The sequence below is a fragment of the Phyllobates terribilis genome, unplaced genomic scaffold (genome assembly GCF_046119375.1).
Source record: "Phyllobates terribilis strain yellow unplaced genomic scaffold, ASM4611937v1 Scaffold_8__6_contigs__length_399053987, whole genome shotgun sequence".
Taxonomy (NCBI): Eukaryota; Metazoa; Chordata; class Amphibia; order Anura; family Dendrobatidae; genus Phyllobates; species Phyllobates terribilis.
In genome coordinates this window covers 89232210-89304298 of record NW_027362768.1, presented here as the reverse complement: position 1 = coordinate 89304298, position 72089 = coordinate 89232210, and positions in this window count along the sequence as shown.

Genomic DNA, 72089 nt, shown 5'->3' with positions numbered 1-72089 from the left:
AGAGGTTACAATGAGAAAATTATACAAAGAAGTTATCGGAGAGCTAAATTCTCAGATAGGAAGAACCTGCTATACCAACAACAACAAAAAATCGGAGACAAAGATATTGTGAGATTCATCTCAACATTCAATTCTCGAAGTAATGAGATTTGGAATGCTTTGAATAAACATTGGCAGGTTCTTCTTTTGGATAAAACTCTCTCCTCATATATCCCTCGTAATCCTATGGTTACTTATAGACGGGCTCAGAATTTACGGGATAAACTTGTCCATAGTCATCTTAATAATAAGAAAAAAATGTATATCTTTGGATCTAAAGGCCCTTCATGGGGATGCAGACCTTGTGGGTCATGTGTGGCCTGTCCAAACATCTGTTCAAGGAAGACATTTACTAACGCGGACAAATCTAGGGAGTATACCATCACGCATACCATCACGTGTACAACAATAGGGGTTATCTATAGTGCCAGATGCCCCTGTGACAAGATGTACATTGGCATGACTACCAGGGAGCTTCGGCGACGAATAAGGGAACATGTTTTGGACATTATAGCAGCCAATGAATCTACTAATCTAGATGAATTGAAAACTCTACCTCGCCATTTTAAAAAATATCATGGGTGTGATGCCTCCCTCCTTAAGGTTAGTGGAATAGATCGGGTGCACGTGGGGATTCGAGGTGGGAATTGGAAAAAGATCTTGGCCCAAAAAGAAGTGAAATGGATTTTCACCCTTAACACCATGGTACCCCTAGGCCTTAACGAATCTTACAGCTTTGTCCCTTTCCTCTAGACCTTTCTTCCTCTTTTTCTTTCTCTCCTATCTTTCCCCCTTCTCCCTTCTCCTGTTCCCCCCCCCTTTCCCCTCCCCTCTCTTTCCCCCCCCCCTTTCCTTCCCTCCCTCCTCTTCCCCTTCTCCCCCCCCCCCTTTTTTCTGTCTTTCTATGGACGTCTCTCTGTGCATTTTTTCTGCTTATCACCTATTTATTGGTCATACAATATATATTTTTAGTGTTTTTATGATGTTTTTACTTGTTATTTATTTATTGTTCTTTTTCTTCTGCTTCTCAGTTCTTTCGCCCATCTATGTATTTTTTGAGGCGTTGTCTTCTGACCATGAGTTGACGAGAGGATAATAGACCATGATGTTGTTCCCTAAGACACGCTTTGGGACGGACTGAATATGCGCCACGATACAGATATATAGCATCGGCTATGGACATTTTTTACCAATATATATATATATATATATATATCTTTTCCTCACTGTACCTTTTTTGTCTTATCTCTGAGATTATTTTCACAGACTTGAGTATCATTACATTTTCATTTTGGATGTGTATATGTCACCATATGTTTTTTTGTCTATTATTAATGTATTTACATTTTTCTATAATATTTTTATATGTATTTATGTGCACATTTGTATATTCCTTTCTCCTTCACTCATTATTATTTATTTTTTATTATTTTTTATTTTTTATTTTTCTCTCTCATTTATTATTTCTTTATTTTTATTATCATTATTCTTTTCTTCTTCTTTTTATACACATTCTTTTTTTCCTTTTTTTCCTCACTTGTTCCATTGTTTCCTTGCGTTCCATGGTGGCACGCATGAGTCTTCTGTAGTTATTTCCTCCTCCCCTTTCTGTCATTACCATCTCGGAGTGTCTCATTATCCCACTTCCGGTTTTGCGTTCCATTATGCACTCCGGATGTTCTGCTTTCGTCACTTCCGGGCGCCTTTGCGTTCCAGCGTGACACGCACGCCACCACCGATGCTGTGGATAGCCTGCGCTCGTATGAGACGCGGCCTTCCAACAGATCGCTGCTTGGCGTTTTTTCCTGCATAGCGCTATGCTTATTTTTAGAGCTGTCTCCTCATTGGTCATCTGCCCTTTATATACCTCTCCCTCATCCTCTCTACTTCATCCCGGTAGAAGCCTACGGCGAAACGCGCGTCGGACCTGTGTGGACTCTGAGGGACGTTCAGGTAGTCTATTGGACACTTTTCATGTTATGCCTCCAGTACCCCTGACCTTTACAGCTGCCTTCTTTCTTATTGACTTACTTACCTTCTTTTTAAGCAGTCTTTACACTTACCCATTTGGGATAATATTATTGCACTTTTTGCACTTTACCTTTACGACTGTCTTAATATATACTTAGGCTGGCCCTGGTCATTGTGTGCCCTTTGTACATGATTTTATATGTCCGTTTACGTGCTTACCTACCCTCAGTTGCCCATTTTTTCTGATTACATTTTTCCTCTATTGTATGATTATTCCCTATGTGTTTTTATGAATTTTTCAATAAATGTCTATTTTATATTGACCATGATTCACATCTATAGGTTCTTTATTTAATTAGGTATATCTGGTCACCTATTATTTTTGTTCTTTTGGATTTATATTGGTAAGCTACTGCGACCTCCACCGATCTTCCAAGGGGCATTAAAATCGTCTTGTTAAGCTACTGCGACCTCCACCACTCTTCCAATGGGCATTAAAATCATCTTGTTAAGCTACTGCGACCTACACCACATTTTCAAGGAGCATTAAAACTGTATTGTTAAGCTACTGCGACCTCCACCACTTTTGCAAGGGGCATTAAAACCATATTGTTAAGCTACTGCGACCTCCACCACTCTTCCAAGGGGCATAAATATCGTCTTGTTAAGCTACTGCGACCTTCAACACCCTTCCGAGGGGCATTAAAACCGTCTTGTTAAGCTACTGCGACCTCCATCACTCTTCCAAGGTGCATTAAAAGCGTCTTAGTAAGCTACTGCGACCTCCACCACTCTTCCAAGGGGCATTAAAACCGTCTTGGTAAGCTACTGCGACCTCCATTACTCTTCCAAAGGGGCATTAAAACCGTCTTGTTAAGCTACTGCGACCTCCACCACTCTTCCAAGGGTCATTAATATCATCTTGTTAAGCTACTGCGACCTCCTCTGCTATTCCAAAGGGCATTAAAACTATCTTGGTAAGCTACTGCGACCTCCACCGATCTTCCAAGGGGCATTAAAATCGTCTTGTTAAGCTACTGCGACCTCCACCACTCTTCCAAGAGGCATTAAAATCATCTTGTTAAGCTACTGCGACCTCCACCACATTTCCAAGGGGCATTAAAACCGTATTGTTAAGGCACTGCGACCTCCACCACTTTTTCAAGGGGCATTAAAATCATCTTGTTAAGCTGCTACGACCTCCACCACTCTTCCAAGGGGCATTAAAACCAAACCCTCTTAAGCTTCTGCGACCTCCACCACTTTTCCAAGGGGCATTAAAACCATCTTGATAAGCTACTACAACCTACACCGCTCTTCCAAGGGGCATTAAAACTGTCTTGTTAAGCTACTGCGACCTCCACCACCTTTCCAAGGGGCATTAAAACTGTCTTGTTAAGCTACTGCGACCTCCAACACTTTTCCAAGGGGCATTAAAACCGTCATGTTAAGCTACTGTGACCTCCACCACTCTTCCAAGGGTCACTGATATTGTCTTTTTATTCCACTGCGACCTCCACCACTTTTGCAAGGGGCATTATAACCGTCTTGTTAAGCTACTGCCACCTCCATCAGCCTTCCAAGGGGCATTAAAACGGTCTTGTTAATCTACTGCGACCTCCAATACTCTTCCAAGGGGCATTAAAACAGTCTTGTTAAGCTACTGCGACCTCCACCATTTTTCCAATGAGCATTAAAACCGTCTTGTTAAGCTACTGCGACCTCCACCACTTTTCCAAGGGGCAATAAAACCATCTTTTTAAGCTACTGCTAACTCCACCGCCCTTCAAAGGGGTGTTAAAACTGTCTTGTTGAGCTACTGCGACCTCCACCACTCTTCCAAGGGGCATAAATATCGTCTTGTTAAGCTACTGCGAACTCCAACACCCTTCCAATGGGCATTAAAACCGTCTTGTTAAGCTACTGCGACCTCCATCACTCTTCCAAGGTGCATTAAAAGAGTCTTAGTAAGCTACTGCGACATCCACCACTCTTCCAAGGGGCATTAAAACCATCTTGTTAAGCTACTGCGACCTCCACCACTTTTCCAAGGGGCATTAAGTCTGTCTTGTTAAGGTACTGCGACCTCCTCCGCTCTTGCAAGTGCATTAAAACTATCTTGGTAAGCTACTGCGACCTCCATTACTCTTCCAAAGGGCATTAAAACCGTCTTGTTAAGCTACTGCGACCTCCACCACTCTTCCAAGGGGCATTAATATCGTCTTGTTAAGCTACTGCGTCCTCCACTACTCTTCCAAGGGGCATTAAAACCATCTTGTTAAGCTACTGCGACCTCCATCACTCTTCCAAGGGGCATTAAAACCATCTTAGTAAGCTACTGCGACCTCCACCACTCTTCCAAGGGGCATTAAAACCGTCTTGTTAAGCTACTGCGACCTCCACCACTTTTCCAAGGGGCATTAAAACCGTCTAGATAAGTTACTGCGACCTCCACCACTATTCCAAGGGGCATGAAATCTGTCTTGTTAAGCTACTGCGACCTCCTCCGTTCTTCCAAGTGGCTTTAAAACTATCTTGGTAAGTTACTGCGACCTCCATTACTCTTCCAAGGGGCAGTAAAACCATCTTGTTAAGGTACTGCGACTTCCACCACTCTTCCAAGGGGCATTAAAACCGTCTTATTAAGCTACTGCGACCTCCAACACTCTTCCAAGGGGCATTTAGACTGTCCTGTTAAGCTACTGCGACCTCCATTAATCTTGCAAGGGGCATTGATATTGTCTTTTTATTCCACTGCGACCTCCACCACTCTTCCAAGGGGCATTAAAATCGTCTTGTTAAGCTACTGCGACCTCCACCACTTTTCCAATGTGCATTAAAACCGTCTTGTTAAGCTACTTAGACATCCACCACTCTTCCAATGGGCATTAATATCGTCTTGTTAAGCTACTGCGACCTACACCGCTCTTCCAAGGGGCATTAAAACCGTGTTGTTAAGCTACTGCAACCTCCACCACTCTCCAAAGGGGCAATAAAACTATCTTGTTAAGATACAGCGACCTCCACCACTTTTCTATGGGACATTAAAACCGTGATGTTAAGCTACTGCAACCTCCACCCCTTTTCCAAGGGGCATTAAAACCATCTTGTTAAGCTACTGCGACCTCCTCCGCTCTTCCAAAGGGCATTAAAACTATCTTGGTAAGCTACTGCGACCTCCACCGATCTTCCAAGGGGCATTAAAATCGTCTTGTTAAGCTACTGCGACCTCCACCACTCTTCCAAGGGGCATTAAAATCATCTTGTTAAGCTGCTGCGACCTCCACCACATTTTCAAGGGGTATTAAAACCGTCTTGTTAAGCTACTGCGACCTCCACCACTCTTCTAAGGGACATTGATATTGTTTTTTAATTCCACTGCGACATCCACCACTCTTCCAAGGGGCATTAAAATCATCTTTTTAAGCTGCTACGACCTCCACCACTCTTCCAAGGGGCATTAAAACCAAAACCTCTTAAGCTACTGCGACCTCCACCACTTTTCCAAGGGGCATTAAAACCATCTTGATAAGCTACTGCAACCTACACCGCTCTTCCAAGGGGCATTAAAACTGTCTTGTTAAGCTACTGCGACCTCCACCACCTTTCCAAGGGGCATTAAAACTGTCTTGTTAAGCTACTGCGACCTCCACCACTTTTCCAAGGGGCATTAAAACCGTCTTGTTAAGCTACTGTGACCTCCACCACTCTTCCAAGGGTCATTGATGTTGTCTTTTTATTCCACTGCGACCTCCACCACTTTTACAAGGGGCATTATAACCGTCTTGTTAAGCTACTGCCACCTCCATCAGCCTTCCAAGGGGCATTAAAACGGTCTTGTTAATCTACTGCGACCTCCACCACTCTTCCAAGCGGCATTAAAACAGTCTTGTTAAGCTACTGCGACCTCCACCATTTTTCCAATGAGCATTAAAACCGTCTTGTTAAGCTACTGCGACCTCCACCACTTTTCCAAGGGGCAATAAAACCATCTTTTTAAGCTACTGCTAACTCCACCGCCCTTTAAAGGGGTGTTAAAACTGTCTTGTTAAGCTACTGCGACCTCCACCACTCTTCCAAGGGGCATAAATATCGTCTTGTTAAGCTACTGCGACCTCCAACACCCTTCCAAGGGGCATTAAAACCGTCTTGTTAAGCTACTGTGACCTCCATCACTCTTCCAAGGTGCATTAAAAGAGTCTTAGTAAGCTACTGCGACCTCCACCACTCTTCCAAGGGGCATTAAAATCGTCTTGTTAAGCTAATGCGACCTCCACCAGTTTTCCAAGGGGCATTAAATCTGTCTTGTTAAGGTACTGCGACCTCCTCCGCTCTTGCAAGGGCATTAAAACTATCTTGGTAAGCTACTGCGACCTCCATTACTCTTCCAAAGGGGCATTAAAACCGTCTTGTTAAGCTACTGCGACCTCCACCACTCTTCCAAGGGGCATTAATATCGTCTTGTTAAGCTACTGCGACCTCCACTACTCTTCCAAGGGGCATTAAAACCATCTTGTTAAGCTACTGCGACCTCCATCACTCTTCCAAGGGGCATTAAAACCATCTTAGTAAGCTACTGCGACCTCCACCACTCTTCCAAGGGGCATTATAACCGTCTTGTTAAGCTACTGCGACCTCCACCACTTTTCCAAGGGGCATTAAAACCGTCTAGATAAGTTACTGCGACCTCCACCACTATTCCAAGGGGTATGAAATCTGTCTTGTTAAGCTACTGCGACCTCCTCCGCTCTTCCAAGTGGCTTTAAAACTATCTTGGTAAGTTACTGCGACCTCCATTACTCTTCCAAGGGGCAGTAAAACCGTCTTGTTAAGGTACTGCGACTTCCATTAATCTTGCAAGGGGCATTGATATTGTCTTTTTATTCCACGGCGACCTCCACCACTCTTCCAAGGGGCATTAAAATCGTCTTGTTAAGCTACTGCGACCTCCCCACTTTTCCAAGGGGCATTAAAACCGTCTTGTTAAGCTACTGCGACCTCCACCACTTTTCCAAGGGGCATTTAGACTGTCTTGTTAAGCTACTGCGACCTCCATTAATCTTGCAAGGGGCATTGATATTGTCTTTTTATTCCACGGCGACCTCCACCACTCTTCCAAGGGGCATTAAAATCGTCTTGTTAAGCTACTGCGACCTCCTCACTTTTCCAAGGGGCATTAAAACCGTCTTGTTAAGCTACTGCGACCTCCACCACTTTTCCAAGGGGCATTAAAATTGTCTTGTTAAGCTACTGCGACCACCCCCGCTCTTCCGAGTGGCATTAAAATCGTATTCTTAAGCTATTGCGACCTCCACCACTATTTCAAGGGGCATTAAAATCGTCTTGTTAAGCTACTGCGACCTCCACCACTCTTCCAATGGGCATTAAGACCGTCTTGTTAAGCTATTACGAGCTCCACCACTCTTCCAAGGGCATTAATATAGTCTTGTTAAGCTATTGCGACCCCCACCACTCTTCCAATGGGCATTAAAATCGTCTTGTTAAGCTACTGCGACCTCCACCACTCTTCCAAGGGGCATTAAAACCGTCTTGTTAAGCTACTGCGCCCTCCACCACTTTTCCAAGGGCATTAAAACCGTCTTCTTAAGCTACTGCGACCTCCACCGCTTTTCCAAGGGGCATTAAAACCATCTTGTTAAGCTACTGCGACCTCCACCACTCTTCCAATGGGCATTAAAACCGTCTTGTTAAGCTGCTGCGACCTTCACCACTCTTCCAAGGGGCATTAAAACAGTCATGTTTTGCTACTGCGAACTTCCCCACTTTTCCAAGGGGCAATAAAATCATCTTGTTAAGCTACTACGACCTCCACCACTCTTCCAAGGGGCAATAAAACCATCTTGTTAAGCAACTGCAAACTCCACCACTTTCCAAAGGACATTAAAATCGTGTTGTTAAGCTACTGCGACCTACACAGCTTTCCCAAGGGGCATTAAAACCGTCTTGTTAAGCTACTGCAATCTCCACCACTCTTCCAAGGGGCATTAAAACCGTATTGTTAAGCTGCTGCGACCTCCACCTGTTTTCCAAGGGGCATTAACACCATCTTGTTAAGCTACTTTGACCTCCTCCGCTCTTCCAAGGGGCATTAAAACTATCTTGGTAAGCTACTTCGACCTCCACCGATCTTCCAAGGGGCATTAAAATCGTCTTGTTAAGCTACTGCGACCTCCACCACTCTTCCAATGGGCATTAAAATCGTCTTGTTAAGCTACTGCGACCTCCACCACATTTTCAAGGGGCATTAAAACCGTATTGTTAAGCTACTGCGACCTCCACCACTTTTGCAAGGGGCATTAAAACTATATTGTTAAGCTACTGCGACCTCCACCACTCTTCCAAGGGGCATAAATATCGTCTTGTTAAGCTACTGCGACCTCCAACACCCTTCCAAGGGGCATTAAAACCGTCTTAGTAAGCTACTGCGACCTCCACCACTCTTCCAAGGGGCATTAAAACCGTCTTGTTAAGCTACTGCGACCTCCACCACTTTTCCAAGGGGCATTAAATCTGTCTTGTTAAGGTACTGCGACCTCCTCCGCTCTTGCAAGGGCATTAAAACTATCTTGGTAAGCTACTGCGACCTCCATTACTCTTCCAAAGGGGCATTAAAACCGTCGTGTTAAGCTACTGCGACCTCCACCACTCTTCCAAGGGGCATTAATATCGTCTTGTTAAGCTACTGCGACCTCCACTACTCTTTCAAGGGGCATTAAAACCATTTTGTTAAGCTACTGCGACCTCCATCACTTTTCCAAGGGGCATTAAAACCATCTTAGTAAGCTACTGCGACCTCCACCACTCTTCCAAGGGGCATTAAAACCGTCTTGTTAAGCTACTGCGACCTCCACCACTTTTCCACGGGGCATTAAATCTGTCTAGATAAGTTACTGCGACCTCCACCACTATTCCAAGGGGTATGAAATCTGTCTTGTTAAGCTACTGCGACCTCCTCCGCTCTTCCAAGTGGCTTTAAAACTATCTTGGTAAGTTACTGCGACCTCCATTACTCTTCCAAGGGGCAGTAAAACCGTCTTGTTAAGGTACTGCGACTTCCACCACTTTTCCAAGGGGCATTAAAACCGTCTTATTAAGCTACTGCGACCTCCAACACTCTTCCAAGGGGCATTTAGACTGTCTTGTTAAGCTACTGCGACCTCCATTAATCTTGCAAGGGGCATTGATATTGTCTTTTTATTCCACTGCGACCTCCACCACTCTTCCAAGGGGCATTAAAATCGTCTTGTTAAGCTACTGCGACCTCCACCACTGTTAAAATGGGCATTAAAACCGTCTTGTTAAGCTACTTAGACCTCCACCACTCTTCCAATGGGCATTAATATCGTCTTGTTAAGCTACTGCGACCTACACCGCTCTTCCAAGGGACATTAAAACCGTCTTGTTAAGCTACTGCAACCTCCACCACTCTTCCAAGGGGCAATAAAACTATCTTGTTAAGCTACTGCGACCTCCACCACTTTTCTAAGGGACATTAAAACCGTGATGTTAAGCTACTGCAACCTCCACCCCTTTTCCAAGGGGCATTAAAACCATCTTGTTAAGCTACTGCGACCTCCTCCGCTCTTCCAAATGGCATTAAAACTATCTTGGTAAGCTACTGCGACCTCCACCTGTTTTCCAAGGGGCATTAAAATCGTCTTGTTAAGCTACTGCGACCTCCACCACTCTTCCAAGGGGCATTAAAATCATCTTGTTAAGCTACTGCGACTTCCACCACATTTCCAAGGGGCATTAAAACCGTATTGTTAAGCTACTGCGACCTCCACCACTTTTTCAAGGGGCATTAAAACCGTCTTGTTAAGCTACTGCGACCTCCACCACTCTTCTAAGGGACATTGATATTGTTTTTTAATTCCACTGCGACATCCACCACTCTTCCAAGGGGCATTAAAATCATCTTGTTAAGCTGCTACGACCTCCACCACTCTTCCAAGGGGCATTAAAACCAAAACCTCTTAAGCTACTGCGACCTCCACCACTTTTCCAAGGGGCATTAAAACCATCTTGATAAGCTACTGCAACCTACACCGCTCTTGCAAGGGGTAATAAAACTGTCTTGTTAAGCTACTGCTACCTCCACCACCTTTCCAAGGGGAATTAAAACTGTCTTGTTAAGCTACTGCGACCTCCACCACTTTTCCAAGGGGCATTAAAACTGTCTTGTTAAGCTACTGCGACCTCCACCACTCTTCCAAGTGGCATTAAAACTGTCTTGTTAAGCTACTGCGACCTCCACCACTTTCCCAATGGGCATTAAAACCGTCTTGTTAAGCTACTGCGATCTCCACCACTCTTCCAAGGGGCATTAAAACCGTATTGTTAAGCTACTGCGACCTCCACCTGTTTTCCAAGGGGCATTAACACCATCTTGTTAAGCTACTTTGACCTCCTCCGCTCTTCCAAGGGGCATTAAAACTATCTTGGTAAGCTACTGCGACCTCCACCGATCTTCCAAGGGGCATTAAAATCGTCTTGTTAAGCTACTGCGACCTCCACCACTCTTCCAATGGGCATTAAAATCGTCTTGTTAAGCTACTGCGACCTACACCACATTTTCAAGGGGCATTAAAACTGTATTGTTAAGCTACTGCGACCTCCACCACTTTTGCAAGGGGCATTAAAACCATATTGTTAAGCTACTGCGACCTCCACCACTCTTCCAAGGGGCATAAATATCGTCTTGTTAAGCTACTGCGACCTCCAACACCCTTCCGAGGGGCATTAAAACCGTCTTGTTAAGCTACTGCGACCTCCATCACTCTTCCAAGGTGCATTAAAAGCGTCTTAGTAAGCTACTGCGACCTCCACCACTCTTCCAAGCGGCATTAAAACCGTCTTGTTAAGCTCCTGCGACCTCCACTACTTTTCCAAGGAGCATTAAATCTGTCTTGTTAAGGTACTGCGACCTCCTCCGCTCTTGCAAGGGCATTAAAACTATCTTGGTAAGCTACTGCGACCTCCATTACTCTTCCAAAGGGGCATTAAAACCGTCTTGTTAAGCTACTGCGACCTCCACCACTCTTCCAAGTGGCATTAATATCGTCTTGTTAAGCTACTGCGACCTCCTCTGCTCTTCCAAAGGGCATTAAAACTATCTTGGTAAGCTACTGCGACCTCCACCTGTTATGTTCTGCTATCAGAGCTAAGGAAATAGAGGAGATCTGTCCCTACGATAGAACTCAGCTTAATCCCTACGATGTAACAGGGAACCTGATCCTGCGATCAGACCTGCTAAAGTCCTAAGCTAGTCTGTACGGAGACCTAGAGATGTGGGGGAGGAATCCCTACAAGTACTAAGGACTGGGAGGAATATGGGACACCTCCTAACAGAAATAGTAGCAGACAGACGAACAAACAAAATATATAGAACATAGAGGTCAGTAGACCAAGCAAACTAACAGAGCAAGACACAGAGCACAGGCTAGCTAGAAAGTAGATATACAATGAAGTCCAGCAAAGCCAGAAGGGCGGAGCAGGATTAAATAGGCCAACAAGGTCATGTGACCAGCAAAGGAAAAAAAAACTAAGAGCAAGGTTCTAACAGTACCCCCCCTTCTAAGAGGATCCTCCGGATCCCCTAGGACCAGGCTTATCAGGAAATCTCCTGTGAAACGCTCTGATAAGTCTGGACGCGGAAACATCATCCGACCTCACCCAAGAGTTATCCTCGGGACCGAAACCTTTCCAGGCCACAAGATACTGCAAACTACCTCTATACCGTCTAGAGTTAAGGATGCGAGAAATTTCATATTCCCCGTCCTCCACCACCGGAGGAACAGAGGCAGAGGCGTCACAATCCGATACAACAGCTTTTTTCAACAGAGAGACATGAAATACCGGATTAATTCTCCAGGAGGTAGGAACCTCCAACCTAACAGCAGATTGGTTGACAACCTGAAGCACCTTAAAAGGCCCTACAAACTTGGGACCCAATTTCTTTGAAGGAATCCTCAACCGCAGATTCCTAGAGGACAACCAAACCATGTCACCAACAGCGAACAAAACCTCCTGTTGTTTCCTATCAAAGTAGTCTTTAGATTTTCTGTTGGCCTCCTGAAGATTACCACGCACATCCGTCCAAACTCTCTCCAAATCACCGGAAAAATTCTCCTCCTCAGGCACGGCAGATCCCAACTTGGAGAACGACCCAAACGACGGATGTCTCCCAGAACAAAAAAAAGGCGAACAACCAGCAGAAGAAGATGTATGATTGTTCAGAGCAAATTCAGCAAGTGGCAGAAACTCAGACCACCCCTCTTGATTGTCTGCCACAAAACAATGCAAGAACTGCTCAACATCCTGGTTTTTCCTTTCTGTCTGGCCATTAGATTCAGGATGATATCCGGACGAGAACGACAAATGAACTCCCAACCTATCACAAAAGGCACGCCAAAAACGAGCCACGAACTGAGGACCCCTATCAGAAACAATGTCAGTAGGAACGCCATGAAGTCTGACAATTTCCTTGACAAAGGCCTTAGCGAGAGTTTTAGCGCAGGGCAGTTTGACGAAAGGAACCAAGTGACACATCTTGCTAAAACGGTCCACGACCACCCAGATGACAGTAAAACCCTCAGAGGGGGGAAGGTCAGTTATAAAGTCCATAGCCAAATGTGTCCAAGGAGCACTGGGAACCTCCAAAGGACAAAGCAACCCCGCAGCAGGAGTATGTGAGGACTTAGATCTAGCACATATAGTACATTGACGCACCCACTTAATGACTTCCTTCTGCCATCCAGGCCACCAAAAACTGCGACCCACCAGTCTCTTGGTCTCAGAGATTCCGGGATGACCTGCCAACCGAGATTCGTGACACTCAACAAACAAATCTCTCCTAAAGGTCCCAGGCACAAACAACCTCCCATGAGGAGTGTTAGAAGGGGCATTCTCCTGTGCTTTAAGAATCTCATTTTCCAAAACGTAGTCCAAAGCAGCTATCACAACACCTTCTTGTAAAATGTTCTCCTCTTTCTCAGCACCGACTATGGGAGAAAAACTGCGAGACAAGGCATCCGCCTTAACATTCTTAGTACCAGGGATGTAAGTAACGGAGAAATTAAACCGCGAGAAAAACAGTGCCCACCTAGCCTGACGGGCATTCAGGCGCTTGGCAGCATCAAGATATATCAGATTTTTATGATCCGTAAGAACCTGAACGGGAAATTCCGCACCTTCCAAGAAGTGGCGCCAGTGTTCAAATGCGAGTTTAATAGCCAATAATTCCCGATTACCAATATCGTAATTCAGTTCAGTCTCCGAAAATTTTTTTGAAAAAAAGGCACAGGGATGTAATCCATCCCCGTTATCCTGAGACAATACTGCGCCAACCCCCACAGAGGAAGCATCAACCTCAACCAAAAACGGCCTAGTAACATCAGGCTGCATAAGGATGGGAGCAGAGGTGAACCTCTCCTTGAGATACACAAAAGCTTCAATGGCCTCAGAAGACCACTGAACCGCATCAGCACCTTTCCTGGTGAGATCAGTCAGAGGTTTGACAATACTAGAAATTTTTTTTATGAATTTTCTATAGTAATTGGCGAAACCCAAAAACCTCTGTATCGATTTCAAACCAATAGGCCTAGGCCATTCCTGCACAGCCTGAACCTTAACCGGATCCATCTCAAAACCTTTGCTGGAGATAATGTAGCCCAAAAAACTAATTCTCTGTACAGCGAACTCACATTTCTCCAGCTTAGCAAAAAGCGAATTGTCCATTAATAACTGTAATACCTCACGCACGCTCCGCCAATGAGACTCCAGATCCGGCGAATAAATCAAAATGTCATCCAAATACACAACCACATTTTTACCGATCAAAGGTCTAAGGATGTCATTAATCAGATTCTGAAAAAATGCAGGAGCATTAGTAAGACCAAAAGGCATAACCAGATTCTCAAAATGACCCACAGGAGTGTTAAAAGCAGTCTTCCATTCGTCACCCTCCTTCATGCGCAACAGATTGTATGCCCCCTTAAGGTCAATTTTAGAGAACCACTTGGCCCCCATTAACTGGTTAAACAGATCAGGAATCAATGGCAGTGGGTAAGGATTGCGTACAGTAATTTTGTTAATCTCACGAAAATCCAGACAAGGACGTAAACCGCCGTCCTTTTTCTTTACAAAAAAAAATCCAACCGCCACAGGAGACTTAGAGGGCCTAATGTGACCGGCGGCCAAACTTGTCTGTATGTATTCCTCCAAAGCCTTCCTCTCAGGAATAGTAAGGTTAAATAAACGACTCTTAGGAAGAGTCGCTCCAGGGACAAATTCAATAGAACAATCATAGTCTCTATGGGGAGGCAAAACCTGCGATTCCTTCTCAGAAAAAACTCTCCAAAAATCCTGAATAGGAACAGGCAATTCTCCCCTATCCAAAGCTGCAATACGCCCATTACAACACTTGTCATAACATTTATGGCTCCAGGATTTAATTTCACTGGTAGACCAATCCAGTACAGGATTGTGAAATTTTAACCAGGGCAATCCCAATATTACTGGAGAAGGCAAGTTATTCAACACTACCAAATCCAATTTCTCATGGTGAACACCATTAATAGTGAGAGGAAATTCACAGACCTTGAGAGTAATATTCTTCAAAGGGGAACCATCCACAGAAACCACAGCAATGGGGGATGATAAAGGTTCAGGTTTTAAATTGAGTCTTTCCACGAATCCCCCATCAATTACATTCAGAGTCGACCCACAATCGACAAACACCCGAAATTCCATTAATTTTTCCTGAGCAATCGTGGAAGCAGCTAAAAATACACCCTTGGAATTTAAACAGGCAATACGGGCATGACTGACCATTTTTTTTTTTTCTTCATACGAAGCTCACAGCCTTTAATCAAATGACCAGATTTTCCGCAATAGAAACACAAGCCTTCAAAAAATCGACGGTCTTTTTCTTGAGAGCGAGGTGCCACCGATCCAATCTCCATCGGTTCACCACTGTTAGTACACACATTCTTATAACCAGAAACTGACATAGCAGAGGATTTGCTCTCATTAACCCTAGCACGCAGTCTTCTATCCACCCGTATAGCTAATTGCATAGCCTGTTGCAAATCTTCAGGTGTAGGATAAGCAATTAGCAGGTCTTTAACCCTTTCACTGAGCCCAGCAAGAAATAGACTTTTCAGAGCAGAATCGTTCCACCCTGTTTGAGTAGACCAACGACGGAAATGAGTACAATATTTTTCCACATTACCTGATCCTTGTTTTAAACGTCTCAACTCAGTCTCAGCTGATGCGACACGGTCAGGATCATCATATAATAGTCCCAAAGCAGAAAAAAAACTATCCACTGATCTGAAGCATGTATCACTAGGTTGCAAAGAAAAGGCCCACTCCTGAGGCTCTTTGCGCAAAAGTGACATTATGAACCCTACGCGCTGGGATTCATCCCCAGAGGACTTAGGTCTCAAACGAAAATACAATAAGCAAGCATTTTTGAATGAAAAAAATTCTCGGTGTTCACCAAAAAATAAATCCGGCAAACATACCTTAGGCTCCAAGAAATGTGCTCCAGGACAGTTACTCACGTGCTGACGGAGCTCGGCCACCTCCAGAGAGAGTCCCTGCAGGCGATGAGCCAAATCCTGAACCGACACCATGATGGAACAGAAAAATCTTTCCTTAGAGAATTTGCAGGCTGGACTTACTGTTATGTTCTGCTATCAGAGCTAAGGAAAGAGAGGAGATCTGTCCCTACGATAGAACTCAGCCTAATCCCTACGATGTAACAGGGAACCTGATCCTGCGATCAGACCTGCTAAAGTCCTAAGCTAGTCTGTACGGAGACCTATAGATGTGGGGGAGGAATCCCTACAAGTACTAAGGACTGGGAGGAATATGGGACACCTCCTAACAGAAATAGTAGCAGACAGACGAACAAACAATATATATAGAACATAGAGGTCAGTAGACCAAGCAAACTAACAGAGCAAGACACAGAGCACAGGCTAGCTAGAAAGTAGATATACAATGAAGTCCAGCAAAGCCAGAAGGGCGGAGCAGGATTAAATAGGCCAGCAAGGTCATGTGACCAGCAAAGGAAAAAAAAACTAAGAGCAAGGTTCTAACACCACCGATCTTCCAAGGGGCATTAAAATCGTCTTGTTAAGCTACTGCGACCTCCACCACTCTTCCAAGAGGCATTAAAATCATCTTGTTAAGCTACTGCGACCTCCACCACATTTCCAAGGGGCATTAAAACCGTATTGTTAAGGCACTGCGACCTCCACCACTTTTTTCAAGGGGCATAAAAACCGTCTTGTTAAGCTACTGCGACCTCCACCACTCTTCTAAGGGACATTGATATTGTTTTTCAATTCCACTGTGACATCCACCACTGTTCCAAGGGGCATTAAAATCATCTTGTTAAGCTGCTACGACCTCCACCACTCTTCCAAGGGGCATTAAAATCAAAACCTCTTAAGCTACTGCGACCTCCACCACTTTTCCAAGGGGCATTAAAACCATCTTGATAAGCTACTGCAACCTACACCGCTCTTCCAAGGGGCATTAAAACCGTCTTGTTAAGCTACTGCGACCTCCACCACTCTTCTAAGGGACATTGATATTGTTTTTTAATTCCACTGCGACCTCCACCACTCTTCCAAAGGGCATTAAAATCATCTTGTTAAGCTGCTACGACCTCCACAACTCTTCCAAGGGGCACTAAAACCATCTTGTTAAGCTACTGCGACCTCCACGACTTTTCCAAGGGGCATTAAACCGTATTTATAAGCTACTGCAACCTACAACGCTCTTCCAAGGGGCATTAAAACCGTCATATTAAGCTACTGCGACCTCCACCACCTTTCCAAGGAGCAGTAAAACTGTCTTGTTAAGCTACTGCGACCTCCACCACTTTTCCAAGGGGCATTAAAACCGTCTTGTTAAGCTACTGCGACCTCCACCACTCTTCCAAAGGGCATTGATATTGTCTTTTTATTCCACTACGACCTCCATCACTTTTCCAAGGGGCATTAAAACCGTCTTGTTAAGCTACTGCGACCTTCACCACCCTTCCAAGGGGCATTAAAACCATCTTGTTAAGCAAATGCGACCTCCACCAATCTTCCAAGGGGCATTAAAACCGTCTTGTTAAGCTACTGCGAGCTCCACCACCCTTCCAAGGGGCATTAAAACTGTCCTGTTAAGCTACTGCGACCTCTACCACTCTTCCAAGGGGCATTAAAACTGTCTTGTTAAGCTAATGCGACCTCCACCAATCTTCCAAGAGCCATTAAAACTGTCTTGTTAAGGTACTGCGACCTCCACCACTTTTCCAATGGGCATTAAAACCATCTTGTTAAGCTACTGCTAACTCCACCACTCTTCTAAGGGGCAAAAATATCGTCTTGTTAAGCTACTGCGACCTCCAACACTCTTCCAAGGGGCATTAGAAGAGTCTTGTTAAGATACTGCGACCTCCATCACTCTTCCAACGGGAATTAAAACCGTCTTAGTAAGCTACTGCGACCTCCACCACTCTTCAAAGTGGCATTAAAACCGTCTTGTTAAGCTATTGCGACCTCCACCACTGTTCCAAGGGGCATTAATACCGTCTTGCTAAGTTACTGCGACCTCCACCACTTTTCCAAGGGGCATTAAATCTGTCTTGTTAAGCTACTGCGACCTCCTCCGCTCTTCCAAGGGACATTAAAACTAAATTGGTAAGCTACTGCGTCCTCCATTACTCTTCCAAAGGGACATTAAAACCGTCTTGTTAAGCTACTGCGACCTCATCCACTCTTCCAAGGGGCATTAATATCATCTTGTTAAGCTACTGCGACCTCCACCACTCTTCCAAGGGGCATAAATATTGTCTTGTTAAGCTACTGCGACCTCCAACACCCTTCCAAGGGGCATTAAAAGCGTCTTAGTAAGCTACTGCGACCTCCACCACTCTTCCAAGGGGCATTAAAACCGTCTTGTTAAGCTACTGCGACCTCCACCACTTTTCCAAGGGGCATTAAATCTGTCTTGTTAAGGTACTGCGACCTCCTCCGCTCTTGCAAGGGCATTAAAACTATCTTGGTAAGCTACTGCGACCTCCATTACTCTTCCAAAGGGGCATTAAAACCGTCGTGTTAAGCTACTGCGACCTCCACCACTCTTCCAAGGGGCATTAATATCGTCCTGTTAAGCTACTGCGACCTCTACCACTCTTCCAAGGGGCATTAAAACTGTCTTGTTAAGCTAATGCGACCTCCACCAATCTTCCAAGAGCCATTAAAACTGTCTTGTTAAGGTACTGCGACCTCCACCACATTTCCAATGGGCATTAAAACCATCTTGTTAAGCTACTGCTAACTCCACCACTCTTCCAAGGGGCATAAATATCGTCTTGTTAAGCTACTGCGACCTCCAACACTCTTCCAAGGGGCATTAGAAGAGTCTTGTTAAGATACTGCGACCTCCATCACTCTTCCAACGGGAATTAAAACCGTCTTAGTAAGTTACTGCGACCTCCACCACTCTTCAAAGTGGCATTAAAACCGTCTTGTTAAGCTATTGCGACCTCCACCACTGTTCCAAGGGGCATTAATACCGTCTTGCTAAGTTACTGCGACCTCCACCACTTTTCCAAGGGGCATTAAATCTGTCTTGTTAAGCTACTGCGACCTCCTCCGCTCTTCCAAGGGACATTAAAACTAAATTGGTAAGCTACTGCGTCCTCCATTACTCTTCCAAAGGGACATTAAAACCGTCTTGTTAAGCTACTGCGACCTCATCCACTCTTCCAAGGGGCATTAATATCATCTTGTTAAGCTACTGCGACCTCCACCACTCTTCCAAGGGGCATAAATATCGTCTTGTTAAGCTACTGCGACCTCCAACACCCTTCCAAGGGGCATTAAAAGCGTCTTAGTAAGCTACTGCGACCTCCACCACTCTTCCAAGGGGCATTAAAACCGTCTTGTTAAGCTACTGCGACCTCCACCACTTTTCCAAGGGGCATTAAATCTGTCTTGTTAAGGTACTGCGACCTCCTCCGCTCTTGCAAGGGCATTAAAACTATCTTGGTAAGCTACTGCAACCTCCATTACTCTTCCAAAGGGGCATTAAAACCGTCATGTTAAGCTACTGCGACCTCCACCACTCTTCCAAGGGGCATTAATATCGTCTTGTTAAGCTACTGCGACCTCCACTACTCTTCCAAGGGGCATTAAAACCATTTTGTTAAGCTACTGCGACCTCCATCACTTTTCCAAGGGGCATTAAAACCATCTTAGTAAGCTACTGCGACCTCCACCACTCTTCCAAGGGGCATTAAAACCGTCTTGTTAAGCTACTGCGACCTCCACCACTTTTCCAAGGGGCATTAAAACTATCTTGGTAAGTTACTGCCACCTCCATTACTCTTCCAAGGGGCAGTAAAACCGTCTTGTTAAGGTACTGCAACTTCCACCACTCTTCCAAGGGGCATTAAAACCGTCTTATTAAGCTACTGCGACCTCCAACACTCTTCCAAGTGGCATTTAGACTGTCTTGTTAAGCTACTGCGACCTCCATTAATCTTGCAAGGGGCATTGATATTGTCTTTTTATTCCACTGCGACCTCCACCACTCTTCCAAGGGGCATTAAAATCGTCTTGTTAAGCTACTGCGACCTCCACCACTTTTAAAATGGGCATTAAAACCGTCTTGTTAAGCTACTTAGACCTCCACCACTCTTCCAATGGGCATTAATATCGTCTTGTTAAGCTACTGCGACCTACACCGCTCTTCCAAGGGGCATTAAAACCGTCTTGTTAAGCTACTGCAACCTCGAAGACACTCTTCCAAGGGGCAATAAAACTATCTTGTTAAGCTACTGCGACCTCCACCACTTTTCTAAGGGACATTAAAACCGTGATGTTAAGCTACTGCAACCTCCACCCATTTTCCAAGGGGCATTAAAACCATCTTGTTAAGCTACTGCGACCTCCTCCGCTCTTCCAAACGGCATTAAAACTATCTTGGTAAGCTACTGCGACCTCCACCGATCTTCCAAGGGGCATTAAAATCATCTTGTTAAGCTACTGCGACCTCCACCACTCTTCCAAGGGGCATTAAAATCATCTTGTTAAGCTACTGCGACTTCCACCACATTTCCAAGGGGCATTAAAACCGTATTGTTAAGCTACTGCGACCTCCACCACTTTTTCAAGGGGCATTAAAACCGTCTTGTTAAGCTACTGCGACCTCCACCACTCTTCTAAGGGACATTGATATTGTTTTTTAATTCCACTGCGACATCCACCACTCTTCCACGGGGCATTAAAATCATCTTGTTAAGCTGCTACGACCTCCACCACTCTTCCAAGGGGCATTAAAACCAAAACCTCTTAAGCTACTGCGACCTCCACCACTTTTCCAAGGGGCATTAAAACCATCTTGATAAGCTACTGCAACCTACACCGCTCTTGCAAGGGGCAATAAAACTGTCTTGTTAAGCTACTGCGACCTCCACCACCTTTCCAAGGGGCATTAAAACTGTCTTGTTAAGCTACTGCGACCTCCACCACTTTTCCCAGGGGTGCATTAAAACTGTCTTGTTAAACTACTGCGACCTCCACCACTCTTCCAAGGGGCATTAAAACTGTCTTGTTAAGCTACTGCGACCTCCACCACTTTCCCAATGGGCATTAAAAATGTCTTGTTAAGCTACTGCGATCTCCACCACTCTTCCAAGGGGCATTAAAACCGTATTGTTAAGCTACTGCGACCTCCACCTGTTTTCCAAGGGGCATTAACACCATCTTGTTAAGCTACTTTGACCTCCTCCTCTCTTCCAAAGGGCATTAAAACTATCTTGGTAAGCTACTGCGACCTCCACCGATCTTCCAAGGGGCATTAAAATCGTCTTGTTAAGCGATTGCGACCTCCACCACTCTTACAATGGGCATTAAAATCGTCTTGTTAAGCTACTGCGACCTACACCACATTTTCAAGGGGCATTAAAACTGTATTGTTAAGCTACTGCGACCTCCACCACTTTTGCAAGGGGCATTAAAACCATATTGTTAAGCTACTGCGACCTCCACCACTCTTCCAAGGGGCATAAATATCGTCTTGTTAAGCTACTGCGACCTCCAACACCCTTCCGAGGGGCATTAAAACCGTCTTGTTAAGCTACTGCGACCTCCATCACTCTTCCAAGGTGCATTAAAAGCGTCTTAGTAAGCTACTGCGACCTCCACCACTCTTCCAAGGGGCATTAAAACCGTCTTGTTAAGCTACTGCGACCTCCACCACTTTTCCAAGGAGCATTAAATCTGTCTTGTTAAGGTACTGCGAACTCCTCCGCTCTTGCAAGAGCATTAAAACTATCTTGGTAAGCTACTGCGACCTCCATTACTCTTCCAAAGGGGCATTAAAACCGTCTTGTTAAGCTACTGCGACCTCCACCACTCTTCCAAGGGGCATTAATATCGTCTTGTTAAGCTACTGCGACCTCCTCTGCTCTTCCAAAGGGCATTAAAACTATCTTGGTAAGCGACTGCGACCTCCACCGATCTTCCAAGGGGCATTAAAATCGTCTTGTTAAGCTACTGCGACCTCCACCACATTTCCAAGGGGCATTAAAACCGTATTGTTAAGGCACTGCGACCTCCACCACTTTTTCAAGGGGCATTAAAACCGTCTTGTTAAGCTACTGCGACCTCCACCACTCTTCTAAGGGACATTGATATTGTTTTTTAATTCCACTGCGACATACACCACTCTTCCAAGGGGCATTAAAATCATCTTGTTAAGCAGCTACGACCTCCACCACTCTTCCAAGTGGCATTAAAACCAAAACCTCTTAAGCTACTGCGACCTCCACCACTTTTCCAAGGGGCATTAAAACCATCTTGATAAGCTACTGCAACATACACCGCTCTTCCAAGGGGCATTAAAACTGTCTTGTTAAGCTACTGCGACCTCCACCACCTTTCCAAGGGGCATTAAAACTGTCTTGTTAAGCTACTGCGACCTCCAACACTTTTCCAAGGGGCATTAAAACCGTCATGTTAAGCTACTGTGACCTCCACCACTCTTCCAAGGGTCATTGATATTGTCTTTTTATTCCACTGCGACCTCCACCACTTTTGCAAGGGGCATTATAACCGTCTTGTTAAGCTACTGCCACCTGCATCAGCCTTCCAAGGGGCATTAAAACGGTCTTGTTAATCTACTGCGACCTCCAATACTCTTCCAAGGGGCATTAAAACAGTCTTGTTAAGCTACTGCGACCTCCACCATTTTTCCAATGAGCATTAAAACCATCTTGTTACGCTACTGCGACCTCCACCACTTTTCCAAGGGGAAATAAAACCATCTTTTTAAGCTACTGCTAACTCCACCGCCCTTCAAAGGGGTGTTAAAACTGTCTTGTTAAGCTACTGCGACCTCCACCACTCTTCCAAGGGGCATAAATATCGTCTTGTTAAGCTACTGCGAACTCCAACACCCTTCCAATGGGCATTAAAACCGTCTTGTTAAGCTACTGCGACCTCCATCACTCTTCCAAGGTGCATTAAAAGAGTCTTAGTAAGCTACTGCGACATCCACCACTCTTCCAAGGGGCATTAAAACCATCTTGTTAAGCTACTGCGACCTCCACCACTTTTCCAAGGGGCATTAAATCTGTCTTGTTAAGGTACTGCGACCTCCTCCGCTCTTGCAAGTGCATTAAAACTATCTTGCTAAGCTACTGCGACCTCCATTACTCTTCCAAAGGGCATTAAAACCGTCTTGTTAAGCTACTGCGACTTCCACCACTCTTCCAAGGGGTATTGATATCGTCTTGTTAAGCTACTGCGACCTCCATTACTCTTCCAAGGGGCATTAAAACCATCTTGTTAAGCTACTGCGACCTCCATCACTTTTCCAAGGGGCATTAAAACCATCTTAGTAAGCTACTGCGACCTCCACCACTCTTCCAAGGGGCATTAAAACCTTCTTGCTAAGCTACTGCGACCTCCACCATTTTTCCAAGGGGCATTAAAACCGTCTAGATAAGTTACTGCGACCTCCACCACTATTCCAAGGGGCATGAAATCTGTCTTGTTAAGCTACTGCGACCTCCTCTGCTCTTCCAAGTGGCTTTAAAACTATCTTGGTAAGTTACTGCGACCTCCATTACTCTTCCAAGGGGCAGTAAAACCGTCTTGTTAAGGTACTGCGACTTCCACCACTCTTCCAAGGGGCATTAAAACCGTCTTATTAAGCTACTGCGACCTCCAACACTCTTCCAAGGGGCATTTACACTGTCTTGTTAAGCTACTGCGACCTCCATTAATCTTGCAAGGGGCATTGATATTGTCTTTTTATTCCACTGCGACCTCCACCACTCTTCCAAGGGGCATTAAAATCGTCTTGTTAAGCTACTGCGACCTCCACCACTTTTCCAATGGGCATTAAAACCGTCTTGTTAAGCTACTTAGACCTCCACCACTCTTCCAATGGGCATTAATATCGTCTTGTTAAGCTACTGTGACCTACACCGCTCTTCCAAGGGGCATTAAAACCGTGTTGTTAAGCTACTGCAACCTCCACCACTCTTCCAAGGGGCAATAAAACTATCTTGTTAAGCTACTGCGACCTCCACCACTTTTCTATGGGACATTAAAACCGTGATGTTAAGCTACTGCAACCTCCACCCCTTTTCCAAGGGGCATTAAAACCATCTTGTTAAGCTACTGCGACCTCCTCCGCTCTTCCAAAGGGCATTAAAACTATCTTGGTAAGCTACTGCGACCTCCACCGATCTTCCAAGGGGCATTAAAATCGTCTTGTTAAGCTACTGCGACCTCCACCACTATTCCAAGGGGCATTAAAATCATCTTGTTAAGCTACTGCGACTTCCACCACATTTCCAAGGGGCATTAAAACCGTATTGTTAAGCTACTGCGACCTCCACCACTTTTTCAAGGGGCATTAAAACCGTCTTGTTAAGCTACTGCGACCTCCACCACTCTTCTAAGGGACATTGATATTGTTTTTTAATTCCACTGCGACATCCACCACTCTTCCAAGGGGCATTAAAATCATCTTGTTAAGCTGCTACGACCTCCACCACTCTTCCAAGGGGAATTAAAACCAAAACCTCTTAAGCTACTGCGACCTCCACCACTTTTCCAAGGGGCATTAAAACCATCTTGATAAGCTACTGCAACCTACACCGCTCTTGCAAGGGGCATTAAAACTGTCTTGTTAAGCTACTGCGACCTCCACCACCTTTCCAAGGGGCATTAAAACTGTCTTGTTAAGCTACTGCGACCTTCACCACTCTTCCAATGGGCATTAAAACCATCTTGTTAATCTACTGCGACCTCCACCACTCTTCCAAGGGGCAATAAAATCATCTTGTTAAGCTACTGCGACCTCCCCACTTTTCCAAGGGGCATTAAAACCGTTTTGTTAAGCTATTGCGACCTCCACCACTTTTCCAAGGGGAATTAAAATTGTCTTGTTAAGCTACTGCGACCACCACCGCTCTTCCAAGTGGCATTAAAATCGTATTCTTAATCTTCTGCGACCTCCACCACTCTTCCAAGGGGCATTAAAACCATCTTGTTAAGCTACTGCGACCTCCACCACTTTTCCAATGGGCATTAAAACCGTCTTGTTAAGCTACTTAGACCTCCACCACTCTTCCAATGGGCATTAATATCGTCTTGTTAAGCTACTGCGACCTACACCGCTCTTCCAAGGGGCATTAAAACCGTGTTGTTAAGCTACTGCAACCTCCACCACTCTTCCAAGGGGCAATAAAACTATCTTGTTAAGCTACTGCGACCTCAACCACTTTTCTATGGGACATTAAAACCGTGATGTTAAGCTACTGCAACCTCCACCCCTTTTCCAAGGGGCATTAAAACCATCTTGTTAAGCTACTGCGACCTCCTCCGCTCTTCCAAGGGGCATTAAAATCGTCTTGTTAAGCTACTGCGACTTCCACCACATTTCCAAGGGGCATTAAAACCGTATTGTTAAGCTACTGCGACCTCCACCACTTTTTCAAGGGGCATTAAAACCGTCTTGTTAAGCTACTGCGACCTCCACCACTCTTCTAACGGACATTGATATTGTTTTTTAATTCCACTGCGACATCCACCACTCTTCCAAGGGGCATTAAAATCATCTTGTTAACCTGCTACGACCTCCACCACTCTTCCAAGGGGCATTAAAACCAAAACCTCTTAAGCTACTGCGACCTCCACCACTTTTCCAAGGGGAATTAAAACCATCTTGATAAGCTACTGCAACCTACACCGCTCTTGCAAGGGGCATTAAAACTATCTTGTTAAGCTACTGCGACCTCCACCACCTTTCCAAGGGGCATTAAAACTGTCTTGTTAAGCTACTGCGACCTCCACCACTCTTCCAATGGGCATTAAAACCATCTTGTTAATCTACTGCGACCTCCACCACTCTTCCAAGGCGCATTAAAATCGTCTTGTTAAGCTACTGCGGCCTCCACCACTCTTCCAAGGGGTATTAATATTGTCTTTTTATTCCACTGCGACCTCCACCACTCTTCCAAGGGGCAATAAAATCATCTTGTTAAGCTACTGCGACCTCCCCACTTTTCCCAGGGGCATTAAAACCGTCTTGTTAAGCTATTGCGACCTCCACCACTTTTCCAAGGGGCATTAAAATTGTCTTGTTAAGCTACTGCGACCACCACCGCTCTTCCAAGTGGCATTAAAATCGTATTCTTAAGCTATTGCGACCTCCACCACTATTCCAAGGGGCATTAAAATCGTCTTGTTAAGCTACTGCGACCTCCAACACTGTTCCAAGCGGCAATAAAACCGTCTTGTTAAGCTACTGCGACCTCCACCACTCTTCCAAGGGGCATTAAAACCATCTTGTTAAGCTACTGCGACCTCCACCACTCTTTCAATGGGCATTAAAACCGTCTTGTTAAGCTACTGCGACCTCCACCACTCTTCCAAGGGACATTAAGACCTTCTTTTTAAGTTATTACGAGCTCCACCACTCTTCCAAGGGCATTAATATAGTCTTGTTAAGCTATTGTGACCTCCACCACTCTTCCAATGGGCATTAAAATCGTCTTGTTAAGCTACTGCGACCTTCAGCACTCTTCCAAGGGGCATTAAAGCCGTCATGTTTTGCTACTGCTAACTTCCCCACTCTTCCAAGGGGCATTAAAACCATCTTGTTAAGCTACTGCGACCTCCACCACTCTTCCAAGGGGCATTACAACCGTCTTGTTAAGCTACTGCGCCCTCCACCACTTTTCCAAGGGCATTAAAACCGTCTTCTTAAGCTACTGCGACCTCCACCGCTTTTCCAAGGGGCATTAAAACCATCATGTTAAGCTACTGCGACCTCCACCACTCTTCCAATGGGCATTAAAACCGTCTTGTTATGCTACTGCGACCTCCACCACTTTTCCAAAGGCATTAAAACCGTCTTCTTAAGCTACTGCGACCTCCACCTGGTTTCCAAGGGGCATTAAAACCATCTTGTTAAGCTACTTTGACCTCCTCCTCTCTTCCAAGGGGCATTAAAACTATCTTGGTAAGCTACTGCGACCTCCACCGATCTTCCAAGGGGCATTAAAATCGTCTTGTTAAGCTACTGCGACCTCCACCACTCTTCCAATGGGCATTAAAATCGTCTTGTTAAGCTACTGCGACCTCCACCACATTTTCAAGGGGCATTAAAACCGTATTGTTAAGCTACTGCGACCTCCACCACTTTTGCAAGGGGCATTAAAACCATATTGTTAAGCTACTGCAACCTCCACCACTCTTCCAAGGGGCATAAATATCGTCTTGTTAAGCTACTGCGACCTCCAACACCCTTCCAAGGGGCATTAAAACCATCTTGTTAAGCTACTGCGACCTCCATCACTCTTCCAAGGTGCATTAAAAATGTCTTAGTAAGCTACTGCGACCTCCACCACTCTTCCAAGGGGCATTAAAACCGTCTTGTTAATCTACTGCGACCTCCACCACTTTTCCAACGGGCAATAAATCTGTCTTGTTAAGGTACTGCGACCTCCTCCGCTCTTGCAAGGGCATTAAAACTATCTTGGTAAGCTACTGCGACCTCCATTACTCTTCCAAAGGGGCATTAAAACCGTCTTGTTAAGCTACTGCGACCTCCACCACTCTTCCAAGGGGCATTAATATCGTCTTGTTAAGCTACTGCGACCTCCACTACTCTTCCAAGGGGCATTAAAACCATCTTGTTAAGCTACTGCGACCTCCATCACTCTTCCAAGGGGCATTAAAACCATCTTAGTAAGCTACTGCGACCTCCTCCGCTCTTCCAAGTGGCTTTAAAACTATCTTGGTAAGTTACTGCGACCTCCATTACTCTTCCAAGGGGCAGTAAAACCGTCTTGTTAAGGTACTGCGACCTCCAACACTCTTCCAAGGGGCATTTAGACTGTCTTGTTAAGCTACTGCGACCTCCATTAATCTTGCAAGGGGCATTGATATTGTCTTTTTATTCCACTGCGACCTCCACCACTCTTCCAAGGGGCATTAAAATCGTCTTGTTAAGCTACTGCGACCTCCACCTGTTTTCCAAGGGGCATTAAAACCATCTTGTTAAGCTACTTTGACCTCCTCCGCTCTTCCAAGGGGCATTAAAACTATCTTGGTAAGCTACTGCGACCTCCACCGATCTTCCAAGGGGCATTAAAATCGTCTTGTTAAGCTACTGCGACCTCCACCACTCTTCCAATGGGCATTAAAATCGTCTTCTTAAGCTATTGCAAACTCCACCACATTTTCAAGGGCCATTAAAACCGTATTGTTAAGCTACTGCGACCTCCACCACTTTTGCAAGGGGCATTAAAACCATATTGTTAAGCTACTGCGACCTCCACCACTCTTCCAAGGGGCATTAATATTGTCTTTTTATTCCACTGCGACCTCCACCACTCTTTCAAGGGGCATTAAAATCATCTTGTTAAGCTACTACGACCTCCACCACTCTTCAAAGGGGCAATAAAACCATCTTGTTAAGCAACTGCGACCTCCACCACTTTTCCAAAGGGCATTAAAATCATCTTGTTAAGCTACTGCGACCTACATCGCTTTTCCAAGGGGCATTAAAACCGTCTTGTTAAGCTACTGCGATCTCCACCACTCTTCCAAGAGGCATTGATATTGTCTTTTTATTCCACTGCGACCTCCACCACTTTTCCAAGGGGCATTAAAACCATCTTGTTAAGCTACTGCGACCTCCACCACTATTCCAAGAGGCATTGATATTGTCTTTTTATTCCACTGCGACCTCCACCACTCTTCCAAAGGGCATTAAAATCATCTTGATAAGCTGCTACGACCTCCACAACTCTTCCAAGGGGCACTAAAACCATCTTGTTAAGCTACTGCGACCTCCACCACTTTTCCAAGGGGCATCAAACCGTATTTATAAGCTACTGCAACCTACACCGCTCTTCCAAGGGGCATTAAAACCGTCATATTAAGCTACTGCGACCTCCACCACCTTTCCAAGCGGCAGTAAAACTGTCTTGTTAAGCTACTGCGACCTCCACCACTTTTCCAAGGGGCATTAAAACCATCTTGTTAAGCTACTGTGACCTCCACCACTCTTCCAAAGGGCATTGATATTGTCTTTTTATTCCACTACGACCTCCACCACTTTTCCAAGGGGCATTAAAACCGTCTTGTTAAGCTACTGCGACCTTCACCACCCTTCCAAGGGGCATTAAAACCATCTTGTTAAGCAAATGCGACCTCCACCAATCTTCCAAGGGGCATTAAAACCATCTTGTTAACCTACTGCGAGCTCCACCACCCTTCCAAGGGGCATTAAAACCGTCCTGTTAAGCTACTGCGACCTCTACCACTCTTCCAAGGGGCATTAAAACTGTCTTGTTAAGCTAATGCGACCTCCACCAATCTTACAAGAGCCATTAAAACTGTCTTGTTAAGCTACTGCGACCTCCACCACTTTTCCAATGGGCATTAAAACCATCTTGTTAAGCTACTGCTAACTCCACCACTCTTCCAAGGGGCATGAATATCGTCTTGTTAAGCTACTGCGACCTCCAAAACTCTTCCAAGGGGCATTAGAACAGTCTTGTTAAGATACTGCGACCTCCATCACTCTTCCAACGGGCATTAAAACCGTCTTAGTAAGCTACTGCGACCTCCACCACTCTTCAAAGTGGCATTAAAACCGTCTTGTTAAGCTACTGCGACCTCCACCACTGTTCCAAGGGGCATTAATACCGTCTTGCTAAGTTACTGCGACCTCCACCACTTTTCCAAGGGGCATTGAATCTGTCTTGTTAAGCTTCTGCGACCTCCTCCGCTCTTCCAAGGGACATTAAAACTAAATTGGTAAACTACTGCGTCCTCCATTACTCTTCCAAAGGGACATTAAAACCGTCTTGTTAAGCTACTGCGACCTCATCCACTCTTCCAAGGGGCATTAATATCATCTTGTTAAGCTACTGCCACCTCCACCACTCTTCCAGGGGCATTAAAACCGTCTTGTTAAGCTACTGCGACCTCCTTCACTCTTCCAAGGGGCATTAAAACCATCTTGTTAAGCTACTGCGACCTCCACTACTTTTCCAAGGGGCATAAAAACCGTCTTATTAAGTTACTGCGACCTCCACCACTTTTCCAAGGGGCATTAAATCTGTCTTGTTAAGCTACTGCGAACTCCTCCGCTCTTCCAAGGGGCATTAAAACAATCTTGTTAAGCTACTGCGACCTCCACCACTTTTCCAAGGGGCATTAAAACTGTTTTGTTAAGCTACTGCGACCACCACCGCTCTTCCAAGTGGCATTAAAATCGTATTCTTAAGCTACTGCAACCGTCACCACCCTTAAAAGGGGCATTAAAACCATCTTGTTAAGCTAGTGCGACCTCCACCAATCTTCCAAGGGGCATTAAAACCGTCTTGTTAAGCTACTGCGAGCTTCACCACCCTTCCAAGGGGCATTAAAACCGTCTTGTTAAGCTACTGCGACCTCTACCACTCTTCCAAGGGGCATTAAAACTGTCTTGTTAAGCTAATGCGACCTCCACTAATCTTCCAAGAGCCATTAAAACTGTCTTGTTAAGCTACTGCGATCTCCACCACTTTTCCAATGGGCATTAAAACCGACTTGTTAAGCTACTGCGACCTCCACCACTTTTCCAAGGGGCATTAAAACCATCTTGTTAAGCTACTGCTAACTCCACCGCCCTTCCAAGGGGTGTTAAAACTGTCTTGTTAAGCTACTGCGACCTCCACCAATCTTCCAAGGGGCATTAATATCATCTTATTAAGCTACTGCCACCTCCACCACTCTTCCAAGGGGCATTAAAACCGTCTTGTTAAGCTACTGCAACCTCCTTCACTCTTCCAAGGGGCATTAAAACCATCTTGTTAAGCTACTGCGACCTCCACCACTTTTCCAAGGGGCATAAAAACCGTCTGTTAAGTTACTGCGACCTCCACCACTTTTCCAAGGGGCATTAAATCTGTCTTGTTAAGCTACTGCGAACTCCTCCGCTCTTCCAAGGGGCATTAAAACAATCTTGTTAAGCTACTGCGACCTAAACCACTTTTCCAATGGGCATTAAAACCGTCTTGTTAAGCTACTTAGACCTCAACCACTCTTCCAATGGGCATTAAATACATCTTGTTAATCTACTGCGACCTCCACCACTCTTCCAAGGCGCATTAAAATCGTCTTGTTAATCCACTGCGGCCTTCACCACTCTTCCAATGGGCATTAAAATCGTCTTGCTAAGCTATTGCGACCTCCACCACTTTCCAAGGGGCATTTAAACAGTCTTGTTAAGCTACTGCGGCCTCCACCACTCTTCTAAGGGGTATTGATATTGTCTTTTTATTCCACTGCGACCTCCACCATTCTACCAAGGGGCATTAAAATTGTCTTGTTAAGCTACTGCAACCTCCCCACTTTTCCAAGGGGCATTAAAACCGTCTTGTTAAGCTACTGCGACCTCCACTTCTTTTCCAAGGGCCATTAAAACTGTCGTGTTAAACTACTGCGACCACCACCGCTCTTCCAAGTGGCATTAAAATCGTATTCTTAAGCTATTGCGACCTCCACCACTCTTCCAAGGGCCATTAAAATCATCTTGTTAAGCTACTGCGACCTCCACCACACTTCCAAGGGGCAATAAAACCATCTTGTTAAGCTACTGCGACCTCCACCACTCTTTTAAGGGGCATTAAATCCGTCTTGTTAAGCTACTGTGACCTCCACCACTCTTCCAAGGGGCGTTAAAATCATCTTGTTAACCTACTGCAAACTCCACCACTCCTCCAAGGGGCATTAATATAGTCTTGTTAAGCTATTGCGACCTCCACACTCTTCCAATGGGCATTAAAACAGTCTTGTTAAGCTTCTACGACCTTCACCACTCTTCCAAGGGGCATTAAAACCGTCTTGTTTTGCTACTGCGAACTCCACCACTCTTCCAAGGGGCATTAAAACCATCTTCTTAAGCTACTGTGACCTCCACCACTCTTCCAAGGGGCATTAAAACCGTCTTGTTAAGCTACTGTGCCCTCCACCACTTTTCCAAGGGGCATTAAAACCGTCTTGTTAAGCTACTGCGACCTCCACCCCTTTTCCAAGGGGCATTAAAACCATCTTGTTAAGCTACTGCGACCTCCTCCGCTTTTCCAAGGGGCATTAAAACTATCTTGGTAAGCTACTGCGACATCCATCGATCTTCCAAGGGGCATTAAAATCGTCTTGTTAAGATACTGCAACCTCCACCACTGTTCCAATGGGCATTAAAATCTTCTTGTTAAGCTACTGCGACCTCCACCACATTGCCAAGGGGCATTAAAGCCGTATTGTTAAGCTACTGCGACCTCCACTACTTTTCCGAGGGGCATTAAAACCATCTTGTTAAGCTATTGCGACCTCCACCACTCTTCCAAGGGGCATTGATATTGTCTTTTTATTCCACTGCGACCTCCACCACTCTTCCAAGGGGCATTAAAATCATCTTGTTAAGCTACTGCGACCTCCACCACTCTTTCAATGGGCATTAAAACCGTCTTGTTAAGCTACTGCGACCTCCACCACTCTTCGAAGGGTCATTAAGACCGTCTTGTTAAGCTATTACGAGCTCCACCACTCTTCCAAGGGCATTAATATAGTCTTGTTAAGCTATTGCGACCTCCACCACTCTTCCAATGGGCATTAAAACCGTCTTGTTAAGCTACTGCGACCTTCACCACTCTTCCAAGGGGCATTAAAACCGTCATGTTTTGCTACTGCGAACTTCCCCACTCTTCCAAGGGGCATTAAAACCATCTTGTTAAGCTACTGCGACCTCCACCACTCTTCCAAGGGGCATTAAAACCATCTTGTTAAGCTACTGCGCCCTCCACCACTATTCCAAGGGCATAAAAACCGTCTTCTTAAGCTACTGCGCCCTCCACCACTTTTCCAAGGGCATTAAAACCGTCTTCTTAAGCTACTGCAACCTCCACCACTCTTCCAAGGGGCAATAAAACCATCTTCTTAAGCAACTGCAAACTCCACCACTTTTCCAAAGGGCATTAAAATCGTGTTATTAAGCTACTGCGACCTACACAGCTTTCCCAAGGGGCATTAAAACCGTCTTGTTAATCTACTGCGACCTCCACCACTCTTCCAAGGGGCATTAAAACCGTATTGTTAAGCTACTGCGACCTCCACCTGTTTTCCAAGGGGCATTAAAACCATCTTGTTAAGCTACTTTGACCTCCACCACTCTTCCAATGGGCATTAGAACCATCTTGTTAATCTACTGCGACCTCCACCACTCTTCCAAGGCGCATTAAAATCGTCTTGTTAAGCTACTGCGGCCTCCACCACTCTTCCAAGGGGCAATAAAATCATCTTGTTACGCTACTGCGACCTCCCCACTTTTCCATGGGGCATTAAAACCGTCTTGTTAAGCTACTGCGACCTCCACCACTTTTCCAAGGGGCATTAAAATTGTCTTGTTAAGCTACTGCAACCACCACCGCTCTTCCAAGTGGCATTAAAATCGTATTCTTAAGCTATTGCAACCTCCACCACTATTCCAAGGGGCATTAAAATCGTCTTGATAAGCTACTGCGACCTCAAACACTGTTCCAAGCGGCAATAAAACCGTCTTGTTAAGCTACTGCGACCTCCACCACTCTTCCAAGGGGGATTAAAACCATCTTGTTAAGCTACTGCGACCTCCACCACTCTTTCAATGGGCATTAAAACCGTCTTGTTAAGCTACTGCGACCTCCACCACTCTTCCAAGGGTCATTAAGACCGTCTTGTTAAGCTATTACGAGCTCCACCACTCTTCCAAGGGCATTAATATAGTCTTGTTAAGCTATTGCGACCTCCACCACTCTTCCAATGGGCATTAAAACCGTCTTGTTAAGCTACTGCGACCTTCACCACTCTTCCAAGGGGCATTAAAACCGTCATGTTTTGCTACTGCGAACTTCCCCACTCTTCCAAGGGGCATTAAAACCATCTTGTTAAGCTACTGCGACCTCCACCACTCTTCCAAGGGGCATTAAAACCATCTTGTTAAGCTACTGCGCCCTCCACCACTATTCCAAGGGCATAAAAACCGTCTTCTTAAGCTAATGCGCCCTCCACCACTTTTCCAAGGGCATTAAAACCGTCTTCTTAAGCTACTGCAACCTCCACCACTCTTCCAAGGGGCAATAAAACCATCTTCTTAAGCAACTGCAAACTCCACCACTTTTCCAAAGGGCATTAAAATCGTGTTATTAAGCTACTGCGACCTACACAGCTTTCCCAAGGGGCATTAAAACCGTCTTGTTAATCTACTGCGACCTCCACCACTCTTCCAAGGGGCATTAAAACCGTATTGTTAAGCTACTGCGACCTCCACCTGTTTTCCAAGGGGCATTAAAACCATCTTGTTAAGCTACTTTGACCTCCTCCGCTCTTCCAAGGGGCATTAAAACTATCTTGGTAAGCTACTGCGACCTCCACCGATCTTCCAAGGGGCATTAAAATCGTCTTGTTAAGCTACTGCGACCTCCACCACTCTTCCAATGGGCATTAAAATCGTCTTCTTAAGCTATTGCAAACTCCACCACATTTTCAAGGGCCATTAAAACCGTATTGTTAAGCTACTGCGACCTCCACCACTTTTGCAAGGGGCATTAAAACCATATTGTTAAGCTACTGCGACCTCCACCACTCTTCCAAGGGGCATTAATATTGTCTTTTTATTCCACTGCGACCTCCACCACTCTTCCAAGGGGCATTAAAATCATCTTGTTAAGCTACTACGACCTCCACCACTCTTCAAAGGGGCAATAAAACCATCTTGTTAAGCAACTGCGACCTCCACCACTTTTCCAAAGGGCATTAAAATCATCTTGTTAAGCTACTGCGACCTACATCGCTTTTCCAAGGGGCATTAAAACCGTCTTGTTAAGCTACTGCGATCTCCACCACTCTTCCAAGAGGCATTGATATTGTCTTTTTATTCCACTGCGACCTCCACCACTTTTCCAATGGGCATTAAAACCATCTTGTTAAGCTACTGCTAACTCCACCACTCTTCCAAGGGGCATGAATATCGTCTTGTTAAGCTACTGCGACCTCCAAAACTCTTCCAAGGGGCATTAGAACAGTCTTGTTAAGATACTGCGACCTCCATCACTCTTCCAACGGGCATTAAAACCGTCTTAGTAAGCTACTGCGACCTCCACCACTCTTCAAAGTGGCATTAAAACCGTCTTGTTAAGCTACTGCGACCTCCACCACTGTTCCAAGGGGCATTAATACCGTCTTGCTAAGTTACTGCGACCTCCACCACTTTTCCAAGGGGCATTGAATCTGTCTTGTTAAGCTTCTGCGACCTCCTCCGCTCTTCCAAGGGACATTAAAACTAAATTGGTAAACTACTGCGTCCTCCATTACTCTTCCAAAGGGACATTAAAACCGTCTTGTTAAGCTACTGCGACCTCATCCACTCTTCCAAGGGGCATTAATATCATCTTGTTAAGCTACTGCCACCTCCACCACTCTTCCAGGGGCATTAAAACCGTCTTGTTAAGCTACTGCGACCTCCTTCACTCTTCCAAGGGGCATTAAAACCATCTTGTTAAGCTACTGCGACCTCCACTACTTTTCCAAGGGGCATAAAAACCGTCTTATTAAGTTACTGCGACCTCCACCACTTTTCCAAGGGGCATTAAATCTGTCTTGTTAAGCTACTGCGAACTCCTCCGCTCTTCCAAGGGGCATTAAAACAATCTTGTTAAGCTACTGCGACCTCCACCACTTTTCCAAGGGGCATTAAAACTGTTTTGTTAAGCTACTGCGACCACCACCGCTCTTCCAAGTGGCATTAAAATCGTATTCTTAAGCTACTGCAACCGTCACCACCCTTAAAAGGGGCATTAAAACCATCTTGTTAAGCTAGTGCGACCTCCACCAATCTTCCAAGGGGCATTAAAACCGTCTTGTTAAGCTACTGCGAGCTTCACCACCCTTCCAAGGGGCATTAAAACCGTCTTGTTAAGCTACTGCGACCTCTACCACTCTTCCAAGGGGCATTAAAACTGTCTTGTTAAGCTAATGCGACCTCCACTAATCTTCCAAGAGCCATTAAAACTGTCTTGTTAAGCTACTGCGATCTCCACCACTTTTCCAATGGGCATTAAAACCGACTTGTTAAGCTACTGCGACCTCCACCACTTTTCCAAGGGGCATTAAAACCATCTTGTTAAGCTACTGCTAACTCCACCGCCCTTCCAAGGGGTGTTAAAACTGTCTTGTTAAGCTACTGCGACCTCCACCAATCTTCCAAGGGGCATTAATATCATCTTATTAAGCTACTGCCACCTCCACCACTCTTCCAAGGGGCATTAAAACCGTCTTGTTAAGCTACTGCAACCTCCTTCACTCTTCCAAGGGGCATTAAAACCATCTTGTTAAGCTACTGCGACCTCCACCACTTTTCCAAGGGGCATAAAAACCGTCTGTTAAGTTACTGCGACCTCCACCACTTTTCCAAGGGGCATTAAATCTGTCTTGTTAAGCTACTGCGAACTCCTCCGCTCTTCCAAGGGGCATTAAAACAATCTTGTTAAGCTACTGCGACCTCCACCACTTTTCCAATGGGCATTAAAACCGTCTTGTTAAGCTACTTAGACCTCCACCACTCTTCCAATGGGAATTAAATACATCTTGTTAATCTACTGCGACCTCCACCACTCTTCCAAGGCGCATTAAAATCGTCTTGTTAATCCACTGCGGCCTTCACCACTCTTCCAATGGGCATTAAAATCGTCTTGCTAAGCTATTGCGACCTCCACCACTTTCCAAGGGGCATTTAAACAGTCTTGTTAAGCTACTGCGGCCTCCACCACTCTTCTAAGGGGTATTGATATTGTCTTTTTATTCCACTGCGACCTCCACCATTCTACCAAGGGGCATTAAAATTGTCTTGTTAAGCTACTGCAACCTCCCCACTTTTCCAAGGGGCATTAAAACCGTCTTGTTAAGCTACTGCGACCTCCATTTCTTTTCCAAGGGCCATTAAAACTGTCGTGTTAAACTACTGCGACCACCACCGCTCTTCCAAGTGGCATTAAAATCGTATTCTTAAGCTATTGCGACCTCCACCACTCTTCCAAGGGCCATTAAAATCATCTTGTTAAGCTACTGCGACCTCCACCACACTTCCAAGGGGCAATAAAACCATCTTGTTAAGCTACTGCGACCTCCACCACTCTTTTAAGGGGCATTAAATCCGTCTTGTTAAGCTACTGTGACCTCCACCACTCTTCCAAGGGGCGTTAAAATCATCTTGTTAACCTACTGCAAACTCCACCACTCCTCCAAGGGGCATTAATATAGTCTTGTTAAGCTATTGCGACCTCCACACTCTTCCAATGGGCATTAAAACAGTCTTGTTAAGCTTCTACGACCTTCACCACTCTTCCAAGGGGCATTAAAACCGTCTTGTTTTGCTACTGCGAACTCCACCACTCTTCCAAGGGGCATTAAAACCATCTTCTTAAGCTACTGTGACCTCCACCACTCTTCCAAGGGGCATTAAAACCGTCTTGTTAAGCTACTGTGCCCTCCACCACTTTTCCAAGGGGCATTAAAACCGTCTTGTTAAGCTACTGCGACCTCCACCCCTTTTCCAAGGGGCATTAAAACCATCTTGTTAAGCTACTGCGACCTCCTCCGCTTTTCCAAGGGGCATTAAAACTATCTTGGTAAGCTACTGCGACATCCATCGATCTTCCAAGGGGCATTAAAATCGTCTTGTTAAGATACTGCAACCTCCACCACTGTTCCAATGGGCATTAAAATCTTCTTGTTAAGCTACTGCGACCTCCACCACATTGCCAAGGGGCATTAAAGCCGTATTGTTAAGCTACTGCGACCTCCACTACTTTTCCGAGGGGCATTAAAACCATCTTGTTAAGCTATTGCGACCTCCACCACTCTTCCAAGGGGCATTGATATTGTCTTTTTATTCCACTGCGACCTCCACCACTCTTCCAAGGGGCATTAAAATCATCTTGTTAAGCTACTGCGACCTCCACCACTCTTCCAAGGGGCAATAAAACCATCTTGTTAAGCTACTGCGACCTCCACCACTTTTCAAAAGGGCTTTAAAATCGTCTTGTTAAGCTTCTGCGACCTACACCGCTTTTTCAAGGGGCATTAAAACCGTCTTGTTAAGCTACTGCGATCTCCACCACTCTTCCAAGGGGCATTAAAACCATCTTTTTAAGCTACTGCGACCTCCACCTCTTTTCCAAGGGGCATTAAAACCATATTGTTAAGCTATTTTGACCTCCTCCGCTCTTCCAAGGGGCATTAAAACTGTCTTGGTAAGCTACTACGACCTCCACCGCTCTACCAAGGGGCATTAAAATCATCTTTTAAAGATACTGCGACCTCCACCACTCTTCCAAGGGGCATTAAAATTGTCTGTTTAAGCTACTGCGACCTCCACCACATTTCAAAGGGGCATTAAAACCGTATTGTTAAGCTACTGCGACCTTCACCACTCGTCCAAGGAGCATCGATATTGTCTTTTTAATCCACTGCGACCTCCACCACTCTTCCAAGGGGCAATAAAATCGTCTTGATAAGCTACTACGACTTCCACCACTCTTCCAAGGGGCATTAAAACCGTCTTGTTAAGCTACTGCGACCTCCACCACCTTTCCAAGGGGCTTGAAAAACGTCTTGTTAAGCTACTGCGACCGCCACCACTTTTCTAAGGGGCATTAAAACATTCTTGTTAAGCTACTGTGACCTCCACCACTCTTCCAAGGGGCATTGATATTGTCTTTTTATTCCAATGCAACCTCTACCTCTTTTCCAAGGGGCACTAAAATCGTCTTGTTAAGCTACTGCGACCTCCACTACCCTTCCAAGGGGCATTAAAACCGTCTTGTTAAGCTACTGCGACCTCCACCACTCTTCCAAGGTGCATTAAAAGCGTCTTGTTAAGCTACTGCGAGATCCACCACCCTTCCAAGGTGCATTAAAACCGTCTTGATAAGCTACTGCGACCTCAACCACTCTTCCAAGGGGCATTAAAACCGTCTTGTTAAGCTATTACGAGCTCCACCACTCTTCCAAGGGGCATTAATATCTTCTTGTTAAGCTACTGCGACCTCCACCACTCTTCCAATGGGCATTAATGCCATCTTGTTAAGCTACTGCGAACTGCACCACTCTTCCAAGGGGCATTAAAACCGTCTTGTTAAGCTACTGCGAACTACACCACTCTTCCAAGGGGCATTAAAACCGTCTTGTTAAGCTACTGCAACCTCCACCACTCTTCCAAGGGGCATTAAAACCATCTTGTTAAGCTACTGCGACCTCCACCACTTTTCCAAGGGGCATTAAAACCGTCTTGTTAAGCTACTGTGACCTCCACCCCTTTTCCAAGGGGCATTAAAACCATCTTGTTAAGCTACTGCGACCTAGACCGCTCTTCCAAGGGGCATTAAAACCGTCATGTTAAGCTACTGCGACCTCCACCACCTTTCCAAGGGGCATTAAAACTGTCTTTTTAAGCTACTGCGACCTCCACCACTTTTCCAAGTGGCATTAAAACCGTCTTGTTAAGCTACTGTGACCTCCACCACTCTTCCAAAGGGTATTGATATTGTCTTTTTATTCCACTACGACCTCCACCACTTTTCCAAGGGGCATTAAAACCTTCTTGTTAAGCTTCTGCGACCTTCACCAGTTTTCCAAGGGGCATTAAAACCGTCTTGTTAAGCTACTGCGCCCTCCACCACTTTTCCAAGGGGCATTAAAACCGTCTTATTTACTACTGCGACCTCCACCCCTTTTCCAAGGGGCATTAAAACCATCTTGTTAAGCTACTGCGACCTCCTCCGCTCTTCCAAGGGGCATTAAAACTATCTTGGTAAGCTACTGCGACATCCATCGATCTTCCAAGGGGCATTAAAATCGTCTTGTTAAGCTACTACGACTTCCACCACTCTTCCAAGGGGCATTAAAACCGTCTTGTTAAGCTACTGCGACCTCCACCACCTTTCCAAGGGGCATGAAAAACGTCTTGTTAAGCTACTGCGACCTCCACCACTTTTCCAAGGGGCATTAAAACATTCTTTTTAAGCTACTGTGACTTCCACCACTCTTCCAAGGGGCATTGATATTGTCTTTTTATTCCACTGCGACCTCCACCTCTTTTCCAAGGGGCATTAAAACTATCTTGGTAAGCTACTGCGACATCCATCGATCTTCCAAGGGGCATTATAACCGTCTTGTTAAGCTACTGCGACCTCCACCACTCTTCCAAGGTGCATTAAAAGCGTCTTGTTAAGCTACTGCGAGCTCCACCACCCTTCCAAGGTGCATTAAAACCGTCTTGTTAAGCTACTGCGACCTCAACCACTCTTCCAAGGGGCATTAAAACCGTCTTGTTAAGCTATTACGAGCTCCACCACTCTTCCAAGGGGCATTAATATCATCTTGTTAAGCTACTGCGACCTCCACCACTCTTCCAATGGGCATTAATGCCGTCTTGTTAAGCTACTGCGAACTGAACCACTCTTCCAAGGGGCATTAAAACCGTCTTGTTTACTTATGCGACCTCCACCCCTTTTCCAAGGGGCATTAAAACCATCTTGTTAAGCTACTGCGACCTCCTCCGCTCTTCCAAGGGGCATTAAAACTATCTTGGTAAGCTACTACGACATCCATGGATCTTCCAAGGGGCATTAAAATCGTCTTGTTAAGCTACTACGACTTCCACCACTCTTCCAAGGGGCATTAAAACCGTCTTGTTAAGCTACTGCGACCTCCACCACCTTTCCAAGGGGCATGAAAAATGTCTTGTTAAGCTACTGCGACCTCCACCACTTTTCCATGGGGCACTAAAACATTCTTTTTAAGCTACTGCGACCTCCACCACTTTTCCAAGGGGCATTAAAACCGTCTTGTTAAGCTACTGCGACATCCATCGATCTTCCAAGGGGCATTAAAACCGTCTTGTTAAGCTACTGCAACCTCCACCACTCTTCCAAGGGGCATTAAAACCATCTTGTTAAGCTACTGCGACCTCCACCACTTTTCCAAGGGGCATTAAAACCGTCTTGTTAAGCTACTGCGACCTCCACCCCTTTTCCAAGGGGCATTAAAACCATCTTGTTAAGCTACTGCGACCTAGACCGCTCTTCCAAGGGGCATTAAAACCGTCATGTTAAGCTACTGCGACCTCCACCACCTTTCCAAGGGGCATTAAAACTGTCTTTTTAAGCTACTGCGACCTCCACCACTTTTCCAAGTGGCATTAAAACCGTCTTGTTAAGCTACTGTGACCTCCACCACTCTTCCAAAGGGTATTGATATTGTCTTTTTATTCCACTACGACCTCCACCACTTTTCCAAGGGGCATTAAAACCTTCTTGTTAAGCTTCTGCGACCTTCACCAGTTTTCCAAGGGGCATTAAAACCGTCTTGTTAAGCTACTGCGCCCTCCACCACTTTTCCAAGGGGCATTAAAACCGTCTTATTTACTACTGCGACCTCCACCCCTTTTCCAAGGGGCATTAAAACCATCTTGTTAAGCTACTGCGACCTCCTCCGCTCTTCCAAGGGGCATTAAAACTATCTTGGTAAGCTACTGCGACATCCATCGATCTTCCAAGGGGCATTAAAATCATCTTGTTAAGCTACTACGACTTCCACCACTCTTCCAAGGGGCATTAAAACCGTCTTGTTAAGCTACTGCGACCTCCACCACCTTTCCAAGGGGCATGAAAAATGTCTTGTTAAGCTACTGCGACCTCCACCACTTTTCCATGGGGCATTAAAACATTCTTTTTAAGCTACTGTGACCTCCACCACTCTTCCAAGGGGCATTGATATTGTCTTTTTATTCCACTGCGACCTCCACCTCTTTTCCAAGGGGCATTAAAACTATTTTGGTAAGCTACTGCGACATCCATCGATCTTCCAAGGGGCATTATAACCGTCTTGTTAAGCTACTGCGACCTCCACCACTCTTCCAAGGTGCATTAAAAGCGTCTTGTTAAGCTACTGCGAGCTTCACCACCCTTCCAAGGTGCATTAAAACCGTCTTATTAAGCTACTGCGACCACAACCACTCTTCCAAGGGGCATTAAAACCATCTTGTTAAGCTATTACGAGCTCCACCACTCTTCCAAGGGGCATTAATATCATCTTGTTAAGCTACTGCGACCTCCACCACTCTTCCAATGGGCATTAATGCCGTCTTGTTAAGCTACTGCGAACTGCACCACTCTTCCAAGTGGCATTAAAACCGTCTTGTTTACTACTGCGACCTACACCCCTTTTCCAAGGGCCATTAAAACCATCTTGTTAAGCTACTGCGACCTCCTCCGCTCTTCCAAGGGGCATTAAAACTATCTTGGTAAGCTACTGCGACATCCATCGATCTTCCAAGGGGCATTAAAATCGTCTTGTTAAGCTACTGCGACCTCCACCACTCTTCTAATGGGCATTAAAATCGTCTTGTTAAGCTACTGCGACCTCCACCACATTTCCAAGGGGCATTAAAGCCGTATTGTTAAGCTACTGCGACCTCCACCACTTTTCCGAGGGGCATTAAAACCATCTTGTTAAGCTACTGCGACCTCCACCACTCTTCCAAGGGGCATTGATATTGTCTTTTTATTCCACTTCGACCTCCACCACTCTTCCAAGGGGCATTAAAATCATCTTGTTAAGCTACTACGACCTCCACCACTCTTCCAAGGGGCAATAAAACCATCTTGTTAAGCTACTGCGACCTCCACCACTTTTCCAAAGGGCATTAAAATCGTCTTGTTAAGCTACTGCGACCTACACCGCTTTTCCAGGGGGCATTAAAACCATCTTGCTAAGCTACTGCGATCTCCACCACTCTTCCAAGGGGAATTAAAACCTTCTTGTTAAGCTACTGCGACCTCCACCTCTTTTCCAAGGGGCATTAAAACCATCTTGTTAAGCTACTTTGACCTCCTCCACTCTTCCAAGGGGCATGAAAACTATCTTGGTAAGCTGCTGCGACATCCACCGCTCTACCAAGGGGCATTAAAATCATCTTTTAAAGATATTGCGACCTCCACCACTCTTCCAAGGGACATTAAAAGTGAGTGTTTAAGCAACTGCGACCTCCACCACATTTCAAAGGGGCATTAAAACCGTATTGTTAAGCTACTGCGACCTTCACCACTCTTCCAAGGAGCATCAATATTGTCTTTTTAATCCACTGCGACCTCCACCACTCTTCCAAGGGGCAATAAAATCGTCTTGAGAAGCTACTACGACTTCCACCACTCTTCCAAGGGGCATTAAAACCGTCTTGTTAAGCTACTGCGACCTCCACCACCTTTCCAAGGGGCATGAAAAACGTCTTGTTAAGCTACTGCGACCTCCACCACTTTTCCAAGGGGCATTAAAACATTCTTTTTAAGCTACTGTGACCTCCACCACTCTTCCAAGGGGCATTGATATTGTCTTTTTATTCCACTGCGACCTCCACCTCTTTTCCATGGGGCATTAAAAATGTCTTGTTAAGCTACTGCGACCTCCACCACCCTTCCAAGTGGCATTAAAACCGTCTTGTTAAGCTACTGCGACCTCCACCACTCTTCCAAGGTGCATTAAAAGCGTCTCCTTAAGCTACTGCGAGCTCCACCACCCTTCCAAGGTGCATTAAAACCGTCTTGTTAAGCTACTGCAACCTCAACCACTCTTCCAAGGGGCATTAAAACCGTCTTGTTAAGCTATTACGAGCTCCACCACTCTTCCAAGGGGCATTAATATCATCTTGTTAAGCTACTGTGACCTCCACCACTCTTCCAATGGGCATTAATGCCGTCTTGTTAAGCTACTGCGAACTGCACCACTCTTCCAAGGGGCATTAAAACCGTCTTGTTAAGCTACTGCGAACTACATCACTCTTCCAAGGGGCATTAAAACCATCTTGTTAAGCTACTGCAACCTCCACCACTCTTCCATGGGGCATTAAAACCGTCTTGTTAAGCTACTGCGACCTCCAACACTTTTCCAAGGGGCATTAAAACCGTCTTGTTAAGGTACTGCGACCTCCACTCCTTTTCCAAGGGGCATTAAAACCATCTTGTTAAGCTACTGCGACCTCCTCCGCTCTTCCAAAGGGCATTAAAACTATCTTTGTAAGCTACTGCGACCTCCACCGCTCTTCCAAGGGGTCATTAAAATCGTCTTGTTAAGCTACTACGACCTCCACCACTGTTCCAAGGGGCATTAAAACCGTCTTGTTAAGCTACTGCGACCTCCACCCCTTTTCCAAGGGGCATTAAAACCATCTTGTTAAGCTACTGCGACCTACACCACTCTTCCAAGGGGCATTGATATTGTATTTTTATTCCACTGCGACCTCCACCACTCTTCCAAGGGGCATTAAAATCATCTTGTTAAGCTACTACGACCTCCACCACTGTTCCAAGGGGTATTAAAACCATCTTGTTAAGCTACTGCGACCTCCACCACTTTTCCAAGGGGCATTAAAACCATCTTGTTAAGCTACTGCGACCTACAACGCTCTTCCAAGGGGCATTAAAACCGTCATGTTAAGCTACTGCGACCTCCACCACCTTTCCAAGGGGCATTAAAACTGTATTTTTAAGCTACTGCGACCTCCACCACTTTTCCAAGTGGCATTAAAACCGTCTTGTTAAGCTACTGCGACCTCCACCACTCTTCCAATGGGCATTAATGCCGTCTTGTTAAGCTACTGCGAACTGCACCACTCTTCCAAGGGGCATTAAAACCGTCTTGTTAAGCTACTGCGAGCTACACCACTCTTCCAAGGGGCATTAAAACCGTCTTGTTAAGCTACTGCAACCTCCATCACTCTTCCAAGGGGTATTGAAACCGTCTTGTTAAGCTACTGCGACCTCCACCACTTTTCCAAGGGGCATTAAAACCGTCTTGTTAAGCTACTGCGACCTCCACCCCTTTTCCAAGGGGCATTAAAACCATCTTGTTAAGCTACTGCGACCTCATCCGCTCTTCCAAAGGGCATTAAAACTATCTTTGTAAGCTACTGCGACCTCCACCGCTCTTCCAAGGGGTCACTAAAATCATCTTGTTAAGCTACTGCGACCTCCACCACTCTTCTAAGGGGCATTAAAATCATTTTGTTATGCTACTACGACCTCCACCACATTTCCAAGGGGCAATAAAACCGTATTGTTAAGCTACTGTGACCTCCACCACTTTTCCCTTGGGCATTAAAACCGTCTTGTTAAGCTACAGCGACCTACACCACTCTTCCAAGGGGCATTGATATTGTCTTTTTATTCCACTGCGACCTCCACCACTCTTCCAAGGGGCATTAAAATCATCTTGTTAAGCTACTACGACCTCCACCACTGTTCCAAGGGGTATTAAAACCATCTTGTTAAGCTACTGCGACCTCCACCACTTTTCCAAGGGGCATTAAAACCGTCTTGTTAAGCTACTGTGACCTCCACCACTTTTCCAAGGGGCATTAAAACCGTCTTGTTAAGCTACTGCGACCTCCACCTCTTTTCCAAGTGGCATTAAAACCATCTTGTTTATCTACTGTGACCTTCTCTGCTCTTCCAAGGGGCATTAAAACTATTTTGGTAAGCTACTGCGACCTCCACCGCTCTTCCAAGGGGCATTAAAATCATCTTGTAAAGCTACTACGACCTCCACCACTCTTCCAAGGGGCCTTAAAATCATCTTGTTAAGCTACTGTTACCTCCACCACATTTCAAAGGGGCATTAAGACCGTATTGTTAAGCTACTGCGACCTCCACCACTCTTCCAAGGGGCATTGATATTGTCTTTTTAATCCACTGCCACCTCCACCACTCTTCCAAGGGGCATTAAAATCGTCTTGTTAAGCTACTGTGGCCTCCACCACTCTTCCAAGGGGCATTAAAATCATCTTGTTAAGCTGCTACGACCTCCACAACTCTTCCAAGGGGCATTAAAACCATCTTGTTAAGCTTCTGCGACCTCCACCACTTTTCCAAGGGGCATTAAAACCGTCTTTATAAGCTACAGCAACCTACACCGCTCTTCCAAGGGGCATTAAAACCGTCATGTTAAGCTACTGCGACCTCCACCTCCTTTCCAAGTGGCTTTAAAACTGTCTTTTTAAGCTACTGCGACCTCCACCACTTTTCCAAGGGGCATTAAAACCGTCTTGTTAAGCTACTGTGTCCTCCACCACTCTTCCAAAGGGCATTGATATTGTCTTTTTATTCCACTACGACCTCCACCACTTTTCCAAGGGGCATTAAAACCATCTTGTTAAGCTACTGCGACCTTCACCACTTTTCCAAGGGGCATTAAATCTGTCTTGTTAAGCTACTGCGACCTCCTTCGCTCTTCCAAGGGGCATTAAAACTATCTTGGTAAGCTACTTCGTCCTCCATTACTCTTCCAAAGGAGCATTAAAACCATCTTGTTAAGCTACTGCGACCTCCACAACTCTTCCAAGGGGCATTAATATCGTCTTGTTAAGCTACTGCGACCTCCACCACTCTCCCAAGGGGCATTAAAACCATCTTGTTAAGCTATTGCTAACTCCACCACTTTTCCAAGGGGCATTAAATCTGTCTTGTTAAGCTACTGCGACCTTCACCACTCTTCCAAGGGGCATTAAATCTGTCTTGTTAAGCTAATGCGACCTCCTCTGCTCTTCCAAGGGCCATTAAAACTATCTTGGTAAGCTACTGCGACCTCCATTACTCTTCCAAGGGGCATTAAAACCGTCTTGTTAAGCTACTGCGACCTCCACCACTCTTCCAAGGGGCAATAAAACCGTCTTGTTAAGCTACTGCGACCTCCACCCCTTTTCCAATGGGCATTAAAACCGTCTTGTTAAGCTACTACGACCTCCACCCGTTTTCCATGGGGCATTAAAACGATCTTGTTAAGCTACTGCGACCTCCTCCGCTATTCCTAGGGGAACTAAAACTCTCGTGGTAAGCTACTGCAACCTCCACCGCTCTTCCAAGGGGCATTAAAATCATCTTGTTAAGCTACTGCGACCTCCACCACTCTTCCAATGGGCATTAAAATTGTCTTGTTAAGCTACTGCGACCTCCACCACATTTCCAAGGGGCATTAAAACCGTATTTTTAAGCTACTGCGACCTCCACCACTTTTCCAAGGGTCATTAAAACTGTCTTGTTAAGCTACTACGACCTCCACCACTCTTCCAAGGGGCATTGATATTGTCTTTTTATTCCACTGCGACCTCCACCACTCTTCCAAGGGGCATTAAAATCATCTTGTTAAGCTACTACGACCTCCACCACTGTTCCAAGGGGTATTAAAACCATCTTGTTAAGCTACTGCGACCTCCACCACTTTTCCAAGGGGCATTAAAACCATCTTGTTAAGCTACTGCGACCTACAACGGTCTTCCAAGGGGCATTAAAATCGTCTTGTTAAGCTACTGCGACCTCCACCACTTTTCCAAGGGGCATTAAAACCGTCTTGTTAAGCTACTGCGACCTCCACCTCTTTTCCAAGGGGCATTAAAACCATCTTGTTTATCTACTGTGACCTTCTCCGTTCTTCCAAGGGGCATTAAAACTATTTTGGTAAGCTACTGCGACCTCCACCGCTCTTCCAAGGGGCATTAAAATCATCTTGTAAAGTTACTGTGACCTCCACGACTCTTCCAAGGGGCATTAAAATCGTCTTGTTAAGCTCCTGCGACCTCCACCACTTTTCCAAGGGGCATTAAAACCGTCTTGTTAAGCTCCTGCGACCTCCAACACTTTTCCAAGGGGCATTAAAACCGTCTTGTTAAGCTCCTGCGACCTCCACCACTTTTCCAAGGGGCATTGATATTGTCTTTTTAATCCACAGCGACCTTCACCACTCTTCCAAGTGGCATTGATATTGTCTTTTTAATCCACAGCGACCTCCACCACTCTTCCAAGGGGCATTAAGATCGTCTTGTTAAGCTACTGTGGCCTCCACCACTCTTCCAAGGGGCATTAAAACCGTCTTGTTAAGCTCCTGCGACCTCCTCCACTTTTCCAAGGGGCATTAAAACCGTCTTGTTAAGCTATTACGAGCTCCAACACTCTTCCAAGGGGCATTAATATAGTCTTGTTAAGCTACTACGACCTCCACCACTCTTCCAATGGGCATTAAAACCGTCTTGTTAAGCTACTGCGACCTCCACCACTCTTCCAAGGGGCATTGATATTGTCTTTTTATTCCACTGCGACCTCCACCACTCTTCCAAGGGGCATTAAAATCATCTTGTTAAGCTGCTACGACCTCCACAACTCTTCCAAGGGGCATTAAAACCATCTTGTTAAGCTACTGCGACCTCCACCACTTTTCCAAGGGGCATTAAAACCGTCTTGATGAGCTACTGCAACCTACACCGCTCTACCAAGGGGCATTAAAACCGTCTTGTTAAGCTACTACGATCTCCACCACTGTTCCAAGGGGTATTAAAACCATCTTGTTAAGCTACTGCGACCTCCACCACTTTTCCAAGGGGCATTAAAACCATCTTGTTAAGCTACTGCGACCTACAACGCTCTTCCAAGGGGCATTAAAACCGTCATGTTAAGCTACTGCGACCTCTACCACCTTTCCAAGGGGCATTAAAACTGTCTTTTTAAGCTACTGCGACCTCCACCACTTTTCCAAGTGGCATTAAAACCGTCTTGTTAAGCTACTGCGACCTCCACCACTCTTCCAATGGGCATTATTGCCGTCTTGTTAAGCTACTGCGAACTGCACCACTCTTCCAAGGGGCATTAAAACCGTCTTGTTAAGCTACTGCGAACTACACCACTCTTCCAAGGGGCATTAAAACCGTCTTGTTAAGCTACTGCAACCTCCATCACTCTTCCAAGGGGTATTAAAACCGTCTTGTTAAGCTACTGCGACCTCCACCACTTTTCCAAGGGGCATTAAAACCGTCTTGTTAAGCTACTGTGACCTCCACGCCTTTTCCAAGGGGCATTAAAACCATCTTGTTAAGCTATTGCGACCTCATCCGCTCTTCCAAAGGGCATTAAAACTATCTTTGTAAGCTACTGCGACCTCCACCGCTCTTCCAAGGGGTTACTAAAATCGTCTTGTTCAGCTACTGCGACCTCCACCACTCTTCTAAGGGGCATTAAAATCATTTTGTTATGCTACTGCGACCTCCACCACATTTCCAAGGGGCAATAAAACCGTATTGTTAAGCTACTGTGACCTCCACCACTTTTCCATTGGGCATTAAAACCGTCTTGTTAAGCTACTACGACCTATACCACTCTTCCAAGGGGCATTGATATTGTCTTTTTATTCCACTGCGACCTTCACCACTTTTCCAAGGGGCATTAAAACCGTCTTGTTAAGCTACTGTGACCTCCACCACTTTTCCAAGGGGCATTAAAACCGTCTTGTTAAGCTACTGCGACCTCCACCTCTTTTCCAAGGGGCATTAAAACCATCTTGTTTATCTACTGTGACCTTCTCCGCTCTTCCAAGGGGCATTAAAACTATTTTGGTAAGCTACTGCGACCTCCAACGCTCTTCCAAGGGGCATTAAAATCATCTTGTAAAGCTACTACGACCTCCACCACTCTTCCAAGGGGCATTAAAATCGTCTTGTTAAGCTACTGCGACCTCCACCACATTTCAAAGGGGCATTAAGACCGTATTGTTAAGCTACTGCGACCTCCACCACTCTTCCAAGGGGCATTGATATTGTCTTTTTAATCCACTGCGACCTCCACCACTCTTCCAAGGGGCATTAAAATCATCTTGTTAAGCTACTGTGACCTCCACCACTCTTCCAAGGGGCATTAAAATCATCTTGTTAAGCTGCTACGACCTCCACAACTCTTCCAAGGGGCATTCAAACCATCTTGTTAAGCTTCTGCGACCTCCACCACTTTTCCAAGGGGCATTAAAACCGTCTTTATAAGCTACAGCAACCTACACCGCTCTTCCAAGGGGCATTAAAACCGTCATGTTAAGCTACTGCGACCTCCACCTCCTTTCCAAGTGGCATTAAAACTGTCTTTTTAAGCTACTGCGACCTCCAACACTTTTCCAAGGGGCATTAAAACCGTCTTGTTAAGCTACTGTGTCCTCCACCACTCTTCCAAAGGGCATTGATATTGTCTTTTTATTCCACTACGACCTCCACCACTTTTCCAAGGGGCATTAAAACCATCTTGTTAAGCTACTGCGACCTTCACCACTTTTCCAAGGGGCATTAAATCTGTCTTGTTAAGCTACTGCGACCTCCTTCGCTCTTCCAAGGGGCATTAAAACCGTCTTGTTAAGCTACTGCGACCTCCACCCCTTTTCCAAGGGGCATTAAAACCATCTTGTTAAGCTACTGCGACCTCATCCGCTCTTCCAAAGGGCATTAAAACTATCCTTGTAAGCTACTGCGACCTCCACCGCTCTTCCAAGGGGTCACTAAAATCGTCTTGTTAAGCTACTGCGACCTCCACCACTCTTCTAAGGGGCATTAAAATCATTTTGTTATGCTACTACGACCTCCACCACATTTCCAAGGGGCAATAAAACCGTATTGTTAAGCTACTGTGACCTCCACCACTTTTCCCTTGGGCATTAAAACCGTCTTGTTAAGCTACAGCGACCTACACCACTCTTCCAAGGGGCATTGATATTGTCTTTTTATTCCACTGCGACCTCCACCACTCTTCCAAGGGGCATTAAAATCATCTTGTTAAGCTACTACGACCTCCACCACTGTTCCAAGGGGTATTAAAACCATCTTGTTAAGCTACTGCGACCTCCACCACTTTTCCAAGGGGCATTAAAACCGTCTTGTTAAGCTACTGTGACCTCCACCACTTTTCCAAGGGGCATTAAAACCGTCTTGTTAAGCTACTGCGACCTCCAGCTCTTTTCCAAGGGGCATTAAAACCATCTTGTTTATCTACTGTGACCTTCTCTGCTCTTCCAAGGGGCATTAAAACTATTTTGGTAAGCTACTGCGACCTCCACCGCTCTTCCAAGGGGCATTAAAATCATCTTGTAAAGCTACTACGACCTCCACCACTCTTCCAAGGGGCCTTAAAATCGTCTTGTTAAGCTACTGTGACCTCCACCACATTTCAAAGGGGCATTAAGACCGTATTGTTAAGCTACTGCGACCTCCACCACTCTTCCAAGGGGCATTGATATTGTCTTTTTAATCCACTGCCACCTCCACCACTCTTCCAAGGGGCATTAAAATCGTCTTGTTAAGCTACTGTGGCCTCCACCACTCTTCCAAGGGGCATTAAAATCATCTTGTTAAGCTGCTACGACCTCCACAACTCTTCCAAGGGGCATTAAAACCATCTTGTTAAGCTTCTGCGACCTCCACCACTTTTCCAAGGGGCATTAAAACCGTCTTTATAAGCTACAGCAACCTACACCGCTCTTCCAAGGGGCATTAAAACCGTCATGTTAAGCTACTGCGACCTCCACCTCCTTTCCAAGTGGCTTTAAAACTGTCTTTTTAAGCTACTGCGACCTCCACCACTTTTCCAAGGGGCATTAAAACCGTCTTGTTAAGCTACTGTGTCCTCCACCACTCTTCCAAAGGGCATTGATATTGTCTTTTTATTCCACTACGACCTCCACCACTTTTCCAAGGGGCATTAAAACCATCTTGTTAAGCTACTGTGACCTTCACCACTTTTCCAAGGGGCATTAAATCTGTCTTGTTAAGCTACTGCGACCTCCTTCGCTCTTCCAAGGGGCATTAAAACTATCTTGGTAAGCTACTTCGTCCTCCATTACTCTTCCAAAGGAGCATTAAAACCATCTTGTTAAGCTACTGCGACCTCCACAACTCTTCCAAGGGGCATTAATATCGTCTTGTTAAGCTACTGCGACCTCCACCACTCTCCCAAGGGGCATTAAAACCATCTTGTTAAGCTACTGCTAACTCCACCACTTTTCCAAGGGGCATTAAAACTGTCTTGTTAAGCTACTGCGACCTTCACCACTCTTCCAAGGGGCATTAAATCTGTCTTGTTAAGCTAATGCGACCTCCTCCGCTCTTCCAAGGGGCATTAAAACTATCTTGGTAAGCTACTGCGACCTCCATTACTCTTCCAAGGGGCATTAAAACCGTCTTGTTAAGCTACTGCGACCTCCACCACTCTTAGAATCATAGAATCATAGAATGGTAGAGTTGGAAGGGACCTCCTGGGTCATCTGGTCCAACCCCCTGCTCAAAGCAGGATTCACTAGATCATCTCAGACAGATGTCTGTCCAGCCTCTGTTTGAAGACGTCCATTGAAGGGGAACTCACCACCTCTCGTGGCAGCCTGTTCCACTCATTAATCACCCTAACTGTCAAAAAGTTTTTTCTAATATCTAATCTGTGTCTCCTCCCATTTAGTTTCATCCCATTGCTTCTAGTCTTTCCTTGTGCAAATGAGAATAAAGATGATCCTTCTACAATGTGACAGCCCTTGACATATTTGTAGACAGCTATTAAGTCTCCTCTCAGTCTTCTTTTTTGCAAGCTAAACATTCCCAAATCCTGCAACCGTTCCTCATAGGACATGGTTTGCAGACCAGTCACCATTCTGGTCGCTCTTCTCTGAACTTGCTCCAGTTTGTCTATGTCTTTTTTAAAATGTGGTGCCCAAAACTGTACACAGTATTCCAGATGAGGTCTGACCAAAGAGGAGTAAAGACCGATAATGACTTCACGTGATCTAGACTGTATGCTTCTGTTAATACATCCCAGAATTGTATTTGCCTTTTTTGCTGCTGCATCACACTGTTGACTCATGTTCAGTCTATGATCTATTAGTATACCTAAGTCTTTTTCACATGTACTGTTGCTTAGCTCTATTCCTCCCATTCTGTATATGCTTTTTTCATTTTTATTGCCCAGATGTAGTACTTTGCATTTTTCCCTGTTAAAAACCATTCTGTTGGTTGCTGCCCACTGCTCCAGTTTATTTAGGTCTTTTTGAATCCTCTCTCTCTCTTCTCTAGTATTAGCTATCCCTCCTAGCTTTGTGTCATCAGCAAATTTAATCAGTTTACCCTCAATTCCTTCATCTAAATCATTGATAAAGATGTTGAACAATACAGGTCCCAGGACGGAGCCCTGTGGTACCCCACTTGAGACATTCATCCAGCTGGATGTGAAGCCATTTACAACCACCCTTTGAGTCCGATCACTAAGCCAGTTATGAATCCACCTAACAGTTGCCTGGTCCATTGCATACTTGGTCATTTTTTCAATAAGGATGATGTGAGATACTTTGTCAAATGCTTTGCTGAAGTCAAGATATACTATATCTACAGCATTTCCCTGATCCACCCAGTCAGTGATTCTGTCATAGAAGGAAATTAAGTTAGTCTGACATGACTTGTTAGTTACAAACCCATGCTGACTCTGGTTAATCACTTCATTCTTATCCATGTACTTACATACATGTTGTTTAATAATTTGTTCAAAGATCTTTCCTGGTATAGAAGTCAGACTCACCGGCCTATAGTTCCCTGGGTCCACCTTCTTCCCCTTTTTGAAGATAGGAACAACATTTGCTCTTCTCCAGTCTTCTGGGACTTCTCCTGTTCTCCAAGAATTTTCAAAGATTATGGAGAGTGGTTCTAAAATTTCTTCTACAATCTCCTTCAGTACTCTGGGGTGTAATTCATCTGGACCTGGAGACTTGAACTCATTTATGTTAGCTAAATATTCCCTCACAATCTTTCTGTTTACTGATAACTTGGATTCCTCTATTCCTTTAAATGGACAGTGAAGATCAGTTGATGTTACATTTTCTTTCTGAGAGAAAACAGATGCAAAATAGGAATTAAAAAGTTCGGCCTTCTCAACATCCTCTCTTACCATTTCTCCATTTTCATCCTGTAAAAATCCTATAGCATCTTTGACTTTTCTTTTACTTTTGACATACCCCCAAAATCCTTTTTTATTGCTTTTGACATCTCTTGCAAGCCTTAATTCATTGTCAGCTTTAGCTAACCTGATACGTGCCCTACAGGATCTGCAGACTGCATTATAATCTTCTTTAGATATGCCTCCCTCTTTCCATTTAATAAACATTTCTTTCTTTCTTTTTAGCATGTGTTTAAGTTCTGTGTTCATCCATCCTGGTTTCCTTAAATGCTTCCCATTCTTCCTACTTTTCGGGATTGTTAACGATTGTGCTTTGAGAATCTCATTTTTAAAAATTTCCCATCCTTCCTGGACATTTTTGTCCTTAAGGACATCCAGCCATTGGATCCCTCCTATTCTCTTTCTGAGTCTCTTAAAATCTGCCTTTCTAAAATCTAACCTTGAAGTTTGAGTCTTCACATGTCTTCCTCCTCTAGTTATCCAAAATTCTATAATAGCATGATCGCTGCCTCCTAGGGTCCCAGCCACCTTTACCTCCTCAACCATTTCCTCCCTGTTTATAAGAATTAGATCCAAAGTAGCAGATCCCCTTGTTTTCTCCCCTACCTTTTGGAAGATAAAGTTGTCAGCAAGAGAGGATAAGAATTTGCTTGACCTGTTAGTTTTACTTGAGAGAGATTCCCAACAAATGTCTGGATAGTTGAAATCTCCCATGACCACTACGTCATATTTTTTGGAGAACTTGGTCATTTGATACATAAAGAGTTCATCCATATCTTCAGCTTGCCCAGGTGGCCTGTAGTAAATGCCTACAATGGTGTCCTTTCCGTTGTTCTCTCCTTGTATTCTTACCCAAACAGTTTCCACAGAACTCCCAGTCTCTGAAGCTTCAATCTCTGTGCAGATATACGCTTTTCTAACATACAATACAACACCTCCTCCTCGTTTATCAAGTCTGTTTCTTGCAAATAAGTTGTATCCTTTTAGCCTTTTATTCCAATCATGTGTATCGTCCCACCAAGTTTCAGTGATTCCAATGACATCATATTCCTTTTCCTGCATTAGTAGTTCCAATTCTCCTTGTTTGTTGCCCATGCTTTGTGCACTTGTATAAAAACATTTTAGTTTGTGATTGGTTTCTCTTCCTCCCATATTTTTATTATTTAGATTTTTTTGTCTTTGTTCTTCTTTTCCACTTCCAGTAGCAGAGATCTCAATAGTATTTGTCAGCTGTATGGCTTTTTCTGGCCTTTTGCTTCCCTTCCCACATTGTTCTAGTTTAAAGCTCTTCTGATGAGTGTAGCAAGGCGACTTCCAAATACATGTTTTCCAGTCTTCGTAAGGTGCACCCCATCTCTAGCAAGTAGTCCATCGTATAGGTAATTCATTCCGTGATCCAGAAATCCAAATCCTTGTTGACGGCACCATCGACGTAGCCAGTTGTTCACCTGTAGAATCTTATTACACCTCATTGTTCCATGGCCATCCACTGGGAGGATGGATGAGAAGACCACCTGCGCTCCCAATTCTTTCACTTTCTTGCCTAAGTCTTCAAAGTCACTGCAGATGGTTTCCAGGTCCTTTCTTGCGGTGTCATTTGTCCCCACATGTATTAGCAGGAATGGGTAGTGATCTGTAGGTCTGAAGAGTCTTGATATCCTGTCAGACACATCTTTAATTTTTGCTCCTGGAAGACAGCACATTTCTCTTGAGGTTATGTCTGGTCTGCAGATAGCGGCCTCTGTTCCTCTTAACAGGGAATCCCCCATGACCACCACTCTCCGTTTTTTCTTCACAACATTCTTCTTTCTCCATCCAGGAGGATTCTGAGGGCTTACAAGGTTATTCATTGCTGGCAAAGTCTTATCTTGCTGTATTTCTTCATGGTTCTCCTGTGTGAGAGCCTGGTACTGGTTCCTGAGCAGTATGGGTGCTGACTGCCTCTCGATCCTCCTGCTTCTGTGGGTCACATGCTTCCATTCCTCTGTTTCGTCAGGTGCAGTTCGAATTTCTTCTCTTTCTGAATCATGAAGAGATAATTCTGCTCTGTCTAAGAACTCTTCACCTTCCTTAATGATTTTCAAGGTAGTTAACCTCTCTTCTAGATTTCGCAACTTTTCCTCCAACAGGGACACAAGCTTGCATTTCTGGCATGTGAAGTCTGGCTTTTCCACTGGCAAGTCTGTGAACATGTAGCAGGATATGCAGCTCACCAAATGGCTCCTGGACTCTTCCATGTTCTTATTGTTAATGTTCTGAAAACAGTGAAAAAAGCTTAAAAAAAAGCTTCAAAATGCGGCGCGCGGTTTACCGATGTCCTCTTTTCAGCTCCAACAGCCAAAATCCAGTGTTCTTTGAGCTCGCGAAGACTCTTCACTTACCCCAAAATGCAGTGGGAATATGCAAATTATCTCCTCAGGACTCCTCCCCTGGTTTACCGATGTCCTCTTTTCAGCTCCAACAGCCAAAATCCAGTGTTCTTTGAGCTCGCGGAGACTCTTCACTTACCCCAAAATGCAGTGGGAATATGCAAATTATCTCCTCAGGACTCCTCCCCTGGTTTACCGATGTCCTCTTTTCAGCTCCAACAGCCAAAATCCAGTGTTCTTTGAGCTCGCGGAGACTCTTCACTTACCCCAAAATGCAGTGGGAATATGCAAATTATCTCCTCAGGACTCCTCCCCTGGTTTACCGATGTCCTCTTTTCAGCTCCAACAGCCAAAATCCAGTGTTCTTTGAGCTCGCGGAGACTCTTCACTTACCCCAAAATGCAGTGGGAATATGCAAATTATCTCCTCAGGACTCCTCCCCTGGTTTACCGATGTCCTCTTTTCAGCTCCAACAGCCAAAATCCAGTGTTCTTTGAGCTCGCGGAGACTCTTCACTTACCCCAAAATGCAGTGGGAATATGCAAATTATCTCCTCAGGACTCCTCCCCTGGTTTTATTGCCCCTGGTATTCCAAGGGGCAATAAAACCGTCTTGTTAAGCTACTGCGACCTCCACCCCTTTTCCAATGGGCATTAAAACCGTCTTGTTAAGCTACTACGACCTCCACCCGTTTTTCATGGGGCATTAAAACGATCTTGTTAAGCTACTGCGACCTCCTCCGCTATTCCTAGGGGAATTAAAACTCTCGTGGTAAGCTACTGCAACCTCCACCGCTCTTCCAAGGGGTATTAAAATCATCTTGTTAAGCTACTGCGACCTCCACCACTCTTCCAATGGGCATTAAAATTGTCTTGTTAAGCTACTGCGTCCTCCACCACATTTCCAAGGGGCATTAAAACCGTATTTTTAAGCAACTGCGACCTCCACCACTTTTCCAAGGGTCATTAAAACTGTCTTGTTAAGCTACTACGAACTCCACCACTCTTCCAAGGGGCATTGATATTGTCTTTTTATTCCACTGCGACCTCCACCACTCTTCCAAGGGGCATTAAAATCATCTTGTTAAGCTACTACGACCTCCACCACTGTTCCAAGGGGTATTAAAACCATCTTGTTAAGCTACTGCGACCTCCACCACTTTTCCAAGGGGCATTAAAACCATCTTGTTAAGCTACTGCGACCTACAACGGTCTTCCAAGGGGCATTAAAACCGTCTTGTTAAGCTACTGCGACCTCCACCACTTTTCCAATGGGCATTAAAACCGTCTTGTTAAGCTACTGCGACCACCACCTCTTTTCCAAGGGGCATTAAAACCATCTTGTTTATCTACTGTGACCTTCTCCGTTCTTCCAAGGGGCATTAAAACTATTTTGGTAAGCTACTGCGACCTCCACCGCTCTTCCAAGGGGCATTAAAATCATCTTGTAAAGCTACTGTGACCTCCACGACTCTTCCAAGGGGCATTAAAATCGTCTTGTTAAGCTCCTGCGACCTCCACCACTTTTCCAAGGGGCATTAAAACCGTCTTGTTAAGCTCCTGCGACCTCCAACACTTTTCCAAGGGGCATTAAAACCGTCTTGTTAAGCTCCTGCGACCTCCACCACTTTTCCAAGGGGCATTGATATTGTCTTTTTAATCCACAGCGACCTTCACCACTCTTCCAAGGGGCTTTGATATTGTCTTTTTAATCCACAGCGACCTCCACAACTCTTCCAAGGGGCATTAAAATCGTCTTGTTAAGCTACTGTGGCCTCCACCACTCTTCCAAGGGGCATTAAAACCGTCTTGTTAAGCTCCTGCGACCTCCACCACTTTTCCAAGGGGCATTTAAACCGTCTTGTTAAGCTATTACGAGCTCCAACACTCTTCCAAGGGGCATTAATATAGTCTTGTTAAGCTACTACGACCTCCACCACTCTTCCAATGGGCATTAAAACCGTCTTGTTAAGCTACTGCGACCTCCACCACTCTTCCAAGGGGCATTGATATTGTCTTTTTATTCCACTGCGACCTCCACCACTCTTCCAAGGGGCATTAAAATCATCTTGTTAAGCTGCTACGACCTCCACAACTCTTCCAAGGGGCATTAAAACCATCTTGTTAAGCTACTGCGACCTCCACCACTTTTCCAAGGGGCATTAAAACCGTCTTGATAAGCTACTGCAACCTACACCGCTCTACCAAGGGGCATTAAAACCGTCTTGTTAAGCTACTGAGACCTCCACCACCTTTCCAAGGGGCATTAAAACTGTCTTTTTAAGCTACTGCGACCTCCACCACTTTTCCATGGGGCATTAAAACTGTCTTGTTAAGCTACTGCGACCTCCACCACTCTTACAAGGGTCATTGATATTGTGTTTTTATTCCACTGCGACCTCCACCAATTTTCCAAGGGTCATTAAAACAGTCTTGTTAAGCTACTGCGACCTTCACCACCCTTCCAAGGGGCATTAAAACCGTCTTGTTAAGCCACTGCGACCTCCAGCACTCTTCCAAAGGGCATTAAAACCATCTTGTTAAGCTACTGCGAGCTCCACCACCCTTCCAAGGGGCATTAAAACCGTCTTGTTAAGCTACTGCGACCTCTACCACTCTTCCAAGGGGCATTAAAACTGTCTTGTTAAGGTAATGCGACCTCCACCAATCTTCCAAGAGCCATTAAAACTGTCTTGTTAAGCTACTGCGACCTCCACCACTTTTCCTATGGGTATTAAAACCGTCTTCTTAAGCTACTGTGACCTCCACCACTTTTCAAAGGGGCATTAAAACCATCTTGTTAAGCTACTGCTAACTCCAACGCCCTTCCAAGGGGTGTTAAAACTGTCTTGTTAAGCTACTGCGACCTCCACCTCTCTTACAAGGGGCATAAATATCGTCTTGTTAAGCTACTGCGACCTCCAACACTCTTCCAAGGGGCATTAAAACCGTCTTGTTAAGCTTCTGCGACCTCCATCACTCTTCCAAAGGGCAATAAAACCGTCTAAGTAAGCTACTGCAACCTCCACAACTCTTCCAAGGGGCATTAAAACCGTCTTGTTAAGTTACTGCGACCTCCACCACATTTCCAAGGGGCATTAAATCTGTCTTGTTAAGCTACTGCGACCTCCTCCGCTCTTCCAAGGGGCATTAAAACTATCTTGGTAAGCTACTGCGACCTCCATTACTCTGCCAAGGGGCATTAAAACAGTCTTGTTAAGCTACTGCGACCTCCACCACTCTTGCAAGGGGCATTAAAACCGTCTTGCTAAGCTACTGCGACCTCCACACCTTTTCCAAGGGGCATTAAAACCGTCTTGTTAAGCTACTGCGACCTCCACCCCTTTTCCAAGGGGCATTAAAACCATCTTGTTAAGCTACCGCAGCCTCCTCAGCTATTCCTAGGGGAATTAAAACTATCATGGTAAGCTACTGAGACCTCCACCGCTCTTTCTAGGGGCATTAAAAATGTTGTTGTTAAGCTACTGTGACCTCCACCACTCTTCCAATGGGCATTAAAATCATCTTGTTAAGCTACTGCGACCTCCACCACATTTCCAAGGGGTATTAAAACCGTATTGTTAAGGTACTGCGTCCTCCACCACTTTTGCGAGGGTCATTGAAACCGTCTTGTTAAGCTACTACGACCTCCACCACTCTTCCAAGGGGCATTGATATTGTCTTTTTATTCCACTGCGACTTCCACCACTCTTCCACTGGGCATTAAAACCAGATTGTTAAGCTACTACGACCTCCACCACTGTTCCAAGGGGCATTAAAACCATCTTGTTAAGCTGCTGCGACCTCCACCACTTTTCCAAGGGGCATTAAAACCATCTTGTTAAGCTACTGCGACCTACAACGCTCTTCCAAGGGGCATTAATACCGTCTTGTTAAGCTACTGCGACCTCCAATACTCTTAGAAGGGGCATTAAAACCGTCTTGTTAAGCTACTGCGACATCCACCACTTTTCCAAGGGGCATTAAAACCGTCTTGTTAAGCAACTGTGACCTCCACCTCTTCTCCAAGGGGCATTAAAACCATCTTGTTAATCTACTGTGACCTCCTCCACTGTTCCAAGGGGCATTAAAACTATTTTGGTAAGCTACTGTGACCTCCACTGCTCTTCCAAGGGGCATTAAAATCATCTTGTAAAGCTACAGCGACCTCCACCACTCTTCCAAGGGGGCATTAAAACCATCTTGTTAAGCTACTACGACCTCCACCACTGTTCCAAGGGGCATTAAAACCATCTTGTTAAGCTGCTGCGACCTCCACCACTTTTCCAAGGGGCATTAAAACCATCTTGTTACGCTACTGCGAACTACAACGCTCTTCCAAGGGGCATTAATACCATCTTGTTAAGCTACTGCGACCTCCAATACTCTTACAAGGGGCATTAAAACCGTCTTGTTAAGCTACTGCGACATCCACCACTTTTCCAAGGGGCATTAAAACCGTATTGTTAAGCTACTACGACCTCCACCTCTTCTCCAAGGGGCATTAAAACCATCTTGTTAATCTACTGTGACCTCCTCCGCTGTTCCAAGGGGCATTAAAACTATTTTGGTAAGCTACTGCGACCTCCACTGCTCTTCCAAGGGGCATTAAAATCATCTTGTAAAGCTACAGCGACCTCCACCATTCTTCCAAGGGGCATTAAAATCGTCTTGTTAAGCTACTGCGACCTCCACCACCTTTCCAAGGGGCATTAAAACCGTCTTGTTAAGCTACTGCGACCTCCACCACTCTTTCAAGGGGCATTAAAACCGTCTTGTTAAGCTACTGCGACCTCCACCACTCTTTCAAGGGGCATTAAGACCGTTTTGTTAAGCTATTACGAGCTCCACCACTCTTCCAAGGGGCATTAATATAGTCTTGTTAAGCTATTGCGACCTCCACCACTCTTCCAATGGGCATTAAAACCGTCTTGTTAAGCTACTGCGACCTTCACCACTCTTCCAAGGGGCAATAAAACCGTCATGTTTTGCTACTGCGAACTCCACCACTCTTCCAAGGGGCATTAAAACCATCTTGTTAAGCTACTGCGACCTCCACCACTCTTCCAAGGGGCACTAAAACCGTCTTGTTAAGCTACTGCGCCCTCCACCACTTTTCCAAGGGGCATTAAAACCATCTTGTTAAGCTACTGCGACCTCCACCTCTTTTCCAAGGGGCATTAAAACCATCTTATAAAGCTACTGCGACCTCCACCACTCTTCCAAGGGTCATTGGTATTGTCTTTTTATTCCACTGCGACCTCCACCACTTTTGCAAGGGGCATTATAACCGTCTTGTTAAGCTACTGCCACCTCCATCAGCCTTCCAAGGGGCATTAAAACGGTCTTGTTAATCTACTGCGACCTCCACCACTCTTCCAAGGGGCATTAAAACAGTCTTGTTAAGCTACTGCGACCTCCACCATTTTTCCAATGAGCATTAAAACCGTCTTGTTAAGCTACTGCGACCTCCACCACTTTTCCAAGGGGCAATAAAACCATCTTTTTAAGCTACTGCTAACTCCAGCGCCCTTCAAAGGGGTTTTAAAACTGTCTTGTTAAGCTACTGCGACCTCCACCACTCTTCCAAGGGGCATTAAAACCGTCTTGTTAAGCTGCTGCGACCTTCACCACTCTTCCAAGGGGCATTAAAACAGTCATGTTTTGCTACTGCGAACTTCCCCACTCTTCCAAGGGGCAATAAAATCATCTTGTTAAGCTACTACGACCACCACCACTCTACCAAGGGGCAATAAAACCATCTTGTTAAGCAACTGCAAACTCCACCACTTTTCCAAACGGCATTAAAATCGTGTTGTTAAGCTACTGCGACCTACACAGCTTTCCCAAGGGGCATTAAAACCGTCTTGTTAAGCTACTGCGATCTCCACCACTCTTCCAAGGGGCATTAAAACCGTATTGTTAAGCTGCTGCGACCTCCACCTGTTTTCCAAGGGGCATTAACACCATCTTGTTAAGCTACTTTGACCTCCTCCGCTCTTCCAAGGGGCATTAAAACTATCTTGGTAAGCTACTGCGACCTCCACCGATCTTCCAAGGGGCATTAAAATCGTCTTGTTAAGCTACTGCGACCTCCACCACTCTTCCAATTGGCATTAAAATCGTCTTGTTAAGCTACTGCGACCTCCACCACATTTTCAAGGGGCATTAAAACCGTATTGTTAAGCTACTGCGACCTCCACCACTTTTGCAAGGGGCATTAAAACCATATTGTTAAGCAACTGCGACCTCCACCACTCTTCCAAGGGGCATAAATATCGTCTTGTTAAGCTACTGCGACCTCCAACACCCTTCCAAGGGGCATTAAAAGAGTCTTAGTAAGCTACTGCGACCTCCACCACTCTTCCAAGGGGCATTAAAACCGTCTTGTTAAGCTACTGCGACCTCCACCACTTTTCCAAGGGGCATTAAATCTGTCTTGTTAAGGTACTGCGACCTCCTCCGCTGTTGCAAGGGCATTAAAACTATCTTGGTAAGCTACTGCGACCTCCATTACTCTTCCAAAGGGGCATTAAAACTGTCATGTTAAGCTACTGCGACCTCCACCACTCTTCCAAGGGGCATTAATATCGTCTTGTTAAGCTACTGCGACCTCCACTACTCTTCCAAGGGGCATTAAAACCATTTTGTTAAGCTACTGCGACCTCCATCACTTTTCCAAGGGGCATTAAAACCATCTTAGTAAGCTACTGCGACCTCCACCACTCTTCCAAGGGGCATTAAAACCATCTTGTTAAGCTACTGCGACCTCCACCACTTTTCCAAGGGGCATTAAAACTGTCTAGATAAGTTACTGCGACCTCCACCACTATTCCAAGGGGTATGAAATCTGTCTTGTTAAGCTACTGCGACCTCCTCCGCTCTTCCAAGTGGCTTTAAAACTATCTTGGTAAGTTACTGCGACCTCCATTACTCTTCCAAGGGGCAGTAAAACCGTCTTGTTAAGGTACTGCGACTTCCACCAGTCTTCCAAGGGGCATTAAAACCGTCTTATTAAGCTAATGCGACCTCCAACACTCTTCCAAGGGGCATTTAGACTGTCTTGTTAAGCTACTGCGACCTCCATTAATCTTGCAAGGGGCATTGATATTGTCTTTTTATTCCACTGCGACCTCCACCACTCTTCAAAGGGGCATTAAAATCGTCTTGTTAAGCTACTGCGACCTCCACCACTTTTAAAATGGGCATTAAAACCGTCTTGTTAAGCTACTTAGACCTCCACCACTCTTCCAATGGGCATTAATATCGTCTTGTTAAGCTACTGCGACCTACACCGCTCTTCCAAGGGGCATTAAAACCGTCTTGTTAAGCTACTGCAACCTCCACCACTCTTCCAAGGGGCAATAAAACTATCTTGTTAAGCTACTGCGACCTCCACCACTTTTCTAAGGGACATTAAAACCGTGATGTTAAGCTACTGCAACCTCCACCCCTTTTCCAAGGGGCATTAAAACCATCTTGTTAAGCTACTGCGACATCCTCCGCTCTTCCAAAGGGCATTAAAACTATCTTGGTAAGCTACTGCGACCTCCACCGATCTTCCAAGGGGCATTAAAATCGTCTTGTTAAGCTACTGCGACCTCCACCGATCTTCCAAGGGGCATTAAAATCGTCTTGTTAAGCTACTGCGACCTCCACCACTCTTCCAAGGGGCATTAAAATCATCTTGTTAAGCTACTGCGACTTCCACCACATTTCCAAGGGGCATTAAAACCGTATTGTTAAGCTACTGCGACCTCCACCACTTTTTCAAGGGGCATTAAAACCGTCTTGTTAAGCTACTGCGACCTCCACTACTCTTCTAAGGGACATTGATATTGTTTTTTAATTCCACTGCGACATCCACCACTCTTCCAAGGGGCATTAAAATCATCTTGTTAAGCTGCTACGACCTCCACCACTCTTCCAAGGGGCATTAAAACCAAAACCTCTTAAGCTACTGCGACCTCCACCACTTTTCCAAGGGGCATTAAAACCATCTTGATAAGCTACTGCAACCTACACCGCTCTTGCAAGGGGCATTAAAACTGTCTTGTTAAGCTACTGCGACCTCCACCACCTTTCCAAGGGGCATTAAAACTGTCTTGTTAAGCTACTGCGACCTCCACCACTTTTCCAAGGGGCATTAAAACTGTCTTGTTAAGCTACTGCGACCTCCACCACTCTTCCAAGGGGCATTAAAACTGTCTTGTTAAGCTACTGCGACCTCCACCACTTTCCCAAGGTGCATTTAAACCGTCTTGTTAAGCTACTGCGATCTCCACCACTCTTCCAAGGGGCATTAAAACCGTATTGTTAAGCTACTGCGACCTCCACCTGTTTTCCAAGGGACATTAACACCATCTTGTTAAGCTATTTTGACCTCCTCCGCTCTTCCAAGCGGCATTAAAACTATCCTGGTAAGCTACTGCGACCTCCACCGATCTTCCAAGGGGCATTAAAATCGTCTTGTTAAGCTACTGCGACTTCCATCACTCTTCCAATGGGCATTAAAATCGTCTTGTTAAGCTACTGCGACCTCCACCACATTTTCAAGGGGCATTAAAACCGTATTGTTAAGCTACTGCGACCTCCACCACTTTTGCAAGGGGCATTAAAACCATATTGTTAAGCTACTGCGACCTCCACCACTCTTCCAAGGGGCATAAATATCGTCTTGTTAAGCTACTGCGACCTCCAACACACTTCCAAGGGGATTAAAACCGTCTTGTTAAGCTACTGCGACCTCCATCACTCTTCCAAGGTGCATTAAAAGCGTCTTAGTAAGCTACTGCGACCTCCACCACTCTTCCAAGGGGCATTAAAACCGTCTTGTTAAGCTACTGCGACCTCTACCACTTTTCCAAGGGGCATTAAATCTGTCTTGTTAAGGTACTGCGACCTCCTCCGCTCTTGCAAGGGCATTAAAACTATCTTGGTAAGCTACTGCGACCTCCATTACTCTTCCAAAGGGGCATTAAAACCGTCTTGCTAAGCTACTGCGACCTCCACCACTCTTCCAAGGGGCATTAATATCGTCTTGTTAAGCTACTGCGACCTCCACTACTTTTCCAAGGGGCATTAAAACCATTTTGTTAAGCTACTGCGACCTCCATCACTCTTCCAAGGGGCATTAAAACCATCTTAGTAAGCTACTGCGACCTCCACCACTCTTCCAAGGGGCATTAAAACCGTCTTGTTAAGCTACTGCGACCTCCACCACTTTTCCAAGGGGCATTAAAACTGTCTAGATAAGTTAATGCGACCTCCACCACTATTCCAAGGGGTATGACATCTGTCTTGTTAAGCTACTGCGACCTCCTCCGCTCTTCCAATTGGCTTTAAAACTATCTTGGTAAGCTACTGCGACCTCCATTACTCTTCCAAGGGGCAGTAAAACTGTCTTGTTAAGGTACTGCGACTTCCACCACTCTTCCAATGGGCATTAAAACCGTCTTATTAAGCTACTGCGACCTCCAACACTCTTCCAAGGGGCATTTAGACTGTCTTGTTAAGCTACTGCAACCTCCATTAATCTTGCAAGGGGCATTGATATTGTCTTTTATTCCACTGCGACCTACACCACTCTTCCAAGGGGCATTAAAATCGTCTTGCTAAGCTACTGCGACCTCCACCACTTTTCCAATGGGCATTAAAACCGTCTTGTTAAGCTACTTAGACCTCCACCACTCTTCCAATGGGCATTAATATCGTCTTGTTAAGCTACTGCGACCTACACCGCTCTTCCAAGGGGCATTAAAACCGTCTTGTTAAGCTACTGCAACCTCCACCACTCTTCCAAGGGGCAATAAAACCATCTTGTTAAGCTACTGCGACCTCCACCACTTTTCTAAGGGACATTAAAACCGTGATGTTAAGCTACTGCAACCACCACCCCTTTTCCAAGGGGCATTAAAACCATCTTGTTAAGCTACTGCAACCTCCTCCGCTCTTCCAAAGGGCATTAAAACTATCTTGGTAAGCTACTGCGACCTCCACCGATCTTCCAAGGGGCATTAAAATCGTCTTGTTAAGCTACTGCGACCTCCACCACTCTTCCAAGGGGCATTAAAATCATCTTGTTAAGCTGCTGCGACCTCCACCACATTTTCAAGGGGCATTAAAACCGTATTGTTAAGCTACTGCGACCTCCACCACTTTTTCAGGGGACATTAAAACCGTCTTGTTAAGCTACTGCAACCTCCACCACTCTTCTAAGGGACATTGATATTGTTTTTTAATTCCACTGCGACATCCACCACTCTTCCAAGGGGCATTAAAATCATCTTGTTAAGCTGCTACGACCTCCACCACTCTTCCAAGGGGCATTAAAACCAAAACCTCTTAAGCTACTGCGACCTCCACCACTTTTCCAAGGGGCATTGAAACCATCTTGATAAGCTACTGCAACCTACACCGCTCTTCCAAGGGGCATTAAAACTGTCTTGTTAAGCTACTGCGACCTCCACCACCTTTCCAAGGGGCATTAAAACTGTCTTGTTAAGCTACTGCGACCTCCAACACTTTTCCAAGGGGCATTAAAACCGTCATGTTAAGCTACTGTGACCTCCACCACTCTTCCAAGGGTCACTGATATTGTCTTTTTATTCCACTGCGACCTCCACCACTTTTGCAAGGGGCATTATAACCGTCTTGTTAAGCTACTGCCACCTCCATCAGCCTTCCAAGGGGCATTAAAACGGTCTTGTTAATCTATTGCGACATCCACCACTCTTCCAAGGGGCATTAAAACAGTCTTGTTAAGCTACTGCGACCTCCACCATTTTTCCAATGAGCATTAAAACCGTCTTGTTAAGCTACTGCGACCTCCACCACTTTTCCAAGGGGCAATAAAACCATCTTTTTAAGCTACTGCTAACTCCACCACCCTTCAAAGGGGTGTTAAAACTGTCTTGTTAAGCTACTGCGACCTCCAACACCCTTCCAAGGGGCATTAAAACCGTCTTGTTAAGCTACTGCGACCTCCATCACTCTTCCAAGGTGCATTAAAAGAGTCTTAGTAAGCTACTGCGACCTCCACCACTCTTCCAAGGGGCATTAAAACCGTCTTGTTAAGCTACTGCGACCTCCACCAGTTTTCCAAGGGGCATTAAATCTGTCTTGTTAAGGTACTGCGACCTCCTCCGCTCTTGCAAGGGCATTAAAACTATCTTGGTAAGCTACTGCGACCTCCATTACTCTTCCAAAGGGGCATTAAAACCATCTTGTTAAGCTACTGCGACCTCCACCACTCTTCCAAGGGGCATTAAAACCATCTTGTTAAGCTACTGCGACCTCCATCACTCTTCCAAGGGGCATTAAAACCATCTTAGTACGCTACTGCGACCTCCACCACTCTTCCAAGGGGCATTAAAACCGTCTTGTTAAGCTGCTGCGACCTTCACCACTCTTCCAAGGGGCATTAAAACAGTCATGTTTTGCTACTGCGAACTTCCCCACTCTTCCAAGGGGCAATAAAGTCATCTTGTTAAGCTACTACGACCTCCACCACTCTACCAAGGGGCAATAAAACCATCTTGTTAAGCAACTGCAAACTCCACCACTTTTCCAAAGGGCATTAAAATCGTGTTGTTAAGCTACTGCGACCTACACAGCGTTCCCAAGGGGCATTAAAACCGTCTTGTTAAGCTACTGCGATCTCCACCACTCTTCCAAGGGGCATTAAAACCGTATTGTTAAGCTGCTGCGACCTCCGCCTGTTTTCCAAGGGGCATTAACACCATCTTGTTAAGCTACTTTGACCTCCTCCGCTCTTCCAAGGGGCATTAAAACTATCTTGGTAAGCTACTGCGACCTCCACCGATCTTCCAAGGGGCATTAAAATCGTCTTGTTAAGCTACTGCGACCTCCACCACTCTTCCAATTGGCATTAAAATCGTCTTGTTAAGCTACTGCGACCTCCACCACATTTTCAAGGGGCATTAAAACCGTATTGTTAAGCTACTGCGACCTCCACCACTTTTGCAAGGGGCATTAAAACCATATTGTTAAGCAACTGCGACCTCCACCACTCTTCCAAGGGGCATAAATATCGTCTTGTTAAGCTACTGCGACCTCCAACACCCTTCCAAGGGGCATTAAAAGCGTCTTAGTAAGCTACTGCGACCTTCACCACTCTTCCAAGGGGCATTAAAACCGTCTTGTTAAGCTACTGCGACCTCCACCACTTTTCCAAGGGGCATTAAATCTGTCTTGTTAAGGTACTGCGACCTCCTCCGCTCTTGCAAGGGCATTAAAACTATCTTGGTAAGCTACTGCGACCTCCATTACTCTTCCAAAGGGGCATTAAAACCGTCATGTTAAGCTACTGCGACCTCCACCACTCTTCCAAGGGGCATTAATATCGTCTTGTTAAGCTACTGCGACCTCCACTACTCTTCCAAGGGGCATTAAAACCATTTTGTTAAGCTACTGCGACCTCCATCACTTTTCCAAGGGGCATTAAAACCATCTTAGTAAGCTACTGCGACCTCCACCACTCTTCCAAGGGGCATTAAAACCATCTTGCTAAGCTACTGCGACCTCCACCACTTTTCCAAGGGGCATTAAAACTGTCTAGATAAGTTACTGCGACCTCCACCACTATTCCAAGGGGTATGAAATCTGTCTTGTTAAGCTACTGCGACCTCCTCCGCTCTTCCAAGTGGCTTTAAAACTATCTTGGTAAGTTACTGCGACCTCCATTACTCTTCCAAGGGGCAGTAAAACCGTCTTGTTAAGGTACTGCGACTTCCACCAGTCTTCCAAGGGGCATTAAAACCGTCTTATTAAGCTAATGCGACCTCCAACACTCTTCCAAGGGGCATTTAGACTGTCTTGTTAAGCTACTGCGACCTCCATTAATCTTGCAAGGGGCATTGATATTGTCTTTTTATTCCACTGCGACCTCCACCACTCTTCAAAGGGGCATTAAAATCGTCTTGTTAAGCTACTGCGACCTCCACCACTTTTAAAATGGGCATTAAAACCGTCTTGTTAAGCTACTTAGACCTCCACCACTCTTCCAATGGGCATTAATATCGTCTTGTTAAGCTACTGCGACCTACACCGCTCTTCCAAGGGGCATTAAAACCGTCTTGTTAAGCTACTGCAACCTCCACCACTCTTCCAAGGGGCAATAAAACTATCTTGTTAAGCTACTGCGACCTCCACCACTTTTCTAAGGGACATTAAAACCGTGATGTTAAGCTACTGCAACCTCCACCCCTTTTCCAAGGGGCATTAAAACCATCTTGTTAAGCTACTGCGACATCCTCCGCTCTTCCAAAGGGCATTAAAACTATCTTGGTAAGCTACTGCGACCTCCACCGATCTTCCAAGGGGCATTAAAATCGTCTTGTTAAGCTACTGCGACCTCCACCGATCTTCCAAGGGGCATTAAAATCGTCTTGTTAAGCTACTGCGACCTCCACCACTCTTCCAAGGGGCATTAAAATCATCTTGTTAAGCTACTGCGACTTCCACCATATTTCCAAGGGGCATTAAAACCGTATTGTTAAGCTACTGCGACCTCCACCACTTTTTCAAGGGGCATTAAAACCGTCTTGTTAAGCTACTGCGACCTCCACTACTCTTCTAAGGGACATTGATATTGTTTTTTAATTCCACTGCGACATCCACCACTCTTCCAAGGGGCATTAAAATCATCTTGTTAAGCTGCTACGACCTCCACCACTCTTCCAAGGGGCATTAAAACCAAAACCTCTTAAGCTACTGCGACCTCCACCACTTTTCCAAGGGGCATTAAAACCATCTTGATAAGCTACTGCAACCTACACCGCTCTTGCAAGGGGCATTAAAACTGTCTTGTTAAGCTACTGCGACCTCCACCACCTTTCCAAGGGGCATTAAAACTGTCTTGTTAAGCTACTGCGACCTCCACCACTTTTCCAAGGGGCATAAAAACTGTCTTGTTAAGCTACTGTGACCTCCACCACTCTTCCAAGGGGCATTAAAACTGTCTTGTTAAGCTACTGCGACCTCCACCACTTTCCCAAGGTGCATTTAAACCGTCTTGTTAAGCTACTGCGATCTCCACCACTCTTCCAAGGGGCATTAAAACCGTATTGTTAAGCTACTGCGACCTCCACCTGTTTTCCAAGGGACATTAACACCATCTTGTTAAGCTATTTTGACCTCCTCCGCTCTTCCAAGCGGCATTAAAACTATCCTGGTAAGCTACTGCGACCTCCACCGATCTTCCAAGGGGCATTAAAATCGTCTTGTTAAGCTACTGCGACTTCCACCACTCTTCCAATGGGCATTAAAATCGTCTTGTTAAGCTACTGCGACCTCCACCACATTTTCAAGGGGCATTAAAACCGTATTGTTAAGCTACTGCGACCTCCACCACTTTTGCAAGGGGCATTAAAACCATATTGTTAAGCTACTGCGACCTCCACCACTCTTCCAAGGGGCATAAATATCGTCTTGTTAAGCTACTGCGACCTCCAACACCCTTCCAAGGGGATTAAAACCGTCTTGTTAAGCTACTGCGACCTCCATCACTCTTCCAAGGTGCATTAAAAGCGTCTTAGTAAGCTACTGCGACCTCCACCACTCTTCCAAGGGGCATTAAAACCGTCTTGTTAAGCTACTGCGACCTCTACCACTTTTCCAAGGGGCATTAAATCTGTCTTGTTAAGGTACTGCGACCTCCTCCGCTCTTGCAAGGGCATTAAAACTATCTTGGTAAGCTACTGCGACCTCCATTACTCTTCCAAAGGGGCATTAAAACCGTCTTGCTAAGCTACTGCGACCTCCACCACTCTTCCAAGGGGCATTAATATCGTCTTGTTAAGCTACTGCGACCTCCACTACTTTTCCAAGGGGCATTAAAACCATTTTGTTAAGCTACTGCGACCTCCATCACTCTTCCAAGGGGCATTAAAACCATCTTAGTAAGCTACTGCGACCTCCACCACTCTTCCAAGGGGCATTAAAACCATCTTGTTAAGCTACTGCGACCTCCACCACTTTTCCAAGGGGCATTAAAACTGTCTAGATAAGTTAATGCGACCTCCACCACTATTCCAAGGGGTATGACATCTGTCTTGTTAAGCTACTGCGACCTCGTCCGCTCTTCCAATTGGCTTTAAAACTATCTTGGTAAGCTACTGCGACCTCCATTACTCTTCCAAGGGGCAGTAAAACTGTCTTGTTAAGGTACTGCGACTTCCACCACTCTTCCAATGGGCATTAAAACCGTCTTATTAAGCTACTGCGACCTCCAACACTCTTCCAAGGGGCATTTAGACTGTCTTGTTAAGCTACTGCAACCTCCATTAATCTTGCAAGGGGCATTGATATTGTCTTTTATTCCACTGCGACCTACACCACTCTTCCAAGGGGCATTAAAATCGTCTTGCTAAGCTACTGCGACCTCCACCACTTTTCCAATGGGCATTAAAACCGTCTTGTTAAGCTACTTAGACCTCCACCACTCTTCCAATGGGCATTAATATCGTCTTGTTAAGCTACTGCGACCTACACCGCTCTTCCAAGGGGCATTAAAACCGTCTTGTTAAGCTACTGCAACCTCCACACTCTTCCAAGGGGCAATAAAACCATCTTGTTAAGCTACTGCGACCTCCACCACTTTTCTAAGGGACATTAAAACCGTGATGTTAAGCTACTGCAACCACCACCCCTTTTCCAAGGGGCATTAAAACCATCTTGTTAAGCTACTGCAACCTCCTCCGCTCTTCCAAAGGGCATTAAAACTATCTTGGTAAGCTACTGCGACCTCCACCGATCTTCCAAGGGGCATTAAAATCGTCTTGTTAAGCTACTGCGACCTCCACCACTCTTCCAAGGGGCATTAAAATCATCTTGTTAAGCTGCTGCGACCTCCACCACATTTTCAAGGGGCATTAAAACCGTATTGTTAAGCTACTGCGACCTCCACCACTTTTTCAGGGGACATTTAAACCGTCTTGTTAAGCTACTGCGACCTCCACCACTCTTCTAAGGGACATTGATATTGTTTTTTAATTCCACTGCGACATCCACCACTCTTCCAAGGGGCATTAAAATCATCTTGTTAAGCTGCTACGACCTCCACCACTCTTCCAAGGGGCATTAAAACCAAAACCTCTTAAGCTACTGCAACCTCCACCACTTTTCCAATGGGCATTAAAACCATCTTGATAAGCTACTGCAACCTACACCGCTCTTCCAAGGGGCATTAAAACTGTCTTGTTAAGCTACTGCGACCTCCACCACCTTTCCAAGGGGCATTAAAACTGTCTTGTTAAGCTACTG